Source organism: Martes martes (assembly GCF_963455335.1).
Source record: "Martes martes genome assembly, chromosome: 3".
Lineage (NCBI taxonomy): Eukaryota > Metazoa > Chordata > Mammalia > Carnivora > Mustelidae > Martes > Martes martes.
In genome coordinates this window covers 51,571,899-51,643,540 of record NC_137890.1, presented here as the reverse complement: position 1 = coordinate 51,643,540, position 71,642 = coordinate 51,571,899, and the positions used below count along the sequence as shown (strand labels likewise).

At 46.7% G+C, this 71,642-nt stretch overlaps 1 protein-coding gene across 2 annotated transcripts; it reads right to left on the bottom strand.

The window, feature by feature from the left end:
• Positions 1-31,143: 31,143 nt before the first annotated feature.
• On the bottom strand, positions 31,144-35,034 carry LOC308339328 (protocadherin-8; the record flags this gene model as incomplete). Of its 2 annotated transcripts, none has more annotated exons than XM_080797871.1 (3): positions 31,144-31,517; positions 32,023-32,230; positions 32,404-35,034. In XM_080797871.1, 3 exons carry the CDS (start codon positions 35,032-35,034, stop codon positions 31,144-31,146), a joined length of 3,213 nt encoding a protein of 1,070 aa, XP_080653997.1. The 2 variants fall into 2 exon arrangements, with proteins under 2 accessions (XP_080653997.1, XP_080653998.1); XM_080797872.1 differs by having other exon boundaries at positions 32,695-35,034.
• Between the last annotated feature and the right edge of the window lie 36,608 nt (positions 35,035-71,642).

Genomic DNA, 71,642 nt, shown 5'->3' with positions numbered 1-71,642 from the left:
TCCTTTCTGTCTAAACTGAAAAAGCCAGTTCACGTTATTAATGACAAGTCATTTTGCAGAGTGCCCGGGTTAATAGAAGAGATAACTGGCAAAATATAAATGTGTAATACTAACATGCTGCAGATAAAACAGAGGTCTAATGCTGAATGCATAATGTGGAGGAGGGAAGAAGTTGAGGCTGGTACCAGATTCCTGCTGAGGGAACCGGAAAGCCACGGCCACCAGCTGGTCCGTCGGTTTCCCAGCTTGCTACCTGAACCCCAGTCCTAGAATTTCAGGGTTAAAAAGGGTACTTAGGGAATTCTGAGAATTCTAAGCCCAATAAGGTAGGCGGACTCACCGAAAGAAACACTACCAGTGTTCTCAGGGAATAGTGCTGGCTGCCATTTTAAGACTTTACCCAGGATTCTGCCCATCTGGGTGCCTCCCTGGTTCTTCCTACATCAGCCCAGACCAGGGAGAGAAAGAGCAGGGACTTAACGAATGAAATTCAGAGCACAGTGGGTGAATGGGCTGCATGTGCATAGGGAATCCCAGCTCCCTTTGGCTATTTGTATGGCTTTGGGAAAGTCATTTCACTCTCCTAAGCCTCAGTCTCCCCCACTGTCAAATGAGTGTTAAGATAGGTAAAGCCTATTGCACTCCAGTGGGTGTTCAGAAGAGTTAGTGATTTTCATCAATATTCTGTGATCTGTAAGTTTGTTTTTCGATTATACAATCTCTCTCTGGAAGCAGAGGATAGGACGGGAGGACCTCTTGCTGTCCTACCTGGGTTAAGAATTGTGTGTTTTCTTGGTAGTCCTCAAGTCCAGTATAAGAAGGACTGTGGTAGTTGTCAGTTCTCTGTGTGTCCGTTGAACTTTAAGACAAGAGGGAAGGCATCTAAATGGTAGCTGAGGTCCCTGGGGTGTGCTCTGGCTTAAATGTTTGTGGCTACCCCCCACATTCATATGTAGAAATCCTAAGGCCCATTGGTTGGCATTGGGAGGGCGGGGCCTATGGGAGGAGCTTCGGTCACAAGGGTAGGGGTGGGGCCCTCAGGAATGGGATATGTGCTCCGATGAAAGAGACCCCAAAGAACTTTCTGCCCTATGAGGACAGAGAGAGGAGGCAGTCCCATCTGCAACCTGGAAGAGAGCCTTCACCACACACCGAATCTGCCAGCCCCATGATCTTGACCTTTCTAGCCTCCAGAATGGTGAGGAGTAAATGTTGGTTGTTTGTAAGCCCACCCAGCCTATGGTGTTTTGTTAGAGCAGCCCAAGTGGCCTAAGCCAGGGTGCATTCCTTCACTCCAAGAGTGTGGCATCTCCTTCAGTGGCAAATTGAAGCAGACCGGTGTCCATCTCATGTGAAGGGCACAGAGGCCAGGAGCTACCCAAAGGGACCCCTCCTAGCCTTTCTACTGTAATAAGTCTGGGCCTCCCACTGCAAAGTTTAATGAGTTGCTCTCATTTTATAAATATGAAGTAAATTTAATTCTCCAGGTCCCAGGAAGAAAGAGGGCTCATCCATGAGGCTAATGAGAAAATTAAAAACAGAATTTGAGCTGGATGAACGGGCCTGAAGAGCTGGGACTTTGTGTCAAATATGCCTGTGTGCTTTCCAGCTGCATGACCTTGGGCAGGTGACCTCATCTCCCCAAACCCCAGTTTCTGCATCTATGAAATGGGGGAAATGTTAGTTTCTTCTTTATAGGGGTGTACTGAGAATTGATGAGGTAATACATACACGGCCTGGTATGTAGTAAGGAATGCTAGTTATTATTATGGTTAATTTTTAAAAATGGTTTTAGAAAACTAATGCCTCATTTAGTTAAAATCCTTAGAGATCAAAAATATCTTAAAGTGTCTCAGTATAAATGTTCAAGGAGAAAGGGATTTTGTCTTTTATTTTTCTGTTAATCCTCCCATCATTTAAACAGTAAACATGTGGTGAGGGGGCAGGCCTCCTTTCTCATTTCACAGGGCTCGTTTGAATGGAAAGTTCTAGAGCTGGCTCTGGGAGAAAAGCCTAGTGTGTCTAAACAACACAAACTATTTGGAAAAACAAACAAAGCCGGATTGGTCTGAGTTGATTGTTTTTAGAAATAACACACTGGGGTACCTAAGCGAGGTACCTGGGTACCTTAGTCAGTTAAGCAGCTGGCTCTTGACCTCAACTCAGGTCTTAATCTCAGGGTCCTGAGTTCAAGTCCAGCCTTGGGCTTCATGCTAGGTGTGGAGCCGACTTTAAAAAAAAGAGAGAGAGAAAAAGAGCAAACCGGCTAAATTCAACTATTTCCTCCCTTCTTCTGCCAGCCAATTTTTGGGTAGAAATAGCCTCGGTATGAAATTTGACCAAGAGTTGATTCTGGATAATTCAGTCTCTGGGTAAAAATAATCTGGAATGCTGGGACGCCTGGGTGGCTCAGTGGGTTAAGCCTCTGCCTTCGGCTCAGGTCATGATCTCGGGGTCCTGGGATCGAGCCCCGCATTGGGATCTCTGCTCAGCGGGGAGCCTGCTTCGCACTCTCTCTCTGTCTACTAGTGATCTCTCTCTGTCAAATAAATAAAAAATAAAGTCTTTAAAAAATAATCTGGAATGTTTTGTGAAAGACCTTGAAAGATTTCTGAGCAGGAAATGGAAGCCTGAAGAGACAGAGAGTGAATAAACTCGGGTTTTTAGTTTCTGGTGACTTTGATTCCCACCCAGCAACAACCTGATTGCTGTGCTCTGACACACTGTGGTGAGTTGGAGTCCCTCTCCTTTCTGTCTGGAAGGATCCCTGGAAGAAACCACAGGGATAAGAGGGAACCAGACGCTCATTCGGTAGATGAAGAAATCAAGATTTAATGAGTTTGTGTGACAAATGTCTATTATAGACAAACGTCTATTACTCTTTGGTATTTTCCTCTTGATCGCAACACAGTGCTCCATTGTCTTCAAGCAAGAGCCTCTGGAGGGGAATTTCCAACCATTTTCCAGTTTCCATGTTATTCACAACAAAACAGAAAGGTATCCATTCAAAATGTCAAAGTGCCAGCTCTTTAGATCTGGGTGCATTGGTCTGTTTCCCTGGCAGAGGGTGGGGAGGAGGCAGGGTATCTGGGGTTGGGGGTTGGTAGGGGGAGTTGGGGAAGAGGGGCGTCATGGGCAGGGCGAAGAAGACCTTCACTGCCACCTTGTGGTCACCTGGAGCCCCAGAGGGTCATGGTCTGGTCTGTAGCTTCTTTGGCGGCAGGCCTGAGATCTGTATCATTTCAGGCAGCTTTGCTTCCAGGGAGCTTCTGTTATCATTTTTCTTTCTAGTGCATTTTCACTTTCTTTAGCCCCAGGAAGGGGGGAAATTGTTGAGAGCTAGCAAAATTCTTTATTCTGGAAAAATATCTGCAGAGAGGAAGAGGTCAGGATCTAGGGAAGGGCTTCTTAAAAATGAAATGTTGGAAAGCCTTGAAGATACTTGTTTCATCTTGCTATAGCATCTCTCTGCAAGAACAGAGATTTATGGGGCAAAAGTCAGGGCCAGAGTTGGCACCTGTCATCGTCATCCCCTGGCCCATTGGGGAAGTCAGGACAGATGAAGAGTCATTTATTATCTCATGTATTTCCCTGGATTGCTGTCCAAATTAGTTCTCCCATCACATTCTGAGGGTCCCAGATTCAATATTGTCAGTTGAAATACTAGCGATACTTTTCAGGGCAAAAAAAATGACTTTCAAGGCATGTATTATGGAAAGGATTATAATAAATTAAATGCCTAAACTGGCAGAGTGCAAACAATTTTGACTCAGATCTAAATGTTTGCACTGGCTGTTTAAACATTTAATTTGTTAGAATGGAAGTACCACCACAGAATAAGCATGTTAATTAAACTCGGGCTTCGGGAACGTGCGTCATTCCACGTACACAGAGCGTGACAAACTCGGACAGCAAGAGCCAATGCGCGTTGATTTCTCATTCTCCAAATGAACACTTTGCATCTTTAAACCCTGCAGACATTAGTGATTTTTAATGAATTGTTCTGTCTTTCCGAGGTGACTCTTAGATTATGCTGTAAGATATTGTCAGCCTGGGAAACAACTTTGCTAATTAAGTTTCAGGGATGTTATCACCCGTAGATAATTGATTCAAGTGGTTACATGCATGATCTGTGGTGTGATTTAACATTTAAAAATAGAAAAATATAAAGAATATGAGTTACAAAAACAAAACCTCTAAAGACCAGCTTATCAAAAGCAGATAACATTCATCAGTATCATCACCAACATCATCACAACCAATATCTTCAACATCATCGCCATCATTCCCATTGTATCTTTTGAGGAAGTGGAATATCCCGGCTGAAAATTTCTTTTCTTATTTATTTATTTATTTATTTATTTTTTGAAGATTTTATTTATTTGACAGACGGAAATCACAAGTAGGCAGAGCGGCAGGCGGGGCAGGCGGGGGTGGGGGGGGGTGGGCGGACACAGGCTCCCCGCTAAGCAGAGAGCCTGATGCAGGACCTGAGCTGAAGCCAGAGGCTTTAACCCACTGAGCCACCCAGGCGCCCTCTTTTCTTTTTTAAAGATTTTATTTATTTATTTGAGAGAGAGAGAGAGTGAGCAAGCATGAGCAGAATGGGCAGAGGGACAGAGAGAGTCTCTGGCAGACTCCGCACCAATTGCAGAGCCCAATGGGGGCTCGATTTCAGGACCCTGAGTTCAGGACCTGAACCAAAACCAAGAGTCAGACACTTAATGACTGACCGACCCAGGCTCCCCCCACTGAAATTTTCTTGTCTGGCCCTCTTTCTGCCACAAATCGGTCACATGATGCTGTTTAAGGCTGTTGTCTTCTCTAAACTTCAGGTACCTCATTTGTAAGATGAGGGCTTTTTTTTTTTTTTTTTTAAACTTTAAAGATTTGTGTTTATTTATTTTCAGGGTGCGGGAGGGCCAAAGGAACAGAGAGTCTTAAGCAGACTCTGTGCTGAGCAGGCAGAGCCCCAAGCAGGACTCCACAGGGGGCTGGATCTCATGACCCTGAGATCAGGACCGGAGTAGAAACCAAGGGGCGTAGGCTCAACAGACTGTACCACCCAGGTGCCCCGACGGTGTTTTTATTAGACTAAGAGTGAAATGTTGTAACAAAGATGCCTCTAAACACAGTGACTTAAGTAGCATAGTTCATTTCTTCAGTAGATGTGACTGAGTTATTTCAGGCCCACAGGGACCTCTTGACTACTTACTTGAAAACCTTTGGTAGCTCCCCACTGCCTGCAGACCCAACTTCAAGGTCTTTTACAACCTGATCTCAACACACACCTCCCACCTACTCATGCTTTGTCCTTCTCCTGCCTGTGTCTTTGCCATGCTGTTCCCTCTGTCTAGAATGCCCTCCTGCTCTTCTTCTATCAACATTTTATCCATTCATGGTCTAGCCCATATGCTACTTCCTTCCTGAAGCCTTATAATTTCCCTCCTCTGCCCCTTGCCATCCTGTTATAACATTCATTTTTTCTTCCTCTGCCTTCTGATAGCTTTACCTCCTTTGTAGTATTGAATGCCATTAGCCTTCTAATTCAGTTATTTATGCAAAGGGACTTTATCTTCCTCGAGGCAACAGATTGCGTATTATTTATCTTTCTTTCCCATTTCCGCTCTCCTTCCTTGCCCTGCCTGATTTCCAGCATTGTTCCTTGCCCAGTAAATGTAGGTTGAACTGAATGAAGTAAAAAGTAGTTAGAGATAGGAAAACAGTCATCAAAATAGCAACCGTTCGCTAACTCAAGGGGCCAATTAGGCAATGGGCTGTTCGTTGGAAAATTCTAGATGTGGATCAAAACAGTTCCAATTAGATTCACATCCTATGCGAGACCAAGAATAGCATACAGAAATACTCCTTGGGCCCTACATCCTTGTGGAATCGTGTTCCAGTCATGTTTATTAGGAAGAACCCTCTTCCTGAGACCGCCATGGTTTTTCTGAAAACTTTGTCCATGAGCCATGTGAAAATTTTCTTTTGAATTTGTAAATGCACACGGAGGCTGTGTAACATTTAAGTAACATTTAAGTCTCTCTCCATTGGTGGAATTTCTACCTCCATTCTACCCCATGGCTATGTCAGAATCCATGAATTAATTGCCTGAGGGAGTTTCATCTCAAATAGGAACGCAGCTGAGGGATCAAGTTCAGGGAACTCAGAGCTTCGAGCCCTGCCTGGGCTGTGCTGCTCAGCTGGGAAAAACTCCCCTCCCTCGCTCAGACCTCAGTCTTCTCATTTGCAGAGGCGGCTACGACTCCCCCCTTCTCACAGGGCTGTTTGCACAGATGATGGCAACTCATTAGTGGAGCGCTTTGAAGAGATCATATGGAATCCTGTTGGGTACTGTTGGGAGGCTAACCTCCAGGCTTATAAAAATGGATATTAAAACCATGCATCTGCTTGTTCCAGTCACTGAGTGCACACGAACAGTCCCTTAGTTGTATTTATAACACTGCCGTTTTTTTTCAGAAGAAAGAAATTAAATTTGTTTTTTCAAATTTTTACAAACGCAACCACGAGCTAGTCTGCCTGAATGAATTTCAAATCATCATTTAGATAGCGTCAGGATGGCAGTAAAACTTATAAAACAGAGCAGGGGTGGGGGAAGAAGAGAAAGCAGGAGGGAGAGATGCAGACAGCTCTCCCTTTCTGCCTGGCAATTTTCTTTTTCTTTTTTTTTCCCCCTTCTCTGCCCTTCAGTCCCCGAGAACATGTAAACCTTTCTGCTCCTCTTCGTTTAAATGAATCTGGCCAGGTGGCATTAATGCTTGTAGAGGTAAATGGAAACTGCAGAGACGGATGCAGTCTGTCATCAGGTTCAGGGTTGTTCAATTCTTCGTAACTGTCATCTCACGGCTCGCCTGTGATTGGAACCAACCTAGCTCAAAACGGGGAAGTTGCAGACATTGGAGTGTGTGCCCTCACCTTCCCCTTCGCCCTTGTTTTTCCACTTGATTCATTTATCCTGCAGGAGTACGTGCCAGGTCGTCTCCAGTACGGTCCTATGGACGGTGAAGACTCAAACGCGAAGGGGGCCCGTCTCTGCTTATGAGGAGCCCAGAGTTTTGTGGATGTGCTGCCGGTTTTCAGGGCGACAAGGCTAACACCCACGAACCAAGCTGTAATGGTATAGTTTTCAGAGCAGGGAGAGTTTGGGGGAGGGCAAAGGACCTTCAGGGTGTCTCAGAAATCACATGGCAGGGCTTACGTTGCTTGTGCTTGACAGGACTTCATTGCAAGAGAGAATTTTCAGGCACTGGGGTGGCTTAGTCGGTTAGGCATCTGATTTTAGCTCAGGTCATGATCCCAGGGTCCTGGGACTGAGCCCCAGGTCGGGCTCCCTGCTCAGCAGAGAGTCTGCTTGTCCCTCTCCCTCTCCTTCTGCCCCTCTCCCCTGCTTGTGCTGTCTCTCTCTCAAATAAATAAATCTTTAAGAAAAAAAAATTTTTGTCATCTCCCTATGATCACTGGGAGACCTTTGGAATGAAGTTAAATAGCCCCTCCATCAACACACACACACACACACACACACACACACACACGCAGAGGAGGGGAGGAATAACAATTGCTTTACACTTGTCTTCATTAGGGACCATTTGGTCACAGTTTGCTTAGGCTGGCTTAGGCAAAAGGAAAATTTGTCTCACAGAACGCAGGAGTAGGGATGGCAACAGGGATCCCAGGAGGCTGGGTCCAGGAACTGAAGAGCTACCAGGAGCGGTGTTGGCCACGCTGTGGGGCCTCAGGGTCTCTGCTTTCCTTTGTCAGCTTGATTGACTCTTCTTTCCTTGGCGGGCTGTTTTTCTTAGCTTACGTATGCACCAAGCAGATCTGCCTCCTCCCTGATCTATCCAGAGTCCTGGGATCCCAATGCCAGTTTCCCCCAGGAAATAACTCTGATTGACCATTAGATTGGCCGAACGATGGACTCACTTAATTCAGTCAGCACTCGAGCTGACAGAATTACATCGCCGTAACACAATACGACCATTTGCTTGCTTAGAGATATTATATACAGTGAGTGTTTGGTACTCCTGGGTCCTGAGGTCGGAGACTTCCGGGTTTGGAGCTTGTCTTTGTGACTTACTAGCTGTATGAATGTGGGTAAGTTATGAGATTACCCATCTCCCCCATCTTAGCCTTCATCTCTGGGTCACAGGAGTTTTTTTGAGAATTAGTGTGTGAATTAGTGTATATTAAATGAGGAAATTCCTATAAAATGACAAGCATAGTACCTGACACTCACTGAATATTATAACACAAAGAAGTTTGTTCACATCTCCCTTGGATATAAATCCAATTCCAGCAAACCGGTTCCTTTTTAGTGCTCCTTGGGGCGTTCAAAACATAAACAAATTGTATAATGAATACTTGGGAACACACACGGGAGTGGATTGATCCCAACGTAGGAGGCTACTTTTCTTTCTCTCCAGTTTTCTCAATGCAGTGGCACCAGAAATTGAGAGGAATTCTTTAGATGGATGGCTTTGGAAAGAGCCAAGACGACGACAGTCCAAAAGCCACCCAGAAGAAAATAACTGTGGGATTGGAGAAGAAGGAGGGCAACTCTGAGCTCACCTGCAGCACAGTTAAGGAGCAGGAAGAGGGTCCCGGGGCAGTTGATAGGGACTCAATTGAGAGCCGCATCAGATGGGAAGGGCTAGTTGCAATTCTCATTAACCTCTTGCCAAACAGCAAGTGTGGGTAAAAGGCAGAGGAGGGGAAGGTGCCTTGTGGGAAAGGTTTCTCGGGTGATTGGAGGGTCTGAGGGTGAGATAACGAAGGTGACCTTGAGGAAGTTCCAGATATCATAAGAGATACAAAGGGGAGAGAAGAAGGACCTTCCTCCCAGGAGGGAAATCACTGAAGTTCTTCATTGCTAGAGTTGAGCCTCCTTTACTTTGGCAGTTGGGGCGGGGTCTGCAGCTAGCTTCTCTGCTGGGATGATTCCTTCACAAAGAACCCTTGCAGGAGAAATGTCTTTTGGGGAAACCAGTCAACACAATTGCACGAGGAAGATTTGGCAGCTACTCACACTGATCACAGTATGAAGGGGCAACCAGTGAGTGTCAGACACTTGAGGAGAACAACAGTGCAAAAGAGAAGTACCAAGATTAACAGGAAGAGCGGCTGATCGGGAGGAAAGAGGGACAAGTCGGAAAACAGAGGTTGGAAAAAATACGCAAGGGAGGTGCGCATTCATTAAAACAATGACAGAAATACGCTGCTCTGAAAAAGAAAGACCCAGAGAGCAAGGAATAGTTCTAGAAAGTTGAAAATATGAAATGGAAAATCCAATACGGCGACAGAGCAAATAAGAGTCCACTTTAGTGACTTGGAAGATATGGCTCAGGAAGAAGTGAAAAAGCAAAAAGAATTAATCCAGAAAGACCCAAAATACCAATTGGATGATAATTCCAGGCTCAGAGAACATGGGACAAAAGAAAGAAGGAAATCATAGAGGAAATAGTTCTTTACGCTAAAGAGAGACCAGAATCATCTGTTTTAAAGAAGTCACTGAAAGCCACTGGAACGAATGTCAAAAGATCCACACCAGAAAATCCTGGGGAAATGAACAGATTTCAGGGATAAAAGAAAACTCTGGAAAGCTTCCAGAAAAAGCGAAATCTTATCTACTGTTGTGGGCAATGGTAGTCTTGGTTTTGCCCTTCTTGTTTGCTTTTCTTTCTTTCCATGGCATTCAGAGGGGTCTGGAAATTATAGGATCTCCCATCGTGTCCAACTCAGGCCACAGGGGAATGTGATTAGGTCAAGATGGCCGGGAGGACCCAAAAGGGCTCACTCAGAGTCCTCTCCAAGGTTTTCACATGTGTTCGTGGGGAAGTGGGTCTCTCCCGGGTTATGTGGCTGCAGGAATGTTGGCTGTAGGTGGGTGTAGTTACTTTCTTGCATAAAGCAAGCTTGTCACAGTAGGAAGAATGAGCCTAACATATAGAAACAGACAAACAGAGCTGCAGGACCTGGAAAAGAGTCCTGAAGGCTCTGTTAGGGCCATTGGATTCAGCCACGCTGAAGCCAGCTCCACCTCTGGGCTTCCCGGGTATGAGTTGATAAATTCCCTACTTTGCTGAAGCTGCTTTGATTGGGGTTTTTGTAATATGCACCTGCCAGGGAGTAAAAGTCAGATGGGCATCAGACTCCTCACTAGGTACACAGGTGCTAGAAGATCAGGCAGAAAAAATCTTCCAAGTCCTGGTGGAAGATAATTTTGGATCTAGAATTTTCCATTCATTCAAACTAGCATTCTAGTGTGAGGACATGTCATGATCAGGAGGTTTTCCATTCACAAAACGTCTCTGAAAGAATTCACGTATAGCAAAAAGGAAAAATGGATGCGAGAAGTAGGAAGGTGGAATATGGTGAATAATGTGGAGCAAAGTCTTGGGTAAAAGTTATAAATAATCCAAACAAATACCGATCCTTAATAAAAATATCCATAATAGCCAGCAGCCACAATCGTGAATAGCTGTGTCATGGCCGGGAAATGCTGTTAGTGCACCAAGAATCTCACATGGTTCAGAAGAAGCTGTAATACTAACTCTAGGCACTGACAGAAAAATTTAATTGTTGGGGCGCCTGGGTGGCTCAGTGGGTTAAGCCTCTGCCTTCAGCTCAGGTCATGGTCTCAGGGTCCTGGGATCGAGCCCCACATTGGGCTCTCTGCTCAGCAGGGAGCCTGCTTCCTCCTCTCTCTGCCTGTCTCTCTGCCTACTTGTGATCTCTCTCTCTGTCCAATAAATAAATAAAATCTTTAAAATAAAAAAAGAAAAATTTAATTGTCAAAAATTAAAGGCAACTGCTAGAAAGATAGAAATAAGATGTGTAATTTCCAGTCCCTTCAAAGGGAAAGCAAAATCCCAATCTGATGCAAGGCAAGTTTGGAGAAAAATAAATGACAAAGACACATGAAAATAGAAAGATAAAACAAGCCGACGGGAATACATCAGAACACAAGAGGGACCCACAAGAGGGACCACAGTAAGTGTGAAAGTGGGTTAAGTGTCATGAAGGTAGGGATCCATGTTGTTTTTGTTCCCTGCTGAGTCCCCCAGTAAGTATGTATTGAATGAATGGATGGATAGATATTCTAAGATCTGATTTTTAAAAATTATTTTTATTAACATATAACTTATTATTTGCCCCAGGAGTACAAGTCTGTGAATCATCAGTCTTACACATTTCACAGCTCTCACCATAGCACGTACCCTCCCCAATGTCCATCACCCAGCCACCCTGTCCCACCCCCCACCCCCCAGCAACCCTCAGTTTGTTTCGTGAGATTAAGAGTCTAAGATCTGATTTTTAAAATTCTGTTTAAAACCCAGGTCTAGGGGCACCTGGGTGGCTCAGTGGGTTAAAGCCTCTGCCTTCGGCTCAGGTCATGATTCCAGGGTCCTGGGATAGGGTCCTGGGATGGAGCCCCGCATTGGGCTCTCTGCTCAGCGGGGAGCCTGCTTCCTTCCTCTCTCTCTGCCTACCTCTCTGCCTACTTGTGATCTCTGTCTGTCAAATAAATAAATAAAATCTTAAAAAAATAAATAAATAAAACCCAGGTCTAAATCAAACCATCCACACATGGAACATGAACACTTACGGAGTTTATAAATAAGGGATGGGAAACTATTTCCCAGGAAGAGGCTGACAAAAAGGGCAAGTACAGTAATATTAGTATCAGATAAAAACACACACACACACACACACACAAGCAAAACTCAAGGCCAAATGCATTAAAAATGGAACCAAGAGCAATATTTTGCATGACCTTCTAGACAGGAAGTGCAGGCAAATCAACTGAACCGATAAGGGAGGTCAGCGAGGTGGCCAGATACAAAATCAACCCACACAAATGAATAGCTTGTCTAAATCTGAGTAAGAAGCCGTTAGAAAATGAAAAGGCTAAAAAATGCGAATCACACAGTAGCAACAAACTCGACAAAATACCACAGATACTGATATAATAAGCCGAACAAGACATGGGCAAAGCTGTTAATGAAAAGGAACCTCTGAAATGATACTGAGAACATTATAAAACAAAACAGACCGTGAAAAGAGGGGAAACACACTTCCTAAGCACAACAACTCAACACTGTAAAGATGACAATGATTCTCCCCCAGTCAGCCGGCAAGTTCAGCGCAGTCCGAACAAAAACCCCATGAACCTGGGAAGAGAAAAGCAGAAGAATAAGAAACACTTTAACAGGTCATGATCCCAGAGTCCTGGGATTGAGCCCCGCATTGGGCTCTCTGCTCAGCGGGGAGCCTGCTTCCTGCTCTCTCTCCCCGCCTGCCTCTCTGCCTACTTGTGATCTCTGTCTGTCAAATAAATAAATAAATAAATAACTCTTTAAAAACAAAAAAAAAGAAAGAAACACTTTAAGAAGTAAAAGAGGAGGGCGCCTGGGTGGTTCAGTGGGTTAAAGCCTTTGCCTTTCGCTCAGGTCATGATCCCAGGGTCCTGGGATAGAGGCCGGCATCGGGCTCTCTTCTCAGCAGGGAGCCTGCTTCCCTTCCTCCCTCTCTCCCTGCCTCTGCCTACCTGTGATCTCTGTCTGTCAAGTAAATAAATAAAATCTTTAAAAAAAAAAAAAAGAAGAAGAAGTAAAAGAGGAAAAGCTTACCCGGCCAGATATCTAAATATGTTCCTAAAAATGTCATAATTACAAGTACAGGGTTGGTGCAAAAACTGACAGATTAGCAACACAGAATCCAGAATCCAGGAACAGATGAGTCTACCTACGGTAAAAAAAGGCCTTTCAGTTGGTGGGGAAACAGTATGTAGAGAGGTGGGGGCCTGTGTGGTGCAGTCCATTGAGTTGGACTCTTGGTTTTGGATTTTGGCTGGGATCGGGAATCCAGGGTCGTGAAATGGAGCCCCACCTGGGACTCCCCACTCAGTGGGTAGTCCGCTTAAGATCCTCCTCATCTGCCCCTATGCCCCCTCCTGCTAAAAATAAAGAAATAATAAAATAAAGAGTGTTGAGAAAATTACATATTTCTTTTAAAAAATAATACTAGATTTTGGTCTCACACTATCACAAAGGTGTGGTGAAGCACACTGGGTGTTATGCTCAAATGGTGAAACGTTGACCGCTGCACTGAAAACTAATGATGTACTATATGCTGGCTAACTGAACATAATAATAAAAAATAATAAAAAATGATTTAAAAAGGTAATCACAAAATCTAAATATAAAATATTGAAAGAAAATGTAATTTAAAATTCATGTTGAAGTGGAGAAGGCCTTCTTATGTCAGACACAGACCAAAAAGTCAAAAAAGGAAACACTAATGGATTTGACTATCTTGGGGAAAAAAGTGAGTAACACCCCAAACAAGCTTGGCTGTGATGGGAAGTGTTGGCAAGCTATAAATACACAAAAGATCAATGTACGTATTATTTAAAGAACTTTTAAGTCAACAGACAGTTCCATAGAAAAATGGACAAGGAATATGGGTAGGCAATAGAAATTAGAAATAGAAAAATACGAAAAGTCACTATGCTTGCAGAAAATACTCAACATTTATTTTTTAGGTGGGGGTGGAAGGGGAGAGGGAAAGAGAATCTCAAGCAGGTTCCATGCCCAGTGTGGAGCCCGATGTGGTAGGAGGGCTCCATCTCACAGCCCGGAGATCATGACCTGAGCTGAAATCAAGAGTCAGAAGACTACTAACTGACTGAGCCACCTAGGCACCCCTTACATTAGTAATAAAAGGGAAATGCAAATAAAACATGCTGTCGATTTTTACCCATAAGTTTGACAGTAATAAAAAAACAAATGGAAACCTTTCGGTAATGGCACGTGGAAGCTTTTGGCTGCAAGTAACAGAAAGGCCTGACTTAAACGGTCTTACAGAGTGAGTGGATATGTTACCGGAAATGACCAAAGTCTCTATAGAAGTGTGGCCGACTCCACGTGTGGTGACTTCAGTGGCTCGTAATGACAGTGGGGACCCAGGTTCCTTCTCTCTTTGCTCTGCCGAACTTTACCCTCAGGTTGTGTCTCTGATGTGACAAAATGGTGGGGGGTTTCAGATATAACATCTGGTCCTGTAAGTTTCAAAGGAAGAGAGAATCTTCTATTTCTTGTGACCCTTTTAGGAGGGAGGAAGCCTTTTCAGAAGTTTCCCTTCAAGTTTCGGTAGCCTGGACCTGGGTCCGATGCCTGTCCCTGAACCCATCTCTGGAGAAGGACTTGACCTTATCACCTGGGAAGCCAGCTAGTTGACCTTTCTAATGAGGCCATGAGGATATGGTTATGCTCAGTGCTGGTGGAAGAATAAATTGGTGTGGCTTGTTGATAGCTTTCTTTAAACAAACAAACAAAAAAACCCTTTCTATTTTATTTATCTGTTTTTTAATTTTAAGTTTTTTAATGTAAGCTCTGTGCCTACTGTGGGGCTCGAACTCACAACCCCAAGATTAAGAATTGCCAGCTCTACCAATGGAGCCAGTCTGGTGCCCCTATTGATATCTTTCAAAATGTAAAATTTGCACGTCCTTTGAATCATCCCTCCAAGGCATCTAGGCCTCAGAAATATTGGCACTTGCATAAGAGATGTTTTCACAGATATACCTGAACGACGCTTATTTTAAAAATTGGATATTCTTTGGATATCCATCAGTAGTGAGAAGCATATTCACATAATGCCATACACAGCAGCAGTTTCAAAAACTCTCTAAGACATAAGTGAAAAAAATCAAGTTATAAAAATGGTACATTTATGTTATAAACACACATACAAATTACAACTATTTGCATACAAATGCCTAGAAAAGGAACTCAAAAGATTTATGCTTCACTTCTAAGAGTCAGCATATGGAATATATAGATTAAGTTTGGTTTGACTTGTTTTTCTTGCAATAATAGCTTGGACTATAAAGACATTTATTTTTAATTTTTTTTCAAAAAATGAATTTTTAATAATTTTTAAGTAAATTGACCTTATTTGTCTTGTTTATAAAGCTAGCAACAATATCTTAGTAATCTAGCTTCATTACAAGCTTATTAGTGGTATTTAAAAAAATTTATTTTTTTTACAGTTGACACACAATGTTGCACATTAGTTTCAGGTGCACACTGTAGTGCTTGGACAAGTTTTTACATTATGCTGTGCACCAACAGCGTAGCTCCCATCTGTCACCGTACAGCACGATTACAGTGTCATTGACTGTGTTCCCTATGCTGTGCCTTTATTTCCGTGTATCTGCCTCTCCCCTTCACCCATTTTGTCCCTTTCCCTACCATGCTCCCCTCTGGTAACCAGGTTTGTTGTTTGTATTTATAGGTCTGATTCTGCTGACAATAAAGACATTTATGGGGGCACCTGGGTGGCTCAGTGGGTTAAGCATCCAACTCTTGATTTGGGATCAGGTTGCGATCCCGGTGTCATGGGATGGAACCCCGTATCGGGCTCTGCACTTAGTGGAGAGTCTGCTTGAGGTTCTCTTTGTATCCCTCTGCCCCTCCTCTCTTTCTCTGTCTCTCTCTACCTCTCCAAAAAAAGAAAAGTTTACCTTGAAAATTGACCCCCATGATGCCTTTGTGAATTCGCTGTGCCACTCCAGGGTGCCTCCGCGTATAGTTTGGGAACTATGGGTTTATCATCCTGTGGTGGCAAAACAGTTGCCTCAGCTCCAAGTGTACTTCTCCACATGACGATGTTCATGGAAGTAAGGAAGTACAGGCTTTCTTTCTTGTTACTTCCTTTTAAACATTTTCAAGTTTATTGAGAAATAATTTCATATTATGCAATGTGCCTATTTTGAGTGTATGGCTAGATGAGTTTTTGACAAACGGGTAGATATAGAACATTTTCATCATCCCAGGAAGTGCCTTTGAGCCTCTTGCTAGTCAGCCTTCCTACCAACTCCCAGCCACCACTGAGCTGCTTTCTATCTCTATAGATTGAATTTATCTTTCCTAGATCTTCATAGAAACAGAGCATGCAGGACAGACTCTGGTTCTGTGTAATGTTGCAAGTATTAGTGGTTCGTTCCTTTTCTTGCTGATTAATATCCCATCGTTTGAACGTAGCACGATTTGTTTATCCATTCACCTGGTGGCTACCATTCGGGTTGTTTAGAGTTTTGGCTATTATGAGTGAAGCTGCTATGAACACTGAGGCACAAGTCTTGGTGTGCATATATGTTTTGTTTGTTTGTTTGTTTGTTTTTAAGATTTTATTTATTTATTTGACAGAGAGAAAGATCACAAGTAAGCAGAGAGACAGGCAGGGGTGGGGGTAGGGGGAAGCAGGCTCCCCGCTGAGCAGAGAGCCTGATGTGGGGCTCGATTCCAGGACCCTGAGATCATGACCTGAGCCGAAGGCAAAGGCTTTAACCCACTGAGTCACCCAGGCGCCCCTGCGCATAGGTTTTTATTTCTGTCGGATTCTCTCTCTCTCTTTTTTGGTTTAAGGAGAGTAAAATGATTTCTGGAAGCATTCCCCACAGACTTTCACTTGGATATCATTGGCCAGTCATGGGTCACCCTCATATGCCCCATGCAATTACTAGAAAGAAGAATGGGGTCACCTTGGAGCAATCTGTTGCGATCATTTTGGGGCTGGGAGGCCAAGGTCCTTCCTGAAGCTTGTTGCCTCCCCAAATAAAATTAGAGTTCTACAAACACAGGAAAAAGGAAGGGATAGCCCTTGGGCACATGGTCAACTGTGTCTGCCACTTTACTTTATCCACAGAGTGTGGTGGTATTTACTTTTACCACAGAGTGTGGTGGTAGCATTATTTCTGTGTCATGGCAGGAGCCTTCTCTCTGACATGAAGGTGCTTAAGCAGCTCTGTTCCTAATAGATACTCAACCATAGTCCTAGAAATAAGCCAAAAAGAGAAAAACATATTTAAAAAAAAAGAAACCAAAAACCTTGACAGTTAGAAAGATAATTGCTCTGGGGAATCTGATCGGAGGGCAGGGGTGTCATATGGAGAGAATTTTACCAACTGGCTGCCAGATGTGGGCCTGCCCTGGGCTGAGGCACAGCTGGTCTGCCCTACAGTAAATCAGATGTGGGAGGCAAGTACCATCTGGCACATAAACTTGGCAGAGCCTGGGAAGAGAAGTTAACTCACGTGTGAAGTTATTATGATTATGGATGCACATGAGAGGTGCCCTGGCACCTGCGGCAGGGTGAGCTGCCTCTTTCCTTCCAGGCTCCTCTGCCCCCACGGCCACGGAGCAGCCACAGAGGGGCTCCCTGGCCCCCAGCCCTTCGCTTCTGACCGGGGCTGGCGCTCTGCATCTCCTGACTTGCTCCTCACTGAGCTCTCCTCCCCTTGCTTGCCCCTCCCTCCCTTGTGTTCTCGTCCTCCAAGGTTCTCTCCTTTACTTGTTAGGCCTCTGAAATTCAGGAACCACATCTTTATCTATTTTTGTTCTCTATCCCTGCTCCCAGCATCCTGCCTGGGACAAAGTAGGTGCTCAGTAAGTCGAGAAAATGTCCTTGCACAGGTAAGGACAAGAGGGAAGCCTTGTGCCGATAATGTTTCCACCTTGCATTTTTTGTGCCTATTTCCAGATAGCTGTTGATTAGTGACATGTAAGGACTCCAGCAAATGCACCCTTAGTGCGGATTTCAGTTTGTAAACTTTGCCCTAAGACAGCCCATTATTCCTAACTCTCCCTTATGTGCAACTAAGAATCATAAACTACTCGGATCAGAAGGCACTGCCAGCATGAGCATTTTCCAGATGAGAAGCCCAGAGAGTTGAAAGACTTGCTCAAGGCCATTCTGGTGGTTGGTGGCAGAGTAGAAGAGCTGTTCATAGCCCACCTTATTCCTGCAAGGGTTTAAGCCAGTTTCTGAGGATAACTAATTAATGAAGACAGCAAAATTACAATTAATTAGGTGAAGGAAGCAAGTAACTTAAAAAGCAGATAAAAGTGAAGTCAAAACAGAAATGTATCCCCCAAAGGCTGCCTACAACAGGCTAGCCATGCACTTGGCTCTAAATCTAGGGGTGTGTCGGTGGTACAGTCGGTCAGGTGTCTGGCTCAGGGCTGGATCTCAGGGGTGTGAGATGGAGCGGGGTGGTGAGATCGAGCTCTGCGTTGGGCTCTGTGCTCAGCTTGGAGTTCGCTTGAGATCCTCTCCCTTCTCCCTTTGCCCCTCCTGCTCCTGCTGTCTCTCTCTAAAATAAATAAATAAATATTAAATGTAAATATCTATACATCTATACACCGAAACAGAAAGGAAACCTGGTCAGACACAAAGTCCATGATATACATGAAAGAAACATAACCCAGTAGCTCTGAGAAGCATGGTCACTATGGGTGCTGGCACATGAGGGGCATGGCTGGTAACCTGACAGGCACAGCTCCGTGTGTCGCAATGGAAGTCCTCAACAACATCCTCAGGGTGCGCAGAGTGTCCCTTAGTGTGGAGCTGGCGGCTGATGGCAACACAGTGGAGCTCATCCTGAAGTGAGTTCATAACTGTGGGTGTAGGGAAAAAACTGAGAATCATCCTGAATCGCTGCGGAGGAAGGAATCTTGCCGAATTGAGATGTGAGAGAATTTAACTCAGAATTCTGTGACATCAGGAGTACAATAATAATTACTGTTCTTAATTATGACCCAGAGGCATGGGAGACCCTAAAGTATTTTCTAAATCAGCTAAGTGAAATGTTTTAAAAAAGGTTCAGTCTGGTTTCCTATTAATTTTAACACTTAATTAAACACTGTCATCTGCTCTTGCTGTTATGTCATATATTTGTTCTATCCCTTCCATTAAATTGCCACTTCTTCGAAGGCAGGGGTCCACATACAGGGAAAGGGCCATTTTACTTAGCAAATGCAAGAGGAGTCCTCTAAGATTGACGTAAAAGGGGCAAAAATCTCTGCAGGAGGAGGGATAGCTGGACTTTCCCACTGATCATTCTTTTTTTTTTTTTTTTTAAAGATTTTATTTATTTATTTGACAGAAATCACAAGTAGGCAGAGAGGCAGGCAGAGAGAGGGGGGGAGGCAGGCTCCCTGCTGAGCAGAGAGCCTGATGCAGGGCTCAATCCCAGGACCCTGAGATCATGACCTGAGCTGAAGGCAGAGGCTTAACCCACTGAGCCACCCAGGCACCCCCCAACTGATCATTCTGAGATTGTTATGAGTTTATATTGCTTCTATCACAGAAATGGCAGGTGGTACTGCTTTGTCTGCTAGTCCCATCCCTTTATTCTAGTCCCTTACTATCCCATAGCATGTTTGAGACTAGTTCGGAATATGAAATAAGACCTTATCAAAGGCTTGGAGATAATGGGAGGAAAATCATTACAGTGAGTAACCCATACAATCAAAGTTACAGCCCTTGTCAGTATCAGCACCAACATGTGCTGACAGTATAATACAGGGATCAGGAGCCCAGATTCTGCTCTACGATCTAGTAACTGTTCCACTTTGGGTATGTTACTTAACCTCTCTGTGCCTCCTTTTCCTCATCTGTAAAAAGCTAACAATGGTGCTTACCTCACAGAGGTAAGAGTTAAATGAATTCTTGTAATAACAGTACATGAACATAATAAATATGGATAGGATTTAATATAACTGAGCACTTTTGTAAGCCAGGCATTTTATATATATTATGTATACTCAGTCTTCATGTAATGTTCTGATTAAAAAAAAATATATTTCATTTATTTATTAGGGAGAGGGAGAGAGCACAAGAAGGTAGAGTAGCAGGCAGAGGGAGAAGGAGAAGCAGGCTCCCCTCTGAGCAGGGAGCCCGACATGGGGCTCAGTCTCAGCACCCTGGGATCATGACCTGAGCGGAAGGCAGTCGCTTAACCAACTGAGCCACCCAGGTGCCTCTGTCTTAAGAGTTATTGAGAACCCAAAATAACTTTTGTTTATCTAGGTTGTCTCTGTCTATAATTGCCATATGAGGAATTAAAACAGAAATTTAGATAATATTAATTAACTTAAAATAACAACAATAAGCCCAATACATATTAACAAAATGATAATTATGAAAAATAACTATATTTTCAAAACAACTTCTGAGAAAGGCATTATTTTACATTTTTGCCATTTTCTTTAATAGAAGAGAATTGGCGTCTCATAATTGTTGTATTCAAACCGGTGCAATATGTTGTTTTGGTTGTAGATGAGGGAAATCTGGCATTACACAGATATGTAGTTGGAGAAGAAAAGAGTATTTTACTAGACTTCCTCAAAATTATGGTCCTCTTTGATACTGTACCAAAACTCTACAAGAGGTAGTTTCTTAAAGGCTAGTTGCAACGTGGAATCTGAAACTGTATCAGTGAACTTTTCATCCTTTGTTACATTAAAATCCACTTGTTTATCTGGCACTTTGAATGAATCCATTTACCCACCCATGACTTTAAAAAAAAATATTTTACTTATTTATTTGACTGAGAGAGGGAGAGAGATCACAAGTAGGCAGAGGCAGGCAGAGAGAGAGAGGGGGAAGCAGACTCCCCGCTGAGCAGAGAGCCCGATGTGGGACTTGATCCCAGGACCCTGAGATCATGACCTGAGCTGAAGGCAGAGGCTTAACCCACTGAGCCACCCAGGTGCCCCCACCCATGACTTTTTAACATTGTGCATGGATCACTTGGAAAATATTGACACTGAGTTCTGCATATCATCTACATATTGAAGCATTCATATTTGTTAATGTAACTACCAATCTCATTTAGAAAGTCTTTAAGCATTGCATAACTGTCAAGCCCACAGTTTTCCCAAAATTCTACCTTTACCTTGAGAGTTTAAATCTCATTATTGAACAAGCACTATCATTGCTGTCCTTCAAGTGACAGATTTACTTGATTCTTTTTTTTTTCTTGATTAATTTTCAACATGTCTGCCAAATACCCACATTTGAATAACCATAGCTATTGGCCAGTCATTCTTTCAGGTGGAAGTGGTGTTCCCACAGACAGGCAGCTGGTTCAGTCTGTGACTTAGTCACAGTAGGGCTTTTCCTTGAGACAACCATCGTACTTCTGTTTGTAGCAAAGGTGTTCTATGTGTACTTTCCACTTCATCACAGACAATATTAAAAAGACATACTCGATGGTTGAGATTTAATAAAAGTAATAATTACTGCTTCATCAAGGTTGTTCTTGGGGACATTTTTTCTCACAAGTGTGAGGAATACGATGATCATCTGGTGCCCCTGTCTTGATTCATGTTAAGGCACGAGCACTTTTTTATCCCCCACTGCCTCATGAGTGCAAATGTCAACACAGTGAAAAAGGCTAACATTTTTGTGTTATTATGAAAAGTGATGCTCCCTTGCGGACCTTCCAGAAGATTCTAGGGGGTCTACCCTAGGTGTTCAATGGCCATATTTTGAGAATCATGACTTTTAACACTTTACCTCCTAAGAGTCACCTCCAGCCCATCCAGAATCCTTTATGTCCAGACTCAGTCGATTGGGAGCCATCCCTGCTCTGGTCTACCAGAAGGCCAGTCTGAATTCTCCTTTTCTGTCTCTTGCCTCGATGTTTGCTGCTTGAAAGGACAAGGTCCTTCTAAATAAAAGGCGACTGTGTCTAATCCCAGGAGCATGGCCACACTAATCTGGGTGTGAACATCATGAAGTCAACGTTTATATAGAGGTGCCTGGGTACAGTGTTAGGGGGATGGCTCGCGATCTGTTGATAGAGCCCTCTTGGAGTGCCCGGAGATCCTGGCCTGTTCACAAATCTGTCGTAATGCCTAAACCCTGGTCTGTAAGGTTTGTTCTTCTTGCCACTCTACGTAATTGGCCAAGTGGTGTCGTGGACTCTGAGGTGCTCTTTGGAGGAGAGATGGGCTGCCAGAGGCATTATCCATGTATCCCAGACCCTCTTGGCTTCTCTCTGACTAGAGAACATATATGCTCATGTCTTTGGGCTGTGATTATGTTTACCACTCAGACGTTGCTATTTCTTCTGCCCAGAGCAGCGTTCAGTTGGGGGTAGGAAGTGAGGGTGGGGGAGGGTGGCTCAGTAATAGTATTGCGGATTAAAGACCTATGGAAGCCTGGGGCACGCTAAGAAATGAAGTGATCCTTCAAAGCCATACTCTTTTGTTGTGGTTAGAAGAAAAAACAAAACAAAACCCAATAACAACAAAAACAAACACTCATGTACCCAACCAACGGAAATTGACAAATGTGAATGTTTTGTCATGTTCATTGTAGATCTATTTAAATAAATGAAATAAAACATTACAAACAAGATTTAAGTCCCCTAAGCCTATATCCTTTAAATATTCATTGCACATTTATTTTGAAGAATGGCAGTGAGAAAAGGCAGAGGATAAGCATCCTCTCTTCCTCCTAGCAGTTCAGCGTTCTCCAAACTTGCCTGCCCCATTCAGCAAATTAAAGACAACACCTTTAATGGACAGATGTTCCTTAGAGTGGTGGGCTGTCAGCAGCTGATTTCTCCCCACCTTCCCTAATCCCAATTTGCCAACTGCATGCAGTTCTCTTTCTCAAAGGAGTTCTGGAAACTAGTTGTGCATCTAGTTAAATTCCATGGGGATTTTGATGATGCTTCTTATAAACTGGCTGTCTGTGCACTGCTTCAGTCTGTCCATTCCTCCCTGTCTGGACGGAGTTATGTGAGCCCACATGGATGACTGGGTCAAGCACGTTTGGAGCTGTCTGTGTCCTAGTCAGGAGCAAGAGAGAGCACAAACAACCCAGTCTTGCTCTTTTTCCTTCCCACCTCTCCACAGCTACAGTAAATCAGATTGCCTGACTTTTTTTTAGCTGCATCTGAATCTAATGCCCTCAGACTAGAAAATTCCGTTATATCACTCAGTGCATGGCAAGAGCAATAGGCTTCTCTGATTAGTGAAGCAGAAGAGCAGAAATGAATCACAGCCCCTTTGTATTCTAGAGCATGGATCTGGGATGAGTGAATGCGGGAGGTTGGCCAAAGCACAACCCCAGTGACTCAATTCTTAAATGATTTAAAATGAACATAAGCCTGGAGACTTATGTTGAATAAATATCAACATTTAATAAGCACTGGAGAGAGGGGTGAGGTGGTGAGGCTAATGAAAGGACAGGGAGGATACCTGCTTCTGATAATCTTTTGCTCTCAGTTTTCCTTTCTGTGAGATGGGGTTACTCATCATGATCAGTGACAGAGGGCTGTCATTGTCAGCTGTATATTTTAAAAACCTTCTTGAAAAATTCCTTACAAGAAATCAAAGGCAATTTCACAGGGACAAGAGTTGGATTTTATGCCATAAAAGGAGAAAATAATAGACCTAGTCTTCCAGATCCCCCAAACATCCAACCAGGAAAGCAGGAATTACTCTGGCTCTTCTTAGAAAACTGGATGGGATTTAAGGGCTCTTGCAAGCTGAATGGAATAAAAGCTAGAGTGCTAAGCTTTCCAACATTTGAGAATCAGAGCAGGACAGGACCCTAAGAATGCCTGGAGAGTAGAAGAAGGGGGATAACAAGAATTTGCATAAACTAATAACAAATAAGCTTGGGAGGAAACTTAAAGGCTACCTTATTTGACCCCCAAACCGGATCCCCTCACCCCTTATTCCATCAGCTGATTGTCTTACCTTGGTTTGGACGTTTCCAGAGATAGAGAATTACCACCTCTTAGGGTAGCCCATCTTAGTTTTGAGTATCATGCATTGTTATGGATTGTTTACCAAATCTCTCCCATGAAAGGTTACTGCACTGAGTCCCCTCATCCGCTAAGCCTTCCGCTCAGGACACGTCCCAGTTGGTCCAGGTCCCTGCCAAGGTGTACCATTCAGAGCTGTGCACAGCACTCCAGTGGGAGCCTAACCATCTATGGGCATGGAATGGCCATCAGCAGACTTTCCCAGGCCCTCTTTAACCTCTACTGACACCTTCACCCAAGTGCTGTGGTAGTGGAGAGGTACGGGGAGATGGGGACATGGGGCTGCTGATGTCTTGGTAGATGGAATGGGCCCTGCCTTTTGAGCTCCAAGCTTCATGCTCATCATCTCACCTCCTCTCTGATCAGGGGTTTTCTCTCTGTTCTTTGTGCCTGTGACAAGCACAGAGTTAAGTACACAGCAGACACTGGTTAAAAGTTATAATCTACAGCTGAAATACTCCCGGGTAAAACCTGGTAGACTCACAGAAGGTATGTCTTGGCTCTACACTGCATAATCTCCACAGTGTTGTGAGTAGTTCTCCAAGGGTGGTCTTTGGACCAGCAGCAGTAGCATCACCTGGGAACCAGTCAGAAATACAAATTACAGGATCTCACCCCAAGCCTATTGTATCAGAAGCTTCTGGACTGGGGCCCAGCACTCTGTGTTTCAACAAGCCCTCCTGGTGATTCTGATTTGAGAAGCTAGAGTGGACGCCTGCGTACTCCTTCCTAGCCGCTGTGAGCAGCCAAAGGCTCATGACGTCTCCCTTCTCAGGAGCGCTTTCTTCTCCTGCCCTCATATGCCGGCTTCCCTCCCGTTCTCCTGAGAGCATGTTTTCCATAAGTGATTTTCACAAGGATCCCCATCTCAGGCTGTGCTTCTCAGCAACAATCACCCGAAGTTACATGAGGAACTGAAGGACTTACGAAGATACTTAAGAGTTTCACAGGGGTGGGGCACCTGGGTGGCTCAATGGGTTAAGCCTCTGCCTTCAGCTCAGGTTGTGGTCTCAGGGTCCTGGGATCGAACCCCGCATCGGGCTCTCTGCTCGGCGGGCAGCCTGCTTCTCCTCTCTCTGCCTGCTGCTCTGCCTACTTGTGATCTCTCTCCCTCTGTCAAATAAATAAATAAAATCTTTAAAAAAAAAAGTTTCACAGGGGTACCTGGAAAAATTTAGATAATTTGGGAGAATGGGTTCTTTAGTGGCATTCATACGGAGCTGCCGTCTGGGAGATGCCCCAGCAAAGGCACAGGGAGGAACTCCAGAGGCAGAATGGTGACATTGAATTTCTTCCATGTGTGGGGATGGCTGACCTAGCTCTTAGCATTCCTGCTGCGTTTCAGGATCTTCATTAGTTCATTCTTAGGCCTCCAATGAGGCCCATGATTAAGGGCTTTGGGCTGATAAGCAGAGTGAATCACAAGGAGGTTAAGTGATGGCTGAGAGTCAGTTGCTGAATAAAACGGAGAGTCCATCCCTATCCTCTCAGCCACGACTGCCGACAGCACGGTTCTTCCTCCGATGGTCTAGGGACATTCGTTAGGAGCAAACCTTCACCTCCGCAACAGCCGCGTTCCTAGAACTGATAGGAAGAAAAATTAGCAAACTAGACAAAGTCTCCATAAAATCAGAGCCCAATATCCAACATTTAGCTTAGAGAACAACTAGATGCCCTCATCAGCTATGGTTTGCTGTGTTCGCCTAGAACAAGGTATAAGATTCGCCAATTATTTGAATTTGGGCCATGTTGCTTTAGTTACCAGCGTGGACTGGGCCATGTCAAATCTCCAGATCCACGGTGTCTTTTTTGTTGTCATTTTGGTGTCCCAGGAATGATGGTGTCATTTCTGGGAGTGGCTGAGTTGGGTCGCAGACATGCGGCTTTGTTGAGATTGGAAGATGGGGAAGGTTTGTTTGGTCTTCAGTCGGTAAGGTGGCTGGTGCGATTTTTGTGGCCTTTCAGCACTCCTGTCACTAGGCCAGCTGGAGGGTGGATGAGATGCTGGATCCATTGGTCATGTCTTATTTGGAGGCATATTTAGCACCATCCCCATGTGGGCGGGGGGTATGTCAATTTGCAGATGCAGAGTCTCTTGGCTGTGGTGTGTGACCATGACCTTTTGTGCTTGGCTTGGTAAATCATTTCATTCAGCAAGTCCTTTTTATTGAATCCTGATTATGAACCAGCCAGGTGCTGGGGAGAGAGAGATGAAAGACACAGACAGTCCTTGATGTCATGGGCCACCGGGGGAGATAGGGATGCTAAGCAGCAATTACCTTCAGTTTGGTAAGTGCTAAGGAAGGAGGTGCCCCCTGTCCAGTCTGGCTGGCAGCTGGGAGAGGTGGATTCTTGGGCAGTTTTGAAGGATAAGAAGAAAGGACCATAGAAGAGGAAAGTGGGGAGAAGGGGAGAGGAAATAGAATGCCAATTCTGGCAGAAGGGCCGGCATGGAGTGGGAAAACCTAAGTAGATCCTTGTGGCTGAAGTGCCAGGTGTGCATAGCAGGTGGGCTGGTGGGAAGTAGGGCAGCAGTAGGACTGAGTCTGGAGAGGGAGGTAGGGGCCAGATCACCAAGGGCCTGGGATGCCATGGACGGCACTGCCAACTTTATCCTAAAGGTGATGGGCAGTCATGCAGGTATTAATGGTAAACTGGGAGATCAGATGTTTAGAGAAGGTCTTTGCAGCAGCAGTATGGAGGGTGGGATGGAGAGGGACAGGCAGAGCAGAGAGATTTGTACTGGAACCCAGGGAAGACACAATGAGAGCTTGAGTAAGGCAGTATTTCTTGTTCTGTATCAGACAGAAGTCGACTTTAATCCCAGCCCCTTCTGATATTAGCTGTGTGACCTCAGGCAGGTCTCTCCTACTTACTTTACCTCTCTGAGTCTCACTTTCCCCATATGCAAGATGGCTTCATGAGGACAGACGTCACAGAGTTGTGAGGATTAAATGTGAAGTGCTTGGTGCAGTGTCTAGAGCACAGTAATGGACCCCCTCCCCAACAAAGTATCTTTGTTCTTGTTCTTAGGCTGCCATCCTGATCTGGACAGTCCCCCTAAAAGAAAGCACTGAAGCAGAGACTTGGATGCAGGAAACTGATGTGGGAGGGGATCCCAGGAAGCACAGGTGGCTGAGAAAAGTGAGGTGGGGAAAGAGGAGTGCCATCGAGGGGGATGTCATTGGGCGGGCTGCTGCTGTAGGCAGCTGGGGCTCAGCGTCACCTGGGGCTCTTAGGGGAACTATGGAGAACACAACTCAAAAGTGTCCCTCCAAGAGATTGGAAAGCTGGGGGGTTTAGCCACCAAACTCAACCCTAAATTGGCTGATCTTACAACCCCTGCACTTCCAGATGGCTCTGCGCACAGGCTGAATGAGCTCAGGGGGCCCCACCACAGAAGCCTCTTCTGTCTGGGAGCCCTAAGGCCTCAGGAAGTCCTCAGCAGCGGAGACCGACGTTGGCAGTAGAGGCGATCACAGTGCACCCCAAAGTGTCCTCTGAAGCTCAGGTGGACTCAGAGTGGGGACTAGGCAGAGGATCCTATCTGCCACAGTGGCGCTTTTTCGGAAGCCCGAAAAAGATACTTAGAAAATAGAATCAACCAATCTTGGTGAGTGGAGCAAAGTAATAGGATGGAGTATGAAAACGACGTGTATTTTGGGTTTGATCTATGAAATGCAGTCCTATTTATTGAGCTTAAAACAATGGCTGGGGGCTAGTTTGGGGGTAACGGTGGCAGGGAAAGGGGGATGATTATGATTTTCATTTGAACACGCTGAGTCCCAAGTGTCCACGATATAGCCACGAGTCACAGTGGGCTGGCAAGTGGAATTTCCCCTAATTCACATTAAACTACGTGGGTTGCACTCTGACGTACTGAAATTTGTTTTACAAGTTTTGTGGGAGCAAATCCTGTATTCTGATAACAAGTGAAGACTCCCCTCCTCCACCCCCGCCCAGGGAAAAGGGCACATTTAATCTGGCGGTTTAAGTGATGGCTTTAAAAACAGGCTGGTGTCTCTTTCTACCTGCTGTTCACTTATTAGGCAACTTTGAACTTGTTGGTGAATTCCATTGCAGATTATTTTCCTTTGAAGAAAGGGAATAAGATACTCTCTTGAGTTATTGCATAGCTGTTGAAAACGAGACAGCATTTTCAAAGCCCTTCTGAGTTGTTGCAAAGCACAGTGCCCCATCGAGCATTGTATTACGTTGCTTCAGTTTGCTTTTAAAACTTACAGCATTCCAATTATCCTGTTGTTACTGCATTTGATACTAAAGTGAATATGCTTGTTTTCTAAAATGGAATTTTTAGATGATAAAACCTTATATGTGCCAAGTGAGATAAGCCAGATAGTTAGCTAATTATGGCACGGAACACATCCTGATTATATATATATATTTTCTCTCCACGTGCATGTATATTTGTATTGGAGATGTGCATCCTGTTTTCACTCTATTTCAGAATGCTTTTTTCAATAGATGTTGAAACCACTTAGATTTTAATTTTCTGAAGTGGTTTCTTTGATGGATATTTTATTATAGGAAGTGTAGGACATCCAAGTCAATGGGGCCAGATATAAAACTATGAAATAGGTAAAGTCTGGCTTTAGCTTTCTCTTTCAAGGTGAACTCCTACTTCCCCAAGGGCTTTCCCATGTCCCCCTGCTCACTGCCACAGTGCCCGAGGGTTGTGGCCCTCCGCTTCCAGAAGGGTGTTTGTGGTACCATTACAGATCACTTTGTGAACTAGCCTGTGCTGTTTACTTTAGCCACACTTGTTCGCGGAGTGTTGAGTATACACGAAATTGTGGACTACACAAAGTGGGAGAAGTGAAGAAAGCAAACCAGTGGCAGAACAAGGCCAGACACCCTGAATCTGTGTCATTTTTCTTAGTGGTGGGACCACACAGATAGTTACGGTAGAGACTGGCTTTCAAGGAAGCTAAGGAAAGGGGAGGATGGAATGTAGCAAGTAGTACCATGGGCTGGGCATTGTTCTAAGTATTCTGGTCATTTACTTTAATAAAGCAACATATTTTCTTAGAAATGTGCTTGAAAGTCAACATTTCTAGAGAAAAGCATAAAGCCTCCTTCATCTAGCTCCCGTTTCTCTGAGAGCTCCTGCTGTTGGCCCTTAGAAGACCTTCCTCTTCCCATTTCTCTCTCCTCTCCTCCCTCTCTCTCTCTCTCTCTCTCTCTTTTTTTTTTTGTTTAAACAATTTTAAGAACTGAATTGTATGTCTGATTTTTTTTTTTTTTTAAGATCCAAACAAAAATAAGATCTTTTCATGGTCATTCTTCTCAGGGAAAAATGTGACAGTGAAGTTTTGACAACTGATTTTTTGGAGTCATGAAATAGTTTGCATGGTACAAAAATGAAATAACGACAATGACATTATTTTACTCTTGAAGGACAAAGGCAGGAAACACATTCAGAGATTGGATGCTTTTAGGCTGCAGCATGGGATTATTCGTTCGTTCTTCTGCTCTGCACTTGATAGGACCAGCTCAAGAATAAAGAGGTAGTTGTTAGAATGAGAGTCCTACCTGGAGGTCTCTCTGCTCGGGGCTGGTCGTCATGGCTCTGGAGCTGTCTGGTAACCTAGCCACAGCCAACGTTTTCTTTTAGAACCTGAGGTCTGGGCAGCCCAAGCTCAGCTCAGTTGCCTAGAGAAATGGCTGAACTTCGTGCAGGCCGTGGGTGGCAAAGCCCTTCTGTGTGCCCGCCCTGCTGTTCAGCTTGGAGCCACCACTGGTTTCAATTATGACTTCAACAGGCAGCTTTGAGGGCTCCTCTATTCATTACAGTGCCTCACACTCTATAATTAGTAACGAAGGGACACAGGCACTTCACAAATATAAAGGGCTAAACAATAATCAGGCAGTAAAGGCAATGCATTGGGACTTTTCCACCTCTTTGTTTCTTTCAAGTTAAAACCAAAACCAAAACAAAAACAAAAATCCTTCTTGTTTCTTCATGTTACTTTCTTGCCTTGAATAATCCGGTTTGAGCCTCATGCCGGCCACTCATCAGCTATGTGACTTGGGGCACCTGACCTTGCTGTGCCCCAGTTTCCTTATCTGTAAATCTCATGGGGGTCGTCGTTTGAGGATTAAATGAGATAATTCATGAAGAGTGCTTTGTAAGGAGTTGGCTCATATTAAAGCCCGCTCAGTAAATGTTTGCGCTCATTATTATTTTAATTTCAAATTAAATGAATGCGGAGAGTATTAAGACATAGGCATAGGTCTTTTGAGTGTCTTTTTAAAAACCTTCCATAACAAACATTAAGTACACACAAGCGCACAGATAGATTGGTATAATTAACCCCCCACTTGCCCACGTATCCATGCCACAGTTGACAAGGATCAGTATTTTACCAGTCTTGTTTCATATAGCCCCGTGTTTTCTTCTAGACTGTTTCAAAGCAAATCCCAAGTACCATGTCATTTCACCCATACATTTGAGTGTGTTTTTGCTATTAACATCTTAATATGCTAAGAGATCCTTGAGACTATGTCTTCTTAACCTCGAACCGCAGCTCTTAGGGGAGTTACTGCAGTTGGTAAAAACTCAACAGATGTTTAATTAGTGAATGAACAGTCCAAACAGCTTTCTCTACTTTTTGTAGATGCTCCATAAATATCTGTTGAGTGAATAAATGAGGACAAGAATTTTACAGAGTGCCTGATGTAAATGGAGATGCACATGATTTACAAAATAAAGTATTTTTAATACTCAAATGAGACTTTCCAATACTTGGAAGTTTAATATTGCTGTGAATATTAATAATGCCCAAATAATTAGCACTTGAAAGGTTTAATTCTGGCACTCAGATTATTTGTGAATGTCTAACTGTAGGCAACTTCGTGAAAAGCAATTAGCAGATTCTTCAAACACATGACAAATCCTTTATTACTGTGCTTATTAAGTGACACGGTTTGGTTTACAGAAAACCAAATGTAATTAAATAACATTGAACTTGAAATCTACCACAGACTCAAGATATACAAGGTATACTTGGCAAGGCAAAAATTCTCAAACACTAGGTTGTTTCAGGTGAAAGATAAATTTCCATTAAGTAACTCCCACTTTTTTTTTTTTGTCTTACAGACAGTTCCTTTGGCAATAACTTCCACTTTAGCTTTTATTATATAAAAATATAACAAAATTTCATTATATACAAACATTACATTACACAATGTACAGGTTAAAAACACTAAGAAAATGGCAAGCTGCAAGTGAAATTAAAGTCAATAGCATGATAAGAAAAATTAAATACGGCACACATTTCATAAAAATTACATTAACTACATTTTTGTTTGCAAATACCAAACAGTACCAATGTGATTGGAAAGAGCTTCCAACAGCTTCATTTTAAGGCACATCTTGCATATTTAATATATACAACACTGAAACCAGTCAATAACTTAGGGGCTTCTCAGAGTGACCTGTATAAGTTGTGAACACATGCAGCACGGGGTTACACATTTTCATTGGCTTCCTTCTTTGGGGACAGGTACCTACCAGGGGGGGACTGGTAGAGGGGTACCCCGATCTCCTGCAAGTCTGGGAGCCTCCCTGGGCGAGGAGGAGAGAGCAGGGTGACTGTCCTGTCATAGTCCCTGTGGAGCACTTTCTCATAGACGCTCTGCAGCCCCACTGTCTTGGGCAGCTGGGCCTGGTAGTAATTGTCCCTGCGGAGAGGATCTCGAGGCAGGGACGTGCTCTTACAGAAGGTAGACATCTGCGCTGGTGGGTGAGGCGGGGGATGCGTGTTGGGCCCCGCGCATGACGGGCTCCAGCAGCGGTCAGAGTGGCCCAGGATCTTACACTCAGCGGTGCACGCCCACAGCCCTAACATGAAAGAGAAGGAGAGAGCATGAAGATTATTACCGAAATTGTACACAACTGCGCCTCCCTCTTCGGAATGTCAGACAGGGTCAGGGCGGCTGAAAAGAAAAGCGGATATGAGAGTGAACACGGTGATTCAAGATTTGAAAGAAATGCTGCTTCCTGTAAAGCCACCTTTATACGAAATTGGCTCAGCTTCCTTTGCTGGAATCAAGTTAAGAAACTGTGGGGCAGAACCACCCCACCATCTTTCCCCCCCAACCCCCCATAGCTAGCATCACCCCTGTCTCCACCTAACAGGATGGGAGTGTTCTTTATTCAAGGGTTGGGGGGGGGGCTGCCTCGACGTGACATTTTGAAATCGGCTGTCTGAGGAAGGCAGGGGTCTATAACTGGAGAGCTGAAAAAAGGGGGGAAGAGGGAGGGGTCTGGGAACGGAGACTGACGGGAGAGCAGCAGGATAGGGAAAGGAGGAACGCCGAACTTCGCAGGAAAGAAGAGTCCTCACCACTCTGCATGTGGTTGATGAGATCCTTTTTCAGAGCGTCCCCGCTGATGTCGGAATCGCTGTCGTTGAAATCACTGTCCCCTTTGCCGCTGTCTTTGCCGCTGAACTTCTCCGCTTCTCGGCCGGAGATGGTGTTGAAAGAGTGTCCTTTCCAGACCGCCACAGGGGGCGCCGGCTCCTTTCCGAAGCCGGGGGAAGCACCGTAGGGCTGCAGCAGGAATCGGGGAAGCGGGGCGGGCGGGGGAGGGGGTGAGACCGGGGTTAGACAAGAAACAAAGTGCAACAGGTTAGGCATCCAGACACACTCAGACCCCTCCAGTCCCTTCCCCCAGCCTGTCCGCGGAGCACGGAGGGGGGCGCCCAGCCGAAGGAAGGCCTCACCTCGGCGTGCGCGCCGCGGAGCCGCTGCTGCCCCTCGAAGTGACAGGAGCTTTCCCCGGTGGCGCTGCCGCCCTCGGAGCCCGGCACTTCGGCCGCGGCGACCGCGGGCGGGGGCGGGTCGGCCGCGGGGCTGCCAAAGGGCGCTTTGCCGCTGCCAGGGAAGGTGAGCACGTCGAACATGTTGGGCCTGGGCCCGGCTCCCCGGGCAGCCTCCTCCGGGGAGCCGGGAGCCGAGGCTCCGCCGCCCGCCGCCCCGGGCCGCTCTTCCCGGCGGGCCCCCCCTTTGCGCACCTCCTTCTTGCGGCGGTTGCAGGTGGTGGCGATGGCGATGATGGCGGCCAGCAGCAGCGTGCAGCTCCCCGCCAACACGATGATGACGATCAGCGGCGTGTCCCACTGTAGCGCCGGCCCCGACGCCGCCAGTCGAGAGCCTGGCGGGCGGGAACGCTCCGGGCTCCCCGCACTGGCGGGCGCCACCAGCCCGCGCCCGCCGCCTGCTGTCACCACGAAGCTGACGGTGGCAGTGGTGGAGAGCGGGGGGCGGCCGCCGTCGGATATGACCAGCAGAGCCCGGAACACGCGGCCTGGCGGCTCCTGCGAGAGGTCGCCTGTGAGCACGATCTCCCCCGTGCGGCGGCCGATGGCGAAGGCTTCCCGCGGCTCCTGCTGCAGCAGCTCGAATGCCAGCTCCCCGTTGGCGCCATCGTCCCCGTCCCGGGCCTGCACGCGCGCAACGGCAGTGTCCCTTGCCGTGCGCCCGGGCACCGCCACTTCTAGGGTCCCGTTGGCCGGCGCTGGGTGCACCAGGACCGGTGCGTGGTCATTCTGGTCCAGTACTCGCACTTGCACCAGGGCGCTGCTGGAGAGCTGAGGGGAGCCACCGTCGCTCGCTTGGATGCGCACGTCGAGCTGGCGCAGAGTCTCATAGTCGAAGCTGCGCAGCGCATAGATGGCCCCGGTGGCCGGGTCCACCGACACATAGGTGGACACGGAGCCCTCAGCACGGCCTACTTCTGCCTCCAGCAACCGATAGGTGACCTGCCCGTTGCGGCCCAGGTCGGGGTCCCGGGCGGCCACCGTGGCCAAGTAAGCGCCGGGAGGGTTATTCTCTCGCACCGACACCTCGTAGACCGGCCGTGTGAAGAGTGGTGCGTTGTCGTTCTCGTCACTCACGCGAACAGTGTAGGGCCGAACGGTGCGTAGCGGGGGTGCGCCGCGGTCCTCGGCCACCAGCGTCAGGTTGTACTCCGCGATTCGCTCGCGGTCCAGGGACGCCGCAGTCACCACCAGGTAGCTGCCCGCGTAGGCCGGCTGCAGCCGGAAGTGCTCGTGCCCGTAGAGGGCGCAGCGCACCTGCCCGTTGGCACCCGAGTCTCTGTCCGAGGTGCTGACCAGCGCCACCAGGCTCTCGCGCGCCGCCCCCTCTGGCACCAGAGAGACGGCGCCGGCCTCGGGCGTCCCGGGACGGGTCGGCGAGGTCGCGTCCGCACCCCCGAGAGCGGCGGCGGCGGCGACGGCAGCAAAGGGAGAGGCGGCAGGTGCGCCCGGGGCGGCCAGCGGGGTGATGGTGATGTCCGGAGCGTTGTCATTGACGTCGCGGATGCGCACGATGACCTTGCAGGTGGAGGCCCGGGGCCCGGGACCGCGGTCCTGGGCCCGCACATCCAGCTCATAGGTGTCCTGGCGCTCGTAGTCCACCGGTCCTGCCAGGGTGAGGCGGCCCGAGCGCGGGTCCAGGCGGAAGAGGCGGCGCGCCTCGGGCGGGGTGCGGGCACCGAAGGCGAACACCACGTCGCCGTTGGGGCCCTCGTCGGGGTCGGCTGCGTCCAGGTCGAGCAGCAGCGAGCCTACAGGAGCATCCTCCGCCAGCTCCACTTCGGCCACGGCGCCCTGCGGGAAGGCCGGGCTGTGGTCGTTGGCGTCCAGCACTCGCACGCTGAGGGCGGCCGTGGCGGAACGCGGCGGGCGGCCGCCGTCCTGGGCCACCAGCTCCAGGCTGTAGGCGGCCTGGCTCTCGCGGTCCAGCTCCTGTAGCAGCACCAGGTCAGCGCACTGGGCGCCGTCCGCGCGCGTCTGCAGTTCCACGCGGAAGGGGCTGTGAGGCTCCGCCAGGCGCACGCTCTGCAGCCCGTTGGCCCCCACGTCCTCGTCCACAGGCACCTCTAAGGGAATGCGCGTACCCACGGCCGCGCCCTCGGACACCTCCACGGGGATCTGGGCCCGGGGGAAGCGGGGCGCGTGGTCGTTGATGTCCCTCACCTCCACTTCCACGTGCACCAGCCGGAACTGCTCCTGTGAGAAGCTGACCACGTCGAAGGCCAGCACGCACTGGGGCGCTTGGCCGCACAACCGCTCCCGGTCCAGGCCCACATCCCCGACGGTCAGCTGCCCGTCACCCTCGCGCACCTGGAGAAGCGAGCTGTTGAACTGCTTCATCAGGCGGAAGCTTGTGTCTCCGGATACTTTCATATGCAGGTCCTCAGCCAGGGTCCCGATGACCGTACCAGGGGCATCCTCCTCGAAGGTGCTGTATCTCACTGTCTTGCTCTGGGCCACTGAGAGCACCCAACAGAGGCTGAAGAGCTGTAAAGGGAAAAGGCAGGGGCTGCCCCCGCGCCTCGCTGGACTCATGCCGCCAGCCCCAAGTGCTATTCCAAGAGGCTGAGGAATTCCTCTCTGGTTTGCAGGTCCGGGTGTGAGTCGCAGGCTTCTAGGAGCACGCTCTTTGCTAGCCCTGTGCGGAAGGTCTGCGGGCTGCAGCTCGAGGTTCCGGCGGGTTCTGAGGACGCACCGACCTACCCACACCATACACCTCTCCCTTCCTTCTCCCCGCTGGAGCTGCGCGCCGCGCGCCGCCTCCGCTTTTATAGCAGCCGATATGCAAATTATCAAAGCCGGGCAGCCAATGGCAGCTTCGCCCTCTCGCCGCTCCTACGCCAGCCTCTGACAATCCCTTTAATGTGGAAAGGCTTAGAGGGGAAAACAAGAAAGGAAAATTAGGGAATCTTTTCTTTGTTTCTTTAACTCCTTTCGCCTTTTTCCCCCCCCTTTCCTGTCAGCGCCCTGAATACAGAGGAGTTGGCACAGGTCGCCGGGAGTAAAAGGAGTGGATGGTTTTGTTAATTGTGCCTGTCTGGGACTGCCGACCTGAATTAAGAACAAACACGCCGGGATTTCGCCTTAGTGGTTTCGGACCCCCCACCCACTTTAAGCGTTTTGCACCTTGGAAGCTTCCAAACCTCGCCCTTTTCTCTCCACCTACTTGTTCAGCTTAGTAAGGTCTCGCTAGTCTTTTCTCTCAGCTCCCCGAGGCACGCGGAAATAGCGTCGCGACTTAGGAGCCCCAAGGATGAGGAAAATGGATTTTATTCAAATTTGTGTACGCAATTGTGCTTTGCTCGTGTGAGCCTCGGCGATCAGGGCTGCCACTTCCCTTTCAGAAGAGAGCTCTGCGATGTGTTAGTATGCATGTCACTGTCCAAATGGCTTTCTTAAGCCCTGGGCGCTGGCTGGCCAGGGGGGAAAAAAGTTCCAAATAGGATTTAGCATAAGCTTGAGGAGATTTGGAAAGGTTTCAAAGATCAGACTGTATCAAAGGCTTATGAAGCCCTCGTTAGCAGTGGAAATAGAATGGCGTGGCAGGCGATCCCATTGGAGGCCCCAATGTCTGTATTATTTCACTGTGACAAGCTAAGGGGAGAGAAAGTTGAACAGTTTCCACAGCGGAGTTGGGCTAACTTGAATATAATGAGCAAACGCCACATGTATCCATTATGTTCCTCTATTCATCCCCAATCACTGCCATAACTCTCGGGCTAAACGGTGATGGGCGCTGAATTCCACACAATACCCGGCTCGTATTAAAGTGCATTTAGAGAACTTTCCCTCCTGATGCCTTGTTCCGCCTATTTAGAGGATTTTCTTTCTGTTCTAATAGGGCTGCTCCGAGAAGCAACACTCATCCCGTTCCAGAAGAACAAAATCACAGCATGACGTTGAAACCTGGCACGAACCTGGGGGAACTTAACCATCTGCCTACAAACGTGTGGAGCTTCGGTATTGCCAAACTGTGGGCTGGGCGGATCCCTGGGCTGGCCAGGCTTGGCGCTGCCCCCCACAGGTATTCCCCTCCCCACCCCTAGAATCTGTGAAGACCAGGGAGTTGGAGCTCCAAGTGGGAGCAAGACGAATTCTTATTAAAGAGCTTTATTGAGCAGGTTATGCAAATACACACGGAGGAGAGGTAAAAACAAAAGCCTCGCACTAGAAGAATTTTTTTTTTAAGGAGATGGATTTGATAAGCAGACTGCATTTAGTAAACGTTCTTCCAAATCCAGATTTCAGTCCTGCTGTCAAGCATCCATCTGTGTTTTCCTTTCCCTCAGACCCAAGTGAATGTGTCCTGGGGTCTTTTCAGGAGACATTCAGGAGTTCCCCCCACCCCCACACCACCCCAGAGTAGGGAGACCAAACACGGAGGTAGGGGTGCGGGGTGGGGGGGGGAGAATGAAGTAGGAGCCCTGGAATTGCCAAAGAGGAAAAAAATGCAGCCCCATTGATCAATAAATAAAAGCTCTTCTGAGATTGGGAAGAGGGAGGAGCAGTGGACAGTTGGGGGCTTCCTAAGAGCCATCGTTCCTCTGGGTTCCTTCTCCACCTTGCTGCCCTGGTCTTGCTAAAAGCAGCGAAGGCAGGAAACTGCAGCGGCACAGGGACGAGGAAAGGGCGACGCCCCCTAGAGGAGCCCTATTCCCAGCTTTCTCCTCCACACACACGCCCCGCCGCGCCCCACCCTCCCGCCCAGCTACCAATTAACAGTTTGCGCTCTCTCTGCTCTTGCCCAAGGGACATTTCTCGAGTGTATTGGGGGGGGGGGCTGGGGGGGTTGCACAGCGGAAAGAACTTTCTGTCTTCTCTCTGAGCCCCAGCAGCACTCCCACCCTGGCCTGGGGCCTGCTGGTGACCTTCAGCGCTCCCAGGGTCCCGACCTCCCCCGCACCTTTCCCTGGTCAGCCCAGACGCGAACAGATTCAGAACTCGGCGGTCGGACATTGGCCTCCCGGCTGCCACTGTTGTAACCCCTGGAGGTCAGGTCTGCAAGGTGCGGCGGCCTCGGTGCAGAGAACCTGGGGGAACAAGGAGGGGGCAGGAGAGCAGTGGGACCAGAGTCGCAGAGAAAGGATGTTTTCAGCCTTCCCCGTGAGTAGATAATTGGCTCGAGCAGGGCTGCGAGTGGCTGGGAGCCTGACCCCACGCCTGCTCCTCCTGCGTCCCCGCGCCCCTCAGTTCTGGCCTGAACCCCCGGACCCCAGGACCCCAGCCGCTCGCTGCTTAAATTTGTTTAATTGTTTTGCTCTGCTGGAGAATCAGAACTATCTAATATTTTTACTCAGAGAGCTTCGCGTCATCACGCTCATTCTCAAGACTGAGATACGGGAAGGCGTGCTGGGGTTGGAGAATGGGCGAGCAGCCAGAAGCCCAGAGGCGGGAGGAGGGGTGTGGGGCGGCTCGCAGCACGTCCGAAGCATTCCATCCTGGGCGAGCGACTCCGCCGCTGGGAAGTGACCCCGACAGCGGCGGCGCCACGAAGCACAGGGCGCAGAGCCCCGGGCGGAGAGCAAGCAGAGGAGAGCAGCGAACACGGCCTCCGAGCCGGCGGTAGAGGTGTGAAGGCACGCGAGCAGAACGAGCTCCGGGCCCCGCCGCCTGCGGCCTCCAGATTATGGAAATACGATTTAAAATAGCGCGTCAGCGCCTACAGCAACTCCCGGGGGAAGCAAAATGTCCGGGGAGGTGGGGCCGGAGAAGTAGGGGGAAGGGAGGGGAGCTCGCCCTCCCCCAGCGCTGATCCGGCTCCACAAAAGCAGCTCAAATCGACTTGTTATCATACCAAAGGCCCAGGCTGGCTCAAAGGAGCCCCTTTCACTAGGTTTTAGCAACTTCGCAGGCAACTGTCTCGCAATCCTGAGAACAAACACAGCTCACAATGGCCGGCGTTTTCTCGGAATGCAAATGTTGCGGGCTCCGCAAAGCTGGGTTTCTGTGGCCGAGCCTAATGCCTGCTTTGTGAAACTCGCGTGCAGACCCCGAGATTGACACGGGCGTCACGTGACGGATTAGGGCTCTAGGAAAGTTTTCAAAGCGGCGACAATGGGGGGCTCAGGCTGATCTGATATCTCCCACAGTTTAGCGGGAAAGAAAATCAGGATATATTCTCATATGTAATAGGATTATCTTTTCCATTTCAAGTTCTATACAGCATGTAATTTATTTTTAATTAGGATTATATCTACCAGGAAAGGGAACTAGACTTCGCTGGAAAGTGTAATTCCAAGGATGGATGGGGAGAGGGGTTATTATTTTTTTTTTAACCTTTTAACTGTTTAAATAAATAGATAAGACCGGGGCCCATCGTTTTTCCTTCAACAGGCTCACTCCATCGGATAAACCTTCCGGGGACTTTTGCAGCAAGTGCTCTCCTCCAAGCAGAGAACAGAGGCAACTCTTCAGATATATCCAATACATTCTTGTAAGGAAATCATACTTTGTAGAAAGCTCTCAGAATTCCCAAGTCACTGGGTTTTGCTGGGGTTTGCTGTCTAGAAACGCAACCAAGCTCTTTTCTACCCTCCAAATGCTAGCTTTATATTTTTTAAAATGCACCACCCACCTCCCCTCCTTTGTTGGGGCTGTCCGTACTGGCATTGTGACTTGTAAACTTAAATACCCACAGAGCGACATCCTCCATAGCCCTGGTTCAAACTCAGCAGTCAGATCATGAGACAGTTTAAGGGTGAAGGTAACTGTTGTTTAAACATTGATTTTTGGATTGATCCCAGTGCCAGATGCTCACAAACCCGCTCACAAACCCTGGACCGCATCCAGGTCTTGGGCAACTCTTCCTTTGGTGTGTTCTGTGTGTCAGGATGCTCTGGGATACCCACTTAACCTGACAAGACACAAAACTCGGCTGTTGATTACAACAGGCTCTGGATCGTACAGCTTGGGTTCAAATCTGATACCATTGAATTGTTGTGGGAGATCTCTCTGTAAATGGGGCGAATAATAATACCTTGTAAGGTTGACTAGAGGACTGTGTAAGATAATACAGTGTCAGGTGCTTAGGAAGCCCTGAGCACGTGTTAATTAGCATTCCCTTTTAAAGCAGGAGGAAGGAATATAAGAGACCATATCATCTAAACCTCTTATTTTACAGGTGAGGTATTTGTTCAGAAAGACAAAAGAAAACAAACAAACAAAAAACCCAACTCTCCTATTTCCTGTCTGCTTCTTTGCTTTAGTTACAACTATCCTTCTGATTCTTTTTTTTCTCCCACACTTCTGGAAATAATAATAGATATAGTTGTAGATTTATGGGTACCAAAGGGAGGAGAAAAGTGGTCATGTGAGAGTTGAAGTAACTTTAATGTTCTCATGTCTTTTCAAAATCTTTTGGTACCTTACCCTCTGGTTGAGATCAGATGATGGCAAAAAGGAATTTCCAGTGGACTTTTTCACCACTTGTTTCCACAAAAGCCATGTATCATGACTGAAACCACCTACAGAGACAAATATTCAGTGGACAACAACCCATCATTCTGGGGGCTAGGGGGTAGGAACATTCCAGAAGACTTTCCCTCCTAGGATGCTCAGGAGTAGTACCAGGTGATTTCCAGTGACTTACATGGAACCAGGGTTTGACCCTGCACTTCCCATCAGCGTTCGTCTGCTAGGGCTGCCACGAACTGCCTGGTTTACCACAGAAATTGATATTCTGGAGGCTGGCAGTCCAATCTCAAGGTGTCAGTGGGGTCCTTCTGAGGGCTATGAGGGAGAATCTGTTCTATGCTTCTCTCCTAGCTTTACTTGAAGAAGAGCAACAAGAACAAAAGAAGAAGAACAAGAAGACTGAAAGAAATCATACGCTCTGCCTGCCAGCCCTGAGGCAGGAAATCTAGAAGAGGAAGGACACCCACCACTGGGTGTGAGGATTGCTGTGATGGAGGCCTGCCCAGCAGCCCATCCCAGTTGGCTGCCCACAGCCTTTAGAGGAGTGGAAAACCCGAACACAGGCGGCATGTCAACAGCAGTGGTGCAGGTGAGCATTGCATGCCTGTGTGAACCCAGAGGAGGGGGGCCCGACTGTGCTAGGGAGCAGAGATGTGCAGGGAAGGCTTCCTGTGGGAGGCAACATTTGAGCTGAGTTTTGAAGGATGAGTAGACATTAGCGAGGGGTGGAGGTGAATAGGGCATTCCTTCCTGGAGGAATAGCAAACCCACAGGCAGGAAGATCCAAGGGCTGGAGTGTAGGTTGCCACGGGCGGCTGGGGGAGGGGCACCGGGGTGAAGAAAGCCAGAGTGATATGAGCAGGTTGGTCTTCATACACCACGTTAAGAAATTCCAGTTCTACCCTTAGGCAATGGGGTTGAAGGATGTCATTCTGAAATCACAGGTGCACCAGGGCAAAGGCAGGTCATAGAAGGGACAGGGCAGGGAAGTGAGACAAAGGCTAAACTGGCAGACTCTGATCTAGGAGGAAGGTGAAGGGCAACTCTCTTAAGGGACTGGTTTGGGAACAGTGACTAGCTAGTTCGTGGTCTGGTCGAATCCCAAGAGACTCTGGACAGGGAGGTATGCATGGTGCTTGTTGTGTCTGTGGGTGCTGTGTGCTGAGGACCACTGTGGGGGTGCGTGAGGACTACTGCCTTACCTGCCAGCACGACCGGAGGGGGCGCCGAAGCCAGCGCTGCCGGAGGAGCTGGTTGGTGGACCCCAGCATTGCCAGTCCTCTTGGAAAATGCAGTTCCTCCTGGGAACCTCCTCTTGGATGTCTTGTTCCAAGGAGAATTCGGGCAGGTGGCAGGGATTTCTTTTTGCTCAGAAAGCTGAGGCTTCTCTGTGTTCAGCCAGGAACAAGTCCAGAGTCCCCACAGTATGCCTTCCGTTGGGGAGCCGTCCAAGACAAATGGTGGGGGTGGGCATAGGGCTGGTGAGGAGCTGCATGTCCCATAGGTGCCCATGGCCTGGGGTTATGGACAGAAAGCCAGTGTTCCCCTTATTACCCAAGGATTTGGTGCGCGGGGATGGCGACTAAGAATTTCCTTGGAACTCTTTGGTTGGAAAATATAGGATATGGGATTGGCCTGGGCTCCTAGGACCAGGTTTATGGTTCATGGGCACTCTGAGACAGAATTAGGACAAAATTACACAGTTCATGGTGGAGAAAAGGAGGTTGTAGTTAACCAAAGGAGCCCTCAGTGAGGATCAAAAGAACCGCAAATCTCTGCTCAAACCATGCTCAGGAGTTCTGTAGTTAGATAAATTGGATGGATTAATTGCTTTCAGATCCTAAAACATGTTGTTGCAAATTTGGGGGTTTGTTATTAATAAATCCCACATGATTCAAAAGAAATTAAAGCAGGAAGCTAGAGTCCTGTGGAGGCAGAGAGGATTTTAATCATTGGCAGGTCTCTCTCGCTTTTTTTTCTTTCCTCAAAGTCATTGTTCCCTAAGTGCTGAAGACTTCTGACTCGGGCCTTCCTTCGCATCTGATGGCTTGAACTCGCCTGCTCCAAGTGGGTCACAATCCGCTTTTGAAATGGAAATGAAGTCTGCATGGCAGCCTCGCCCTCAGAGCCCTGGGACCCAGGCCCAGCCAGGGCATAGCAGAGGCTGGTGTTATAAATTTCTCCATAGATCTGAGAGCAGTTTTAGGCCATTGATCTCATGTCACCCAGAATTGAGATGGAGTGACGGCTGATCAACTGCATGGCGACGGGCTGTGGCCTTGGAAGAAAAAAGTCTAGATGCAGGATAAAAAAAAAAAAAAAGAGCTGATGGATTTGTTATCTGCCTCCCAATTCTCCTTACCCCGGATTATTTCCGAACACTTTAGAAGCATTTATTTTCAAGTAATTTTATAGTTGTCTTTTTGTCCTTCAGGGGTGCTTTGGTCTATGAAACCAGTCCCAGAATTTAGATGAAATCATTTTTATACGTATTGCTCCATAGCGCCCCGAAACTCCCTGAAGGCCCAAACCCTTAGGAGGCTTTTACCTGCCGTGCAGGCAACTGCGGATGCAAATAACCATGGGCGTTAATGCTAATTCATAATTCTTCAGTAGCAAGATCCCACCCACAGTCCTCAAAGGCTACTTTGTGGTAATAAGGGCCAAATGAGGGACGAGGCTCCTGGGTGGGGGTCAATATGTAAATGGTTATTTTTCCCCCAAACTTTCCGATCCTCGCTGGGCTCTAGTCCCTCTGTCCAAAGGGCTGCACGAATCCCACGTTATTCCAGGAGAGCCCAGGCCCTTCAGAAAGATTTTGAGTGGGTGAGCTGAGAGGGCCAGGGAGATTAAGGGAGTGTGGCGGATCATTTGTGTTCCAGAATGAATAAAGGTTGAATTCTTGCCGCCCTGGCTCCAAGCTCCCGCTTTGGTGTCCGGTGTGGGAACCCGAGATGGGGAAGAATGGGCTGCTCCGCTCATTGAACGGAGAGCCCTCCCGGGCATGGCAGGCCGTTTGTGGGGCATCAATCTTGCTTTGCTTTGCCTGGGGAGCCTTGTATAGAGGCCCGTGGTCTCAGGGGACTGAGAAGAAGGTTAGATGGAGGGAGCAGAGCCCCCACAGGGAAAAATAATGTGACAAGCTGTCAGAACATGGCGACTGGGTGACTCCTGTTCCCTCAGTGGCCAGGGGGCCCTGCCAGCCCTGTATCCTTCAGGACCGAGAGCTGGGAGGAGGGAACAATACAGGATGTGTGATGGATTACACACCTTTCCATCAAACCCCGGTGGAAGCTTTGGCTGGACTTCTGGAAAAGGAGGCATGGAGTGGCTCTTTCCAGGAGTGGAATGCTGTGAGTAGACTATTTTGGAGGGAGGGTCTAGTGATATGGGGTTCATGGACTCTCTGGGCGTCAGAAAGACTGCTCATTGAGGTCAACTGTCGAGGTAGGCCTCCAGGAGGAAATTCGGGGGTGAGAGCAAAGTATGTCTTATCAAAGTCTGGGGTAGGAGTTCCTTTACTTAGGATAATTATATTAGTCAGGACGGGACAGGTTATGCTTCAGTAACACACAACCGCCAACTCTTAGTAACTTACAACAGCAAGCGTATTTCTTGCTTTCTCTGCATGTCCATCAGAATTAGGCTGGGGAAATGCTGCATGCTGTCCTCACTTGAGGACCTAGACTGAGAGAGTAGCCACCATCTGGAACTTTCTCATTGTGGCAGAAGGAAACGGGAATTCAGCACATTGTGTATTGACTCTTCAAGTTTCCACCCACATATGACAGACTTCACTTCTGCTTACATTTCTTTGTCCATTTCAAAGTCCTGGTATTATAGTACAAAGCTCATTCTGCTTCGTCATTGGAAGGCAGGCTTGAGGGAACAAAGCAGGAGAGCAGGGCCAAACCCTTAGACAGGCCAAGTGCCGGGGCATGGGCTCTGGGCTTGCCTCCCTCTCTCAGGTCTTGGATAAACTATTACTTTTTTTGGCAGCAGGAAAATAGCAGTTGGGAGAAATGCTGGTCAAAGGCATATGTGCCTCTAAATTCAAGGAAGGTCAGAAATAAATTAGAAGTGTCCTCATGTGACACATTCCTTAAAGTATAGGCTAAATTACAGCTTCAGACTAATTAGTGAGGAAATCCCCCAAGAGTGAAAGATTGAGTATTGGTAATGGGATTACATGTCCTCTCACTTGTGCTTGGGGGAAAACGTGCATAAAGTATCTTCATCAATCACAGTCCTAATGGCTTTTACTTTTCCCATCAACCAACTACCAGGATCAAAAACATTTTACTAAGCAACTTTCAGAGTGTGGAACTATGCACTGCTTTACAGTGCACTTAAACCCTATGCCTTTTAGGACTTTATAATCATGTGGACGGAAGTACTAAGGGCAGCTGAACAAACACTGAGAAGAACACGCATGTGAATATTGACATCTGGGAGGCAGTGTAATCAATAGAGAAGGGGTCAGGACCAGTATTTAGGAAGGACAGTTTAGTTCATCATTGCATTTGCCGTCCACAGTGTGGGCACTCGGGTATGCGCTGTCACTCCCTAGGGCATTTTGGTCAGTGGGAAGGCAGTACACCATCATGTGGCTTCAGTATAATGTGATTAGTAAGAAACAGTGATCAATTTAGTGATTAGTCCTCAGGAGGGAAGATCAGCTTCTGGGAGCTCCCTTAAGAAGGCGGGAGATGGCTCAGCAAACTCCCTGTGAGAAGGAAGGGGCTATTTTAGGCCAAGCCTTGGACTTGAGAGTAAGCATTGGGCAGGAATAATTGCCATTGTGTACTTCGAAGGCTCTATTTTTTTTTTTAAATTTTTAAGAGATTTTATTCATTTATTTGACAGAGAGAGAGAGATCACAAGTAGGCAGAGAAGCAGGCAGAGAGAGAGGGAAGCAGGCTCCCTGCTGAGCAGAGAGCCCGATGTGGGGCTCGATCCCAGGACCCTGAGATCATGACCTGAGCCGAAGGCAGAGGCTTAACCTCTGAGCCGCCCAGGCGCCCCAACCAAGGCTCTATTTATAACTGTCAATATCCAAACGACTTGGAGACGAGGATATCTCGTACTAGAGATGAATATAATATATTATTCACTTCTCTTTTGAAGTAGGCAAGGTATAACTAACACATAAAATAATGCAATACTTTAATATAGCATTTAGAAAACTTGAGGAGATGCAATACACCATGCAGGTCTGGTATCCTAAACAGCCTGTTTCCAAATTTGTTAAATGACGTGGCTAATTCTTGCCCCCACTTGTCTCAGAGTTGAAGCGAGGTTTCCATGATTCAGCGGATGCAGAACCCTCTTGGAGTGGTAAAGCCATGAACACAGTAAGCCTTAGGGCTGATGGGCACTAAAGGGACACGGAGCCAGTTTGCAGACAGGTGTGGAGGGCGGGAGAGGAGGAAGGAGGGAAAACAGCTTGGAGCAACAGCTGAAGCACGAGAGCGGGGTTAGATCTGAAGTCCATGGAAAGTTTTCAGCACATTTGACTTCAGAGGTGGGGGCCATGGTAAAAGGAGGAAGGGTAGTCCTCTGCCCCGCTGGGGTGGGGTGGTGGCTAGAGGCTGGACATGAATCAGAGAGGCGGTTGTTCACGGCTTTATCCTTAGTGCCTGGTGTACAGAACTCACCTCATAAATATGTGTTGGGGGGCGCCTGGGTGGCTCAGTGGGTTAAAGCCTCTGCCTTCGGCTCAGGTCATGATCTCAGGGTCCTGGGATCGAGCCCCGCATCGGGCTCTCTGCTCAGTGGGGAGCCTGCTTCCTCCTCTCTCTCTGCCTGCCTCTCTGCCTACTTGTGATCTCTGTCTGTCAAATAAATAAATAAAATCTTAAACAATAAATAAATAAATAATAAATATGTGTTGGAATGAATGAATGAATACAATGGCATCTCTTTCAGTTGTAGCAGGGACACGATATTGATCTCTGTCTCCGCACATACGCAGGAGATGCCTGGTTAAATTTAGTAAGTGTGAGTCTGGAGAGGTGGTCGGGGCAGACTCAGTGTCCAAGATGAGGCTCAACACAGGGATCCTAAGACCCACGGGGCCAAGGTAGGTGGTGCCAGAACTTGGTCAGCGCAGCTAGGAAGTCAAGATGCCACGGATGCAGTGCCCCACTGCCGGGCTGTTCTGCCTGCTCTGGGTTCCATTCCTGGAAACATCTGGCCCCTCTTCCCTGAGATCCCCCAGACTGACTCCAGTTCCCTACGGCAGGGCCGGCTGCCTCCCAGTCACCTCTGCTCAGCTCGAGGCTGGTCATGGCAGCTTCAGCCGCCTGGCCTTCCTTCCTGGACTCTTCCTCCTTCATCAGGCTCTTGATGGCCTCACTCTTTCCCTGCCTTCAGCTCTCCCAATGCCAGACCCAGCTCAGAGGCGATTCCAGTTCCTTCAGGGATAAGCTCATATTATGTGTCATTCATCAAAATCACAATCACGTATGAAATTCCCTCTCTAGGAGAAAGGGGCATGGTCCTAGTACATTTCTTGGGACGTTTGTTACTTATCACATATCCTTTTAATATGTGTGGAAGGAGACGGCTCTCCTTCTGTCTTACCCTGCCCTGGAGGTATTTCCAAGACTTAGAACATAGGCCTTTGCTGAGAATAATAGCAGTAGTATTTCTAGTCATGGTTATGGGTGTTGAGCCCTTGATTCTTGCCACACACTGTGTCAGGCAGTTCACTTACTTAATTTTTTCAACAGCTCTGTAAAATACGTATTATGATAATTTTTAAAGAAACTGAGGCTCAGAGAAATTAAATAGTGTCTGCAAAGGCTCCTGTCTAGTTAATGGCAAGGAAAAATTTACTTCTGACTTCTCAGGCTCTGACTACCACCCTAAGTCAGGTGTCTTCACCTCGGGCCTGGATGATTAAAATAGCTCCTGAAGTGAGCCAGCTGCTGGAACACACAACACCTTTGTGTGCATTAGAAAAAGGCTCCTTTTCTCTGGAAGGATGCAGTCCCGTGCCAGGACACAACTCTCGGCAAGCAGAGCACAGGATGGAATTCAGTTCCCAGTGGCTACCTCAGTCAGGAGAATTTACGCAGTGAACAGCCTACACGACTGTGCGTCGTGACCCCGGGGGAGAATCCTCTCCTTGCCGCTCATGTTTCTCCCCCTTCAAAACGTTCTCATCTACGATGATTTCAAAATATTCAGCAACCAGTAAGGCATGGGCCCTGACCCATCAGAATGGATGGCAGCCTGAGTCTAGGAGCAGGAGCTGCAGGCTTCCTGCTGAGCTAGGCATTGACTCTTACTGCTTGATTGCAGGAAGTTGGGGAGATTGCTGGGGAAGAGCTAAGGTGGCACTTGAGAGCTCAGGGTGGTATGTTTTTACCAACCAGGCTGGCAGTATTTTAGTATTTTTTACAAGCAGCACCGTCTTCCTGGTGTGTGTGGGCTGGATATTAACTCAGCCTGTCCTACTCAGGAACCCTCCATTCATCCATGGCATTTGGATATTTACCACTTAGCAGTCATCAACTTCTACTGACAACAAGGATCTTGACATAAATGATTGTTTCAGAATAGGTTTAAATTGAGGTATGGTTAGTATCAGAGTCAACTTCAGGCTATTTGCAGACCTGCCTCCAGGGGCCCTCAAGAGGTCCACCTCTTTCCCAAACTGTTCACTTCCTCCTTCTCCCCCTGCCCCACAACAGGAGGAAACCCAGCCTGGGGCTAAGGCCTAAAGGATCCACAGAGACTTGCAAATGGGCTACAGGGTAGGGGAGATACATAGATGTTAAACCTAGTGATATTAGCACAGACATTAAACTTGGTCGCATATGTCTGTCTATCAAGTATTAAGTTTTACTCTTTTTCTTACTGCTTCCCATTCCAACAGCTAGTCAGATTCCTGGTGTTTCCTTGATCATGACGTTCTTTACTGGGCAGAAAATAAAGGCTGCTTGAAGAGCCAGAAAAGAAGGACAAAAGGGGCATGTTTCTAGGTGGTGTAAATGAGGGTATGGTTGGAGTCTTCCCTCTGTGAGGAAAGTAGCAGGTGGCTGTGCCTTGGGGAGGGTGCCAGGCCCTGGGGGGGAGAGGCGTGTCTAGGGAGCCTGCCTTTCTGGGTCTTTCAGCCTCACCTGAAGGGACCATATGGTGTCCCAGTTATACCCACTGTGACGCATTGACGGGAGGCCTCACTGTGGAAGCCCCTGGGACCTTTTTGCTCAAATCTGGGGACCGGAGCCCCAGTGCTAACTAGAGTGAGTTTCTGACCAGTTCAGCAGGATAGTGTTTTAGAGCTGAATTTAATGCAGAATTTAAACAAGTTGAATTTAACAAAAAGAGTGTTTTTTTCCCACACCTTTATTTGTAAACGAAGTTTTATACCTGCCTTAAAACTCTTTCCAGGCCTCTCTCTTGGAGCTCTGACTCTGCCACTGTGTCTCTGTCTCTCAGCTCTTCTCTGTTTTTGTCATTCCTCCTGTGTGGCTGACGTGACAGTGTGGGTCTGGGTGGCCTGCCTCAGAAGGGAGCTAGCCTGTAAGGTGGAGAAGAGACCGGCAGTGGCTCAAAGTGTTGGAGGCAAGGAGCCCTTGCGGGGGCCAGCTCCGCTGTGGTCGGTAGGGGCCCTCAGCCTTCCCGGAAGCCGGATATGACTGTGGGACTAAATTCTTCAAGAGCTTCTAAGCAGAAATGTCCTGTGTGGTTTTTGGGAAATGGCTTGGATTGCCTTGACCTTATTTGTCCTTATTTCTTTCTTTCGGTCTAGAAGAGGAGCTGGTAAACTTCTGTAAAACACCAGATAGTATTTTCAGCTCCGTGAGCTGTATGATCTCTGTCCAACTACCCAGTTGTATGGTTGAACTTTGAAAGCGACTGTGGACCATACAGACACAAACGAGTATGGCTGTATTCCAGTCAGACCTATTCAGCAACACAGGTGGATGAGCAGATTTGGCTTCTGGGGGGGTGGTTTGCCTGTCCCTAGTCTAGCATGCATAGACAGAGGCTAGAGGGAACCATGAGGCAGAAGTCATGTATCGAGGATGGCAGAAAAATAGGCCAGGAGGAGCCTGAGTCCCCAGTTTTCACAGAGCCACCCCGGGAGTCCTCTGGATTTCATTTATGGGAGAGAAATAAAGTTCTGTCTTGCTTAAGCTACTGTCACTTGCAAATGAGCCTAATCCTGACTAATACACCATTCATGTGTGGTTAAGCCTGACTCACCAGAGTCGGAGACTGCCGAAGAATGTGGAAGCAGAGCTCCAGCTAGGAACGACGCATGCGTTTTCCACAAGTGTGTCTTGTACGCGGTCTAACTTCCAGGATTTTCTACCCATCTCGATTAACCGAGGCCACCAATAAAGCTCTGTGATGGGTCTCTGTGCGCTCCACAAGGCGGTGAGGGGCACGCGCTGAGAGCTGACGGAACTGGCTTGTGGTCTGTGTCACCAGCAGGCCCTGGGGTTGGCAGGATGTGACACACTCCAGCGGGCAGGCTGTCTCTGCCAGCGCCACACACTGGAACCCAGCTGTGACATAAGCTAATGAGATTTACGAGGTGCACATGCAAGTGCACTGAGTTTTAGCACTGCTTTTTTTTGGCTGTCAGTCAGAAGCTGCCCCTGGATCATTACTATTGGAAAAGCCTGGTGCGCCCTTTACTAATCCTTTCTGGTGTCCGAGGGCCTGACTCTGCTGAATCCCTTGCGGACAGCCAAAAGCCCAGTTTGTAAGATCTGGGAGTCTCATGCACACTGAGAGAATGACAGGGGGATAGAAGCCTAAAGAGTAGCGGCAAAACCCTGTGACTTGGGCTCTTACTCCAAGAGTGTTCCCTTCCCTGCAGCTTCTGAATGGGGCTGTTGACCCCTTGCTCGGAGCCTCGCCCACTCTTCTGTGCCAAGCGATGCTGCGGTGGCTTCTGGGTGCAGACTTCTGCTTTATGGGAGGCGTGGGATTGTGAGTTCTGTAGAGGAGACAGCGGAGTGGTAATGTGCCTGTGCTTTGTCTTCAAGCACTTAAAGAGGGTGTGTGTGTGTGTGTGTGTGTGTGTGTGTGTGTATGTGTGTTTTAATGAGCCAGTTGTGGGCAAATTGTTACCCGCGTTTTATGAAAGAGGGGAGGAATGAGGTACTTTCAAACAAGCAAGGTATTGAGTAGGCTAAAGAAGAAAACCTCAGCCTTCGGTGTGTTCAGCTGCTATACTGGGAAGCTGATGTGCCAAATCCCTGATCTGAGCCGGTTGGTGTGAGGATAGGAGTGCAGACTTCAGAACGATATAGAGCCTGGCTCGACCCCGGCACAGCCTGTCACTTTCTGCTTGGCTTTGGGAATGTTGCTCAACCTCTTTGTGCCTTAGTTTCCCCATTCACAAGTTGGCTCTGTGATAACTGGGACTCAGGTTCCTTCTAACTTACTTCTCTGCTACCCTCAGTAGATAAACTTTCAACCCATTGTCCAATATGGCTGCTCTTACTCTAGCCACCACGCATGCATCCCAGATCTGGGATCGGCAAACTACCATCCACAAGCCAAATCCAATCCTCTACCCGTTTAACTTGGCAGATAATAGTACCCCTGACACACCAGGGATGTTGTCAGGAATGCATGTGGTAACATTCCTAAAGAATGTTTTTCTTTACCCACCGTGTCTTACCCGCAGCAAATGCTCAGAAAATATGAAATGACAGGTGAGACCCCACCAGTGCTGTGGTTCAGACATTCCATCTACATGGAACAGCTAAACCAACACCTGCTGTCTATGCCGGGTCGATTGTATGGAGGGCCAGACACCTTCCACGTAAAGACCTTTTTGGTTTCCTTCCTCTTGTCTTCATCTCTTGGATCTCAAGTCAAAACATCCCTGGGAAGCCTGCGTTGGTCGGAGCCCTTACCACACACTCACAGGACCCCACGGACCTCGCTTTGTCATGTTGGCCTCGGCAGCTGCTGTTTGTGGTTTGTGGGATCCTTCCGCTGATGTCCCCACCAGACTGTGAGTCTCTGGAGGGTAAGGGCTGTGTCTGTTGTTCTCCCCATCGTATCCTCAGCAGCCAGCTGAGTACCTGGCACGGAACAGGTGCTCCATAAATCTTTGAAGGATGAATAAATGAATGGAGGTTGTGTCCCTCTGGTTGTATATATGAGCACTTTCTGTTTTCTTGGATCAGTTTACATACCCGTCTCTCTAACATGACTGGTTCTGCCCTTTGCCCCTGGTTTCATGTACCCATCAGGAGGGTTTGTGCCTCAGTGAGCTCCAAAACATCTGATTGTAGAGGCAGGAGGCTGACTGGAGGCTTCCAGAGGGTGCAGGAGTCAAAAGGCTGGGGAGCTGTCAGATAGCAGGAGAATTTTCTTTAGGGGGGCTATTGCATAAAATGCTCAGGGCTGATCAGAATTTCAAAGGACACTTTTAAATATAATAGAATTCTACCTGGGAGAGCAATGAGTGGGGTGGGAGCTGTTCATGGCTCTAGTTGCTATTCCAGGCTTGTATCAGAGAGAGCTAGGGCTTGGCGATTTGATTTCCATACCGGCACAAAATGGAAAAATCTAACGTGGTAGCAGGCTGGTGGTGACGACACGATCACCCAGCTCCTTGTGTCAGTTTATTCTAAGGAGAACAGAGGAGCGCAACAGAACGGTGCCACTTTTGGCTGCCTTGTCTTAAGAGGTAGAAGTCAAGTTTGCGCTTTCCTTCTCCAGGAGCAGCCTTGGCGGGGCTTCGTGCATTAGACAGAGGCTCAGACAGAATTTCCTGTAGAAAGTGTTGAGAATCCACTTTGAAGTAAAAAATCACTAGTATTAACACTTTTCCTTGTTTTTATAACTGTTGCTTTTGACCGCTGTAGTCTTGGGGAAAATTGTGTAGAAGAAAAAAAAAACAACTTAAAAAACCATGTAGGGGGAGGCAGGGAAGCTGGGAGCATACACAAGTGCATATGGCACTTAAAAAGTTCTGCACCTGCTTTTCTCAGACCAGCTGGCAGACTATTCAAAGAAAAGTACTGTTCTTCCTGGAAATGCTTCGGCAAGAGGGTTGATAGAAGCTTCCTGGGATCGATGGCATGAAGACTGGGCCAACCATCATTTTAGACATTTGAACAGTGTGACGACAGGTAGTGTGCTTGAAGGAGCAGTGTGGAGCTTTTGACACCCTCTAAGTTTTGCATATGCCCAAGAAATGGCAGGAGCAACACACCTCTGCTTTGCATGCGAAATTGGTATTTCCATACTAAGTTGCTTTGGAACCAGATTGCAGGTGCTACTTTGAGATGCCACAGAGCAAGAGCGTTCCTCAGCCCATCTGAACAGCAGAAACATCAGGTGTCCCGTGGGCATCCCTAAGTGGCACCTCGTCTTCTCCAGTCCCCCAGGCTCAGCATTCAGAGAATTAATTCATTTCATGAGGTTTCCTGGTGACCTGCCTCTAACCCCTTGGCTGCCCTGGAACCTACATCCTTGATTCTGGTTCTTGGAGTCTAACCTGAACTTTTAGAGTCTAACCTGATCTCGTTCTTGGAGTCTAACCTAAAAATTTCTGAAATTTAACAGAAAGCGTGTGAAAAGAATGATGTCTTTGGTCCAACTTGATAGCTAGCCTAAAAAGCTGTGCCCGGGCATTATTCCTGAGAAACTACATTTAGTTTCTCATGGAGCACACAGACCTGGAGGGAACAAATAGCCAATTCTGCTATTTAAAACTGTCTTGACATGCCTTTTGTGGAATGCTATTGCATTATCTAATGAATGATCAATGTTCAGCTGACACCTGAGAGTCTAAATACTAATCCTGAGCAGAAGTCACTGGTTGGTTCTGTTTCTAACCTTTACCATTGAGCTTATTCTCCTAACCTTGAACCCCTCTCTTGGCTCCAACACTTACCGCAGTTTTCGTGGACATCCAGAAGACCCATGGGCCCTGGGAATGCAGTTTAAGAGGGGCTAGTGGACCCACCCATGACTTTAATCCCTTATTACTTCCAGATCTTTTATTTTTTCTCCTTTATTTATCTATTCATTCACTCAACAAATATCTCTTTGCCGTCTCCACAGGTGCTGGGCTTGAGTAATGATTTTGGTTATGTCCCTGCCTCTGGGAGTTGGTGGGAGTTGAAGGTCCTGGGATTGGTCTGTGAGTCACCTCATCCTTGGGCTTTCTCTCTCTGGATATCAGATCTTGGAATGGGTCGTGTCTCTGACTTCTCAGAGCTTGTAGGTTCAGAGTCAAGGCCTGGCCCTCCTAGGTACGGAAAGTCTCTCCACGTGTTTAGTGATACCACGCTGTCCACGGTGGAATTTAGTGGGTTGATTCTGCACTACAGAAGAGAATGTCTTTCATCTTTTCACCTCATAGAAGTCCAGCATGGTGTGTCAGAGGGCCCGGAGGGAAAGGACCATATTTTATTCATCTTTCCTTTCCCAGCTTCTGGCGAAAAGCCAAGCATGTAGTAGGAGCTTTCAAAATGAATAGAGTGTGAATGGATATATCTGCTCAAAGTGTCTGTCTTACTGGCCAGGACCAGTGGGGTCGTATTCCCAGGGGAAGGGAAGCTTTATTGTTCCATTGCATCATTCAGCCTTCTGAAACGGAGCGAGGACAGGGCCACACAGTGGCTCCCCATGAACACAGCCTAACTGGCTGTGACTGGATACGCACCTAGCCACGCTTCTGGTCTCCGTTCGCACAAAGTCACAGTTGAGGCACAGACCCTTGGTGCAGATGGGAGTTGGCAGGAAGCGACTGTGCTTGGAGACTGATTGAAAGTTTGGGGACCAAAATGGTCACCGGTGTGGAGTCCCTTCCGTGTATCTGTTTCTGGAACCGGGATTTCACTTGTTCCACGAACAGCATGTGAACTTCTGGTCCGGTGATTGAGGATACCGTTATGAGCCAAACAGAGAACAGGCCCCAGCTTCGAGGAGCATTTCGTGGAGCGTTCATGTGAGGGTGTGTGTGTGATCAGCCAACAAAAGAAATATTCATAGAATGTATTAGGATGTGACAAGTGGCAGGGAGTTGCATGAAGCAGGGAAGGAGATGAGAGCAGGGATGGGGATAATTTTAAATAGAGAGGGCAGGGAAGTCATCTTGAAGAGGTGACATTTGAGGAAAACCTCTAAAGCTGGTGGGAGACTGAGCTGGTGGGTTTCTGGGGGAGGGGTACTACATACAGAGGGGACAGGTGTCGTGAAACCTTCAGTGGCTTGTGCCTAATGTGTTCAGGGAGCAAGGAGACCAGTGTGGCTGGAGGGAAAGGGAGACAGAGCAGGTGGGGCCTGTGAGGGACAGGGAGGAACAAAGCCTTAGCCATATGTCTCCCCTTTCTCTACACTTGCTAAGTTGCTTCAGCTTGTTTGAGGGCCTCTGCAGGTCAGTCACCAGGGAATTGGAATCAAAATGTATCAGAAAGGAGGGGTGCCTGCGTGGCTCGTTGGTGGAGCATTGGATTTTTTGTTTCCGCTCAGGTCATGATCTCGGGGACATGGGATTGAGCCCTGAATCAGGCTCTATGCTCAGGGCAGAGTCTGCTTCAGATTCTCCCTCTCTCCCTCCCCCTCTCTCTCTCATTCACACACATACTCTCTCTCTCAAATAAATAAATAAAATCTTTTTTTTTTTTTTTAAATGTATCAGAAAAGAAAAAAAAGCAGTCACTGGCCTAACATGGGGATGGAATGCTGAAATTTCTCAGCTGTGAGTTTGGGCTCTGTGAGTCCAGATCTGGGGAGGAGCATGGCATCCGTAAATTAAGTGCCTTGGGGAGTTTAATAAAGGTACTATTTATGAAGATGAGGGTAGAGCATAGGGAGAGGAAGGGATGGTGCTATGTCCAAGGGGTTAGCAACACCAGAAGCCAATGCCACTGCTAGGCCGGGGAGAGCAGGGAGTGGAGCAGTTATCGGCACCAGTGAGGATTACTCTATGGAGAGGTACAGCTAGCAGAGCCATGAACTTTGCTTGAGGTCAGTCCATGGCGACCCACACAAGAGAGCAGAAGTAATAAATGCCTGCACCTATCCTCTTCTCTCCTTTAAGTGCTCCCTGTGGGCTGACTTCCCTTGGCAACTGCAGAGCGAGGGGGCTTGTTGAAGTAGTCCGCATGGGTCAGACTTCCGGGTTAGGGAGCTGGGTGGAGCGGATGGAGAGTAGATCTAAAGGCGCGAGTGGAAGACATCTGACCTGCATGCTGGGGGATAGAGAGAAGAGGGGCTGAGGGGACTGAAGAGAAAGGGGAAAGAGACACCACTGAAGCAAGGTGGCCCATTGAAGGTTGCTGTTCAGGAGCCAAGCAGCCCAAGGTGGGTTCTCTGAAATCCAGAGGGGACCACCCATTGTCAGCTGTCAGGCTGCTGTCCACCATGTGCTCCATTGGGAGCCGCCTTCATCTGCACAGCGAGGCTGTCCAGTGCCCCATCTGTCCGTCATCGACAAACAACATCAGCAGCCTTGAATGAGCCTTGAACGTGCAGATGGGAGGAGGAGGACTCAGACCTCTTTTTAAAAATTAAGTTCTAGGGGTGCCTGGGTGGCTCAGTGGGTTAAGCCTCTGCTTTCAGCTCGGGTCGTGATCCCAGGGTCCTGGAGTCAAGCCCCATGACTCTGCTCAGCAGGGAGCCTGCTTCCCCCTCTCTCTCTCTGCCTGCGTTTCTGCCTACTTGTGATCTCTGTCAAATAAATAAACAAAAATCTTTAAAAAAAATTAAGTTCTAAAAAACAAAATTGTGTGTTTTAGGGTGTACAATATGACGATTTGAGGTACACACACACAGTACAGTGATCACTACAGTGACGCTAATTAACATACCATCTCATATAGTTAGCTTTCGTACGTGTGTGTGTATGTGTGTGTGGTGGGAGCACCCAAAATCTATTCTCTAAGCAAATTTCCGGTATCAGTACTGTATTACTAACGAGAGTCATCATGTTGTACATTAGATGTCCGGGGTTACGGAGAGGCATGCTGGTATGAAGGCAGAGAGGCTCATCCCTGGCCGAGGTGGGACTGGACTGAACTTGTTCAGCAGGATGGCGGTGGGCCGCGATGTTTCAGTTAATACAATGTAACTGGGAATATTCCTGGGCAGGACAGGGGAGCTTCAGAGCTGTAGCTCCGGAGGATTAAGAGTTCTCGACAAACCGTCAGTGGCATTAGGAACTGGGCAAATGTCTCTATGTCTGTGGATTTGTTTTCTTTGGTTACAGAGCTGACTTTGGAAATTGATGGTATGGATGATTGAGAATGCTTGAAATTTCATGATTTCAGGTAGAGCCCCAAATCCTGAAGATGGCCCCCTGGTCTCATGGGACCCAGCCCCTGCCTGTTTCGCCACATTCCTCTTGTGGTCCTCTCCACTTGTTTCATGCACCCTAGCCACCTAGAGCCTTATTTCAGGGCCTCCAAAGGCCATGCCTGTTTCCACCTGTTGGCTCTCCCCTCTCATTCCCTCTACCTCCTTCTGTAGCCACTTGGCTCCTTAATTTAGACTCAGCTCAAAGTCACTTCTTCACAGAGGCCCTCCCTGACGTTCCGGGCAGGGTTGCGTCATAGCGTCTGCTCTCTCATAGCTTCTTGCCCGTCTCACACTTCTCACAGGTGAAATTAAATCCCTAACTGAATGACTGGTCATCATATGTCTGCCCCCATTTGACTGTAAGCCCTGATTTGCTGCTGCCTAGTGCCCGTGCATAGAAGACACCCCGTAAATATTTGAGGGAATTATTGACCAAAAGCTAAAAATGAGTTAGGAGTTGGGTGTACACACACTGCACAGAAAAGAAATCAGAAGAATCATAGATTAGAAAGGATACTTGCCCCCCCTCTCCCTACCCCAGCCTTTCTTGGCGCAGGCGACAAGGAGCGATTGGAGGCAGTGAGAGGAGGCGGTGGAAGCAGGGAGCAGACACAGGCAGAGTTGAAGTTGACCAGTCAATTTCCCAGACACCTGTGTATGGTGAAGAAAAGCTGTTGTCAGATGTCTCAACACTGATCTCATGCTCTCTAGGAAGAAAAAAAAATCCAGCCAGGAAATATTAACAGAAGAAAGCTTTAAAATGTGAGAATAGCAACCCTCTTGCTCTGCTGACTGATTTGCAAAGGTCTGGGCTTGAGGCTTGAAGTGGTAACAGGTTCAAGCCAACAGAAATTATTTTAACTGGTGTCCTGACATCTGGGGAATTCAAAAGCCGGCAAGCGAAGTGGGCTATTTATAAAATAGTAATAAATAAATTTTAAAAATGTTTGTAGCTTTCTAGTCGGCCAGAACAACAAACTCAAGGCGTGCTGTTATTAGAATCCGCCAGCTCCGAGTTATAAATGGGTCAGGAACAGAGAAGAAAATGCCAGGATTAAAACCAAAATCTTTATTTCGTAATGACAGATCTGTGTTTGTGGGGTGGGATGGTCTCAAGAGAAGAGGTCGCATCTTAAACACCGGCCTGATAGGCTCTGAGGAATGCCTGGCCCAAAGGAGGATGGAGAGGAAGGTTTACGCAGAGGTCAGAAAAATGAGTTCGGGGACCCAGGAGGAGGGCGTGAGGGAGACTAGAGAAATGGGTGAAGATCTGAGTGAGAAAAGGAGTGGGAACACGTGTGTGAAGTTGATGGGGAGAAGAGGAAGCAGGAGGACAGAGGAGCAAATCTGATGGATAGGTACATGGCCATGGCAATTCTCCCTCCCTACCTCCTCCCTCCTTTCCTCCTTTCTTTCCTTCCCTCCCTGCTTCCAATTCTCCTTGCCTTTGATTTCTACTATTAATTCTTTTTTTTTAACAACATTTCTTGATTGACATAAAAAGCTGCAGATATTTAATGTATATAACTTGATGTGTTTGGAGACAAGTTTACACCCGTGAAAACACGGCTACAATCTATATAATCATAATCATCCATCCCCTCCAAAGGTTTCCTGGCACCCCTTTTGTTTGCTGTTGTTTTGTTTTGTTGTTTTCCTTTAGTGGTAAAAGCATGTAACGTAAGATTTGTCCCCTTTGCAAACTTTTCAGTACAGTGCGTTGTTGCTGCCTCACTTGTACAGTAGGACTTCAGAATCTGTTCCTCACGTGTGGCCGAAACTTTGTGCCCTTTGATCCACATGTCCACGTGGCCTCCTCTCTCCAGGCCTTGGAAACCACCATTCTCCTCTCTGTTTTCATGTGTTTGATGAGCACATGCTTTTATTTTTGCTTCAAGTTTTGTGTGAATGTTTGTTAATCATGATAATGGTCTGTATTCCCTTCAGGTTACATTTAGCTTCTGAGAATTAAGATCCTCTGTGTCCCTTGTTACTGTGCTGCCTCCTGGGGCTTCCCCATTCTGTTTGTTCTCTGTTACAGGCCTGTCTTCCTAGGCCTGTGGTGGAGAATGCTGTGATTTGCAATAGTCGACACAATGATATAGAATAGATGAAAAGAGACCAAGCTATGTCATATGCATAGTTTTAACACTTTATAATAAAACATAATTCAAGATATAAATAATATCCAGTTGAATACACGACAATAGGGACGCCTGGGTGGCTCAGTCGGTGAATCATCTGCCTTCGGCTCAGGTCATGATCTCAGGGTCCTGGGATGGAGCCCTGTGTTGGGTTCCCTTCTCAGTGGGGAGCCTGCTTGTCCCTTTCCCTCGCCTGTTGCCCCTCCCCTGGCTCGTGCTCTCTCTTGCTCAAATAAATAAATAAAGTTTTTTTTTTTTTTAAAGAAAGAATACATGACAATATACAGTAGAATGTTTTTAAAAAACTATATTTTTACTTATCTCAGATAGTCTGGTGAAAAGGAGTTTCTAATGAATTGAAGATTGTGGTAAATTGAAAGTTGGAATCAGGCCTGGACACCCGCTGAGCAGGCTGTCACCTGTATGTGTGATTGAGGAGGTGGTGGTAGAGATTTCTAGTCGGAAGTTCAAATTCTATAGCCTGTCATTTATTATGAGACAGTCTTTTTGGGTCTCAAGTCTTCTTAGACATCACTAGTAAAATTCAAACATCCTTGAGAGAGGTCACACTTTCAGGGTTTAGTAGGTGACCCTGTGGTTACAGGTGTTGGAATCAGCATTTTATTGCTTCCCACTTCCCACTCATACACACCTCCCACTTTCTAGGCCTCATTTCCTGTTCCTAATCTGACAGTTCATGCTTCCTACTTATCACATCACAAATTTAATAATCTTAGAACAGTATAATCCCATTTACCTTCTCCCGACCTTTGTTCTATTTTGTCATCTTTTTTGCTTCTGCATCAATTATTAATCCCACCTTACAGCACTGCTATGCTTTCAGTAATCTTCTTTTCAGGAAGTTATGAGAAGAAAATGAAGGAGTGCTTCATGCTTACCCACTTATTTACCAATTCTGGTGCTCTTCATTCCTTCTTGCAGGTCCAAGTTCCTATCTGGTATCATTTCCCAAGCCTAGGGAAGATCTTCTGGCATTTCTTTTAGTATAAGTCTGCTGGCTACAAATTTTCTCAGCGTTGTTTCTTCGAACATGTCTTTCTGCACTCTGCTTTTGTTTTGTTGTGTTTTAAAGATTTATTTATTTATTTTAGAAAGAGAGAGAGAAAGAGGGTGAGCAGGGGGAGAGGGAGAGAGAATCTCAAGCAGACTCCCTACTGAGTGTGGAGACTGATGAGGACCTTGACCCTATGACCCTGAGATCATGACCTGAGCCGAAACCAAGAGTCAGAAGCTTAACCGACTGAGTCACTCAGGCACCCCTGCACTCTGTTTTTGAAGGATAGTCTTGTTGGGTACAAAATTTGGGGTTGATAGTTTTTTTGTTTGTTTGTTTGTTTGTTTGTTTGTTTTGGTTTGTTTCGGTGTTTTAGAGATGGAATTCCATTGTCTTCTGGCCTCCATTCCTCTTTTTCTTCGTATCCTATTCTTTCTTCCCTTTCTTTAATGATAATGCAGCCATCGTCTATACTGTTCCCTTGTTTGTGAGGTCTTTTATTCTCTGACTTTTTTCAAAATTTTCTCTTTACCATTGGTTTTCAATAGTTTGACCATGAAGTATCTAGGTGAGGTATTTTTTGTATTTATCTTGTTTGTAGTTCACTCAGATTCCTGGATCTATAAGCTGAAATTTTACATCAAGTGTGGGAAATGTTGAGCTCTTATTTCTGAGGAGTCCAGCTTCTGGTTAAAAACCTATGTGGGATTTTTCAGGCCTGACCATGGGCAATTGCAGAGGCTTTCCCTGACAGGCCTCATGGTAGGAGGGTTGGTGCACAGCCAGTGCATTGCAGTGTCTGGAGAGAATTTCAGTCAAGGATTTGGGCCCCACTGGAGAGCCATGCTCATCACATATTTGCATTCTGAGCCTCAGCACCTTTATTCCTAAATCTTTATCTGAGGCCTTGGGCACAAGTCTTTTTGAGGTGCCTCTGCAAGGTCTCCCTATAGGAGGAAAGAGAGAGAAAACCTGAAGACACTTTCCCTCCCTCATTACTCAGTACCCAGTACTTTTCCACTTATAGTCCTCTTCTCCCTTCCTTTGACCCCAAGATCCATAAACCTGCTGGAGTCTTTTGTTAGGGGCTTTCTCAATAATGAGAAAATCCCCTTGTCTGCTCTGATTCACCTGACCCATGACTGGTGTGCCATTTCATGAAGGAAATGAAATGAAGGAGAGTCAGTGTTTTCTCCAATTTTAGCCTCTTGATTATTCTATCATGATAAGTAATTAAAGGCTTAACTCTTTCATTTTGGCTTGTTGCTTTAATCTGCTATTTGGACACCTGACAGCTTAGGTCTTTCTCTCCCAGCTCCTGACATTTCCTGAAATAATTTTGCTGTCCCATTATCACCTTCTTCTCCTTATGAACCTCTAGTTATACATGTTAGACTGTTTAATATTGTCCTTATAGTCGTTGGGGCCCAGTTCATTTTTATTCCATCTATTTTTACTCTTTTCTTCAGATTGCATGATTTCTGTTGATTTATCTTCAAGTTCATCAAGTTTTCTCTTACTACTTTCAATTTGCTCAAGTCCCGTGCAGTGAATTTTTCATTTCAGCTATTGTACTTTTTAGTTCCTGAATTTTCCTTTTTAAATGGTTTTCATTTCCTCCGATGAGATTCTATATCTTTTCATTCATTAAAATAATGTTTTCTTTTCTTTTCTTTAAATTTAATTTAAATTTAAATTTTTAAAAATTAATTGATTGATTAATTGATTTATTGTTTCAGGAGTAGAATTTAGTGATTTATTGCTTACATATAACACCCAGAGCTTAACACAACAAGTGCCCTCCTTAATACCCATCACCCGTTTAGCTCATTCCACACCCACCTCCTCTCCAGCAACCCTCAGTTTGTTCTCTATAGTTACAAGTCTCTTACGGTTTGCCTCCCTCTCTCTCTCTTTTTTTTTTCTGCTTCCCCTATGTTCATCTGTTTTGTTTCTTAAATTCCACATATGAGTGAAATCATAGTATTTGTCTTTCTTTGGCTGACGTATTTTGCTTAGCATAATACACCCTAGTTCCACCCACATTGTTGCAAGATTTCATTCTGTTTGATGGCTGAGTAATATTCCATTGTATATATATACCACCATGTTTTCTTTTAATAATTTGGCATATCATCCTTTAATTTTTTGAATATATTTATTACAGCTTCGTTGTCTCATAAATTACATATATGGAACACCTCTAGTTTGGTTTCTACTACCTGCCTTTTTTTTGGACTATGCATTACATTTTACTTTGTGTATGTGTGAGCATGTCTAGTAATTTGGATTGTATACTGGTTGTTGTGGGTGAATCAGTGTGGAGATTGAATTTTGTGATATTTCTCTGTTGATTTTCGTTTTCATAGGTAGTGGGATTATTGGTAGATTGCCTTGAACTTATGTAAGTTTTATGTTTTCTTAGGGAGTACCTGTGAAAATTCCAATGTTTTTTCAAAGCATAACTTTAACTTGTGGTACTCAATCTCTTATCATTTTCTTCTGGCAATCCTATCAAGCCTTGGTTTTAGACTTGGGTAGGGTAGGTCTACTGTAAACTTTACTCTGGGGTGTGATTCTTACTCCTGAGGAGTGCTATTTCTGGTGTCTCAGCGGGGTGCCCGGGGAACAGGTGTTTTCAAGGTCTCTCCGTTCTTGCCGACAATATCCTCCAACATGGCTTAACTTCAGGTATTTCTGTTCTGTTCTCAACCCCAGAATAGATAAATTCTGGTACACTTTGTCTAAACTCTCCCTCTACATGTATAGTTCAGTCTTTGGCTAAGCACTTGCAGAGATCCACATGTGGGGTTCTTCCCTTTGCATAGATCTTTCATCATTTGTGCCCCACATCACAGAATCCACTCCAGTTGCTCCACACTCTGATCTCTGCCTACCGACTTACCCTGGACTCCTGTGGTCTGCTTGGTCTCCAACTTACTGTCACCCAGTTGGGAAATAGCTTCCTGGTGTAGAGCTGGGAGCTCAGCTTGTGAATTTCCCTTCTGTTTCATGATTTTATATGTGACTTGTGAACAGTTTCATCCTATTTGCTTTTAAGTTGTTTTGGCAGGAGGACTAGTCTTGTATTAGTTACTGGAGACCGCAATCCCCACTGTGGGTTCTTGAACAAGGTGTAATGAAAGGGTGTTGATGGACTATGTTAAAGGTGGCTTGTAGAGAGGAGAACATGAGAGTCAAGACACTGAGTAGGAGGCATTCCTCTTCTAAGCTGAGAATTAAGATCAGGACGAGGTTTGAGGAAATAAAAACAAACAAAAGGGAAATACCATGTTGGAGAAAGAACCAGTGTTGAGTTAATGATAAGCTGGATGTGAAGAATGAATAAGAAGGTTTAAAATGGTGCCAGAAATGCTTTAAAAAAGGAGTTCTTATCTCTGGATGTAAATACTGAAATATTTATGGGTGAAATGATATCATGTCTGGGATTGATTCAAAATAATCCAATGCAGGGATTGGATGGGGAAAGGGTAGGGGTAGAGGTGAGACGAGAGTGACCATAGATGACAAGTGTTGAAGCTAGGTTATGAGTCCATGGAAATATATTATATGCATTTTTCTACTTTTGTATCTATCTGACATCTTCAAATTAATAAAATCAAGCAAAATAAAACAAAAAATGAGGGGTTATAAAGCTGGGAGGTGGAGTATTGGTGAAGTTGGGGAGACTGCCCTTTTTTGAGGTAGGGGAAGACAGGATAAGTCAGTGTCTAAAACAGGCTTTTATGCAAAAATGATTTTAAAAATTATTTGCTCCAGCTGACTCGTTCTGCTCCTTTGGAAGTGTCATCAAGGACAAGGTGTATTTGATTTTTTGCTTAAAGATGCGGGTCATACGGTCTCTGCTGACCCAAAGCCATGGCATCTAGGCCACTCACTTGTCTGACCCTGGATTCAGGGCTGCTGGCTCACGTGAGCTGATAAAGCTCTGTGTAGCCCGGGCCCAGACTATAGTGGACACGTTTGGTCAGACTCTGGCACACATCTCCCTGAGTGGTTCCTGGAATAATTTCTGGAGGCATTTTGCTGTATCCCCCTTTCTGCACCGCCTCGCTGGCCAGCTGTACATGCCTGGAGCCTCCCTGAGTCTTGTTTGCTCTCACCTGCTGCTTTCTGACTAGGTGTGGACTCTGTAATTGAGCTCGAGAGAGGGGACTGTTCCCATAGCCTGAGGAGTTTCAGGAGAAGTAGAGAGATTTTCTACAAGTTCGATTAAAAAAGAAGAAGGGGAAGAAGGAAAAGGAGAAAAAAAGGAGAAGAAGGGGAGGAGGAGGAGGAGCAGGAGGAGGGGGAGCAGGAGAAAATCATTTTTATCTCCCACTTTCGACGTTCTTTTTTCATTCATTCAACAACTTTTAGATGCGGCTGTGTGCCAAGTTTTATGTTAAGGAGTGGTTGGGGCTCAAAGATGATCAAGACACGGGTCCTTCCTCAAGGATCCAAGCCTGGCAGTGAATAAAAGATACACACAGAGTGACAGAGTCACAGGCGCTATGTGAGATGTCCATACAGACACCGGTGGGACACGTGGAAGGGGTGGGAGGCCATTACTATTTTTCTGTCCTGGGGTCTGGGTTTTTTTTTGTTTGTTTGTTTGTTTTTGTTTTTTTAAGATTTTATTTATTTATTTGACAGAGAGAGAGAGAGAGATCACAAGTAGGCAGAGAGGCAGGAAGGCAGCCGTGGTGGGGAGGGGTGGAAGCAGGCTCCCCACTGAGCAGAGAGCCAGATGCGGGGCTTGATCCCAGGATCCTGAGATCATGACCTGAGCTGAAGACAGAGGCTTAACCCACTGAACCACCCAGGCACCCCGGGGATCTGGGTTTTAATACTGTCCTTGCAATACTTTAACAATTTTGGGGGTAATATTTATTTATTTATTTATCTGCCGGACAGAGATCACAAGTAGGCAGAGAGGCAGGCAGAGAGAGAGAGAGAGGAGGAAGCAGGCTCCCCGCTGAGCAGAGAGCCCTATGTGGGGCTCGATCCCAGGACCCTGGGATCATGACCCGAGCCGAAGGCAGAGGCTTTAACCCACTGAGCCACCCAGGCGCCCTTGTCCTTGTAACACTTTAATACTGTCCTAGATTCTCTCTGAATCTCCAATTTTTCATTTTAAAATAAGGCTAAGTATACCCAATTACAGATTTTGGGAGTGTCAAAAAAAAATAATAAAGTCTAAAAGGACATTTGCAAGGCATCCGGGTTGATGATGATCTTTCCTTCTTCCCAGGTACAGCAGTGAGAGCTCCGGGCCCAGCTTCTCCCAGATGACAGTCACCCACGCCTAGGGTGACTGGCACCCTCACGAGGTCACCAAGGTCACCCACACACTCAGCCATATGAACATAAGCTGGGGGCTGCAACCATTTCCAGGGAACATCTGCAAGTAAGAGGCAACATCTTTTGCCATGGAGGTAATAAGTCTTCTGCCTAATGACTTTTCAAAGCGTGGAGGCAAATGTCCCAATTTGTCTGTTTAATACCAACCACACCCTTAACATTTGTTTTGCTGTACAGTTTACAGAGTACTTTAGAAAGTCACAAATTACGGGTGTCTCATCATAACCCTTCGACTTGGTAGAAGAGACTTCATTTTGACCCTCATTTACGGCGGCGGAAAATACGGCCCGGAGATGGTAAGTGGGGGGCCCAGGATTCCCAGCTAGCCGTCGCAGAGCCCAGGACCCAATTCTGGTCTTCTCTTTCCTAGTCTTTGTGATCACCCGCTCTCCCTGTAAGTATCTAGAGCACCCAGGGCTCCCCTTCGAGGTCTTTAGGAGAAGGCTGCCAACTCTTTTTTAAAATGTGTAAGAAATTATTTGTATTTGGACGTGTGGTGGGCGTCAGGAGCTCCCCAGGCCCTCCTGCAGTCACAATCAAACAAACAAATAAGCATCTCCATTGTCTTGTGGATTATTTCCCCATGAGGCAGATGTTTACTTTTCACAAATGAAAGCTCATTGTTGTCAGGAACATTTAAGAGGCTTAACCTGTCTCCTCTGGCATATGGCGCTGGCTTTTCATGATAACACCGGCTGTGGGCAGCGGCAGACGAAATTGCAAACCTCCCCCCCCCCCCCGAAACTTCATCAGTCGGTGTGGCGGTCGTCACTGTTTTCCTATGCAGGGACTCGTCTGGGTCTCTTCCACCGTGAAAGAGGGGAAAAAAAAGAAAGAAAGGCTGTTTCCTTTGGTAGAAAATACTCATATTTTAATGGGTATGATGTCATGAATTATTAAACTAGCTTAACTTTAAAGCCGAGCCGTAAGAACGCCTAGTGAAGAATGACCTTGAGACTCTTGAAAAATGGGAGTGTTGACTGTGCCTGCAGACTCGAAGATGGATTTCTGCTTTAGTTTATATTTATGCAACTGTGAAACTTGGTCCCTTGTTCCCAGAGAAATCCTTTGTGCAGCCGTGTGGAGAAAGTTATTACATTTTAGTGCAGAAGAGCTGTAAAGTTTCTTTCCTCGTGTCTCCCGAACACGGGAGCGCTAGCGATCTTTGTGCTGAAGGATGGCCCTGAGGAATGAGATGCAGAGACTCAGAAGACAAAAGGAAGCAGACGGGCATTGTTCTTAAAGAAAAAAATAAAGAGCCCAACATTAGGTTCTTCTGAGGGGTTTGTGCATAGCCTGGGTCCTGCTAGGGTACTCTTATATCTGATTCAAAGTGAATCAAAGGAAAATAGGGTCCAGAAGGATGGAGATGATCCACCGGCCAGGGTAGCCTGACACATGATAGGCGCCACAGCTCCTTCTCCCATGGTAACTGCGGGGGAGGCCTGTGGAGAGCTCCAGAGTGGGTATGATGTGGGGGAGGGCCTTTCAAAGCTTTGGGTTCAGCTACCCCAGGCTCATTCTCTGGTCACAGGTTGCTGGGCAGAACCACAGACACTAAGAACTGGGTAGGAGTCCTCGGTTCCTCCACTGGGCGCTGGGAAGCTGCCACTACACCCATAGAGACTTGTGACTCAGTTTCCCTCTTTGTTCTTTGTGACCCAAGTTCAGTGAGCAGTCTCTGGGGACAGGAGATGAGAATGAGTGGGGACGGTGGAGGAACCAGGAGTCCCAGAGAGTCTGCTAAATGCTTGCCTCAGTCAGTCTTACTATGATTGGTGATGGAAGGGTATAGCATTATCCCCATTTTACCGGGCAAGACACCGAGGCTCAATATAAGATTCTTGACATCACACAGTTGCTTACAGATGTGAATCTAGCTCTGTCTAACATTAGACGTTTACGTGAATTTCCCATTCTTACTATGCTGTTCTGGTCCGAGTCAGTCTTTACTATCTTCTTGCTTGTTTGCGTGAACTCTTGGCCATTACATACTGATGTCTTCCATTCGTTCTCCAGATCCACTCTTCCTCCTTCTGCACTCTGCCCTACGATGGGCAGATGGCCCTATCTTGGCTGCTTCCATGGTGCCCTTGTTCTTTGGCTCATAGCTGGGCTTGGGCAAGATGAGACCCAGAGAAAGCACTGGACAGCAGATGGGTGGGAAATGAGATTGGGGCATTGATTTCCCCACTTTTCCCTCTGTTGGGCTCTCTTTGGAAGGACGCCGCTCCTGCCAGGTGGCCCTCGCCATGCAGCTCCCCTCTGTGGGTTTGACTAAGTGCCCCCTCCCCTGCCCCTTTGGGTTTAGGGGTTGGTGACAGCTGCCACACGGTCCCTTGTGCTTTCTTCCACACTGCCCACACTTTTGTCACTTAGCCCCAATAAGGGGGTCAGGACAAGTGGATTGCTCAGTCTGAGTGCGCCATTTGCCGCCATTTGCTACCTTCTGGCACCTTTACCGATATGGAGATGCGTCCCTTCAGTGACGTCAGGGTTAATGTTTTGGTGTTCCATCCATTAGTGACTCTTTTTGCCAGGAGGGAGATGATTTGGGGTTCCTCTTTTTTTCCCAAGGATTTCCTATTTATAACTTCCAGAAGGGCTATTTTTTCATCTCTTACCTTCCTTTTGCCTTACTACTTGCCCTCTGGATTTCCTCTTTTCCCTTCAAATTGAGTATGCACGATCAGGGAAAGCCAAGTTTCCATGATTGTTTTCCAAGATTGAGTTTCTTTGGTCTCCAAAGTCTCCCTTCTTCTATTAGCATTTCTTTGCAAAACAGTCTGTTGGATTGTCTTGGGACAATGATGTGCATTTACTAGCCTTCTAGAGAAAATTGTTATTTCTCCAGAAAGGAAGGGAAATAGTGGAAGCCTGTTCAGTAAGTAACAGCAAGAAGAATAAAGGGGGGAAAAGGCAGGAGATTCAGAATCAAGGTCAGTTTCCTCTGTTGTTGAATTGCAGCAAGCATTTAGTGGTAATAAAATCTTTTTCCTGTATAATACATTTTATATTAAAACTGCAGCCATTTAAATGAGGGATTTTATGTCTGTACAGTCTTTATTGAGCATGAAGGCTTACAAAAATGCTTTTTTTTTTTTTTTCCTCCCCTTAAAAAATCCTCGAGCTTTGAAAAGCTACTCTCTGCCTCTCTGCCTCCCGGGCTCATAGCATTGAAGATGCGGAGGTGGGGTGTGGCCACAGTGGCTCACACAATTCCTTGCTTGTGCTATTTAACCTCGGACCCCTGTTATTCTGGGCCTCCATGTCTCCTGAATAAATAGTAAATCTTCCTTGATGGTGTGGCAGCTTTATGATGTGGATTCATGCGTATTTTCAGAAGAGCACGAGAGAGCCTTTAATGCATTTTCCCTCTTTTTACTGGTGACTTAGCCAGAGCCTGTGCCCGTTCAGCCCATCTCTGGGAAAGGGCAGACCCTGACGCTGCCGTGGTCAGCTCTCAGATGATCAGTCTTCTGGTTCCAGGACAAGAAGGGTTGACTCCGGTGTTATTTCATAGGTTGGCTTGAAATGGATTAATTCTTCTGTTGAAGGTTTACTGACTCGTGTTTTTCCAAGGTCTTTGTCCTTCATTTTTAAACATTTTTTATTATCTTTTTAAAGATTGTATTTATTTGAGAGAGAGAGAGAGTGTGTGTGAGAGAGAACAAGTATGAGTGGGGTGAGGAGCAGAGAGAGAAGCAGGCTCCCTGCACGCAGAGCAGGGAGCCTGATGTGGCCCTCAAGCCCCGGACTCTGAGATCATGACCTGAGCCAAAGTCAGTCACTCAACAGAGTGAGCCACCCAGGTGCCCCGGTCTTTGTCCTTTATTACTGAAAAAATTGTGGTCTACCCTGATCCTAAGACAGCAAGATGAGATAGTGAGAATTTCATAGGTTCCTCCTTCTACCACAGACACACGCAGGGTGTAAGTTTGCTAGCCTGGTATTATGGCTCTTCATTTGGGGCAGATTGGAAGTGGTCTCAGAAGGTTCCAGGCCATGTTGAAGTTAGATACACCAGAAGGAAAAAGTCAACTCACAGACCAACTCCGTTTTGTTCGTAGTCATTGCTGACATTCACGGGAAGAACTGTGGGATCGGACTCAACGGTGGGATCAGACTCTTGGTCATGAGCATGGTGTAGAGGAAACAAAAACACTGGGCGTGGAGCTGCTGAGTACTTGAAATATGCATTTGTGTAGGAAATTATCTGCCAAGGGAAGTAGACTATTGTTGGTACGGATCTGACCTATAGCAGGAGATGCCTCATAATCTATAAATATCTGCTCTTTGAGTTAGAATGAATTACCTGAAGACGGCAGGCTCCGCTTTACATCTCCGATTGCCAGAACTGCATTTCCCAATGGACGGTTAACAGCACCTTTTAAAATCTGAATTTCCCCAGTACATTGACCTGACCTGACTCCTTAGCCACAGCCTTAACTAGGCTTTAAAAATAGCCTGGAAGCCAACATAGCCAAGAGAGAGCATTTACTTCAACAACTATTTTGTGTTGCCTATAATGTCATGTAGATCTAAGTCTTTTCTGTATCTTTCCACTACAATGGCAGCATATGGCCTATTGTTACAATCAGATATTCTTGTGGGAAGTAAGAGGCCATGGGTGAATGGAGAGGATATTATTGTGGAGGCTAAAGCTGTTGTTTTGAGCCCTGAACTAAAGTTTCCTGCAGTTTTATTTTTGGAAAGCTCAAACCTTTCAGGAAGGTTCGGCCAATATGCTCTGATTTTTATTTTTGATAGTGTCGACTAATGTTTACTCTGGGCTCCTGCGAATTGGTTAGGAGGGCTTTGCGTGCAGGAGAAAATGTGGATAAATACTGTTAGTTTACTTAGTGCTGAAGGCATGGGTCGGGAAAGAAAAGAAATGACACAGTTCTTTAAGCCAAAAAAAACAAAAAAAAAAAAAACCAAAAAAAAACCCAACACGTAATCTTTTTGCTCCTGAAGTATATAATCCTGAAAACCTTGTGAGAGTCCTGTGAGAAAGAAGAGCGCGGAAGGAATGGGGAGCAAGAGAGCTGACATTAGCTCAGAAACCCCAACTGCTCAGCCGAGGAGAGAATTGCCTCATTAGAAGAAAACATTTTATTAAAATAATGAATGTTTATTATATGGGACAGGATAAAGGATACGAATTCACTGAGCAGACACGCCAGCACACACACCTTCGTGTGCGCAAACACACGCACCGAGGAAGGGAGGAATGATAAAGCAGAAGCATGTTGGTGTGCTTTATAATTCTGGATTTGTTTTTTGAGTTTTGAATTAATTAGATACCATGTTGAATTCCGAATGCGATAATTAGGCAAATTAATGCTGCAGTGAAGTTATTAATGAGGTAAAATATGCTAATATGCTTTTGATAAAGAGCTCTTCTTCTGCCTACCAAGAAATTGGCAAACATCTTTCATTTGGGGCCAGACAGTTTATCTCAAGTGATTTACTAAAAAGGTTCTCGGCCGTATGCTGTGAACAAATGTTGTAAATAGGGGTTAATGTCTAAATTTTTGATACGTGTGAGCCTCGATGTGGTTCGGCAAGTCCCATGCCACTCTGCCTGGCTTCTGGGCGGCAGAGTGCCCAGAAAGGCCAAAGGGCACTGCAGTGCCCTTCAAGGCCTGTGTGAATACAGCAACCCCCGCCCTCCGTCCCGGCCCGCACCCCCCCACTGGCTGGTGTGGCTCCTAACGCTGTCCCTGACATTCAACTCGCTGTCGCTGCTAACCTGCCAACCTGCTGGTTTCTTTTCGGCAGACTTGGTGTCTCCTTTGGTTTTTCGATGTTCAAAACTCCTAGCCAAGAATCATTAGGGAACCCATTTAGTGGTTTGAAAGTGACACAGCAGAATTTCTCTTTCCGATCTTAACTCCTCTATTCAGAGCTCATCGTGCATCAGGAGTCCTCCTGGGATGGGGGCGAGACACCATCTACCCAGGGGGAGCTGGCCATTAAAAACAAAATTTATGGAACTAGGAAAAGAACTTTCCCATGAGCATATCATTATTTTAATCCTTTTAATCATACACTCCACGAGGGCACAGCCTAATTTTGATCCATTTGGATATAATATTTGCTAAATGAGTTTCACTCTGCACCCCAGGTAGGACAGTTTTGACGGCTGTAAATCTGAGGACAGAAGACCCTAGGGTGTGTTTGAGTGGGGCAGCCCAGTGGTCAGTCCTTGGTTTAGTGAGTGCTGTCCAGGTGTGTCCTATGGCAGGAAAGGGACCCTTTATTAACTATAGAGTGTTCACAGAAAGTGATTGGATTCGTTAGGAATGAATTAAACCACAAGTTACAGAAAGCCTTACTGACAGTTTATTAGTAAATAAGTTTATTTTTCTCCCATGAAAAGCAGACCAAGATAGGTGGTCCATAGCTGAAATGAATCTCAAGCAAATTATCAAGGGTTTTTTTTTTTGTTTGTTTAAGGATTTTATTTATTTGAGAAAGAGCATGAGTGAGAGAGAGCCCAAGGTAGGGGAGGGGCAGAGGGAGAGAGAGGAACAGACACCCAGACACCGCTGCGTAGGGAGCCCCATGTGGGGCACATCCCTGGGATCATGACCTGAGCTGAAGGCAGATGCTTAAATGACTGAGCCACCCAGGTGCCCCCGTGTCAAAGGTTCTTCCATCTTTACACTCTATCATTACGTGGGCACAAGACAGCTGCTGCACCCCTAGCGTCACATTTGGGCTTCAGGCAGGAAGAAGGGGATGGGGTCACTGGGGCTGTTCCTTTAGGGAAGGTTTCCCAGAAGCCTTAGCCAACTGCCCCCCACTCACATCTCATTGGTCAGAATTGTGTCATGTGGCCAACCCTAACTGGAAGGTCTTCCGTTGAGGTGGGATCCGCTGGCTCACAGCCTTTGCTACAATTTTTT